Below are 68710 nucleotides of genomic sequence, written 5' to 3'. Positions count from 1 at the left end.
AGTTGTCATTTACCCAGAGTGTTGTCGGCCTGATGTTGTAGTGTAAAGCACCGGAGTACTAAAACATTTATTTAAACCAATGATATTGCTGGAGAAATATTATTTCACTGCAAAATCTTTACTTTCAACAAATCTGGCTCTGGGAGAAATGTGGCTTGATCATTCCTGGGGCTTTAAAGTTGGAGGAGTGGCTACATTTGGTGGGAATAGAGTATGTGTACAAGCTACAGTTGTTAAGTTATTAGGAGAGCAATGTCAACACAGCAACAATCTGCAAACACAGATAACAGTGCAACAGAAAGTGCAATTGAAAAGACAACAGCTCGTACTAGAAAAAAGATCCTCATATACGTGCTTTATAAGTTGCTTTTGACTTTACTGAAATTTGCACAGAAAAAAAAAACAGGTAAATAATAGAAGACACATTAAGGTCAGGATATTCATAAGGCCGCTGGGAATTTAAGACTGATGTCTTCATGGTATTTAACAGCCCACAAAAGTCTCCCAAACGTACAGCTCTTCCATCGGAATTCCTCCGTGTTCTAACTGTACATCAGTCTGTCTGCATCCCTGTGTTGGGCCCTTCCCACAGTCTGGCCTCGATCTTGCTCAAATTGGATTCGAAGCCATTAGTGTACCAACTCAAAGCATATGTTCCAAGTTGCTGAGCATTTCATTTCACGTGATGATGATGAGGAGGGGACTGAAGGGAAAAAAGAAAAACAGAAAGGAGGAGGGGGAGAAAAAAAAAGGGGCTAAAAAAAATAAACCAGACATAAACATGGCAGGAAGGACTGTGTGGCTGAACTCACAGACAGAGTGACGTCCCCTCCTCTGAAGAAAGGCCACGTTGACTTCAGGGTCATGTTCCTGAGCATTAGCCTGGAACTGCCACAGTGTTTGAGTGTGTCTGTGTCTGTCTGAGTGTCTACACTAAACCAGAACATTTTCATATGTGGTTCAGACGGTTATACCTGCAGCAAACCACGGAAGGTACTGCTGTACTCCATCATACAAATATAAATATTCAGCGTAAGGGCGGGGGCTGATGGGGGCATTAGAGCACGGATAGTATTTCACAAAGGCCAGAAGTGCCTGGTTTGATATTTCTACCACATCTTTTACTTTCAAACAAGGAACAATTTTATTTATGTCCAAATTCAGTTAATGCAAAGAGAGTAGAGAGACCCAGATTAACCTTGAACAAGTCAGATCATTATCTCTCAAATCTAAACAAGTCTGTGCTCTCCCTGAACAGAGCGTGTATTCTATAAGCACTTAAATGTAGAGGGGGATGGGCTTTGAGCAGCGTATGGGTGCGAGAGCATGTAAGCGTGTGTGTGTGTGTGTGTGTGTGTGTGTGTGTGTGATCTCTGGGTTCCCAGTCTGAGTTTAAGAATGACAAAGTAAAACACTGCAGGCTCTGTGGAAGCCAGGAAACAGCCTAATGTATTTATCCAAACACATATCTGCTGAGAGGCCCCACCGCTTCAACACATCCCTTTCCTAAACGGGCTTCACTCCCAAAATCAATCCACCAGGGTGAAAATGTGAAAAGCAGCAGGTCTGCACGATTGTGGAGGAGATACACTTATACTGATAGCATGAACATTCAGTTCAACTAGAAAAAAAAAACCAACTGCATTATGGTTTCCTGAAAACACTAAAAGATTCTGAATTCACTTTCATGGCTGTTGCTCCTCAGATCGTCAGAAGCTGGAACATCTTGTTTTCACCCCTGGTGCCCGACTCTTTATATCCTTCTAAATAAACCTAATAAACAGCCTCTTTTACAACCTGAAGGCAAGACCTGACTGCAATCTGTTCTTATTTGTCATCATCTGGAATTAAACTGTCTCCAGATGACAGATGAGGATCCACTCATGCAAACTCATTTTCAGGGTTTCCGCCGTAGTTCACAGTACGTCTACGAAAAACATCTCTGGTTTATTTTCTCATCCTCCTCCAGAAAAGATTTGACCTCACATTTTGTGTGTAAGACAAATCTGCTGTTCAGATTTACCTTTGGTCATGCAGAGTTTTTACAACACTACAGAATTAGATTTTTAAATCTAAATGAACGTCATATGCCTCAAACACAATCAATGTAGAACAAAAAACACAATTGGTTTGATTAAAGCACAAAGACACATTATTTCCACAGGAAACTGTGAGAAGGTAACCTCACTCTGAAATTATTAAATGAAAATAATAATAATAAAGAGTTAAATATGAGGGTCAGCTCCATTTTTTTAATGGTTTATCTGACTTTGTGTGGTCTTTGTGGTGAATTAAATTGGAATTAAATGACTTGAGCTCGAGGTGACCTTATTTTTTTTACTAAGTCTACGGCACCACAGCTTGCAATTCTGGCAACATTTCCTAAATCTGAAAATCCAAACCATACAGTTAACAAAAATAATGCCCATGTAAAAACACCAGGAACACCAAAGCACCTTAAGCTTCAAATGTCACGAGCGGCTTGAGTCAGACCAGCCTCACTGAGCGAAGGGCAGTCAGTAAGTCTATGGCTGAGCAGCCGGCTGACACAAATGTCAAATGTGAGGACATGAGCTTCATCGAAGTTCTGAAAGCAACCTGGTACCACTGATGCACTGACATGACTACAATCCACCAAATCTACAAAACTTGATTTCACAGATTTGGTCTTTTTTTGTGACATATTTCAGCAGTTAAATGTCCTGCAATGTACAGGTATAATTTAGGAATGTTGAATTGAAGTTAGGTAATCATCAGCTACTCTGTGATTAATCAGATTAAAATTATTTTAATACATATATTTATGTACATATAGATTGATGGGTTCAGGAAAGTAACATCGACTACAATGAGAAGTTGAACTGTAAAGTGCTTTGCAACACTTCAGCTCTAGCAATAAAATGTTGTTGTATTGTAATTACCATGAAAGACAAAATGTGATTTTATTCACAGCTTGTACTCTTGGGAGGAGAAATCCAGGATCTGCTAGACGACCAGCGAGGAGGTGATATGAATTTGTGTGAGAAATCCAGGATCTGCTAGACGACCAGTGAGGAGGTGATATGAATTTGTGTGCATCTACATTTTTAGTCAGAACTGCTAGACCTGACAATCTGTTATTCATCCATTTTGCCTTCGAACACAGACACACTATAGTTTGCAAATTTTATTTATCTCAATTTGGTCAAATTTTTACTGGACAGCAAACACATATTTTCTTCTTAACGACTAATCATTTTATTGTAACCTAATGTCAACAGATTAATGCTGACAAATAGTTCATGCATAAGCACGAGGGCAGCATTTCTGTATTTCCGTTCCTAAATACATTTTAAACTAGGGTTAAATAATTATATAACAAAATACACTCTAGTGTATTATAATTTATCTGCATCTTAAGTCATCTTTCAAGTGAGGAATAAATAAAATAAAATACTAAAACTAAACAGGACATACAGAGGTCTGGTCGTTGCAGGTTACCATTTTACACAGCACTTCAAATCAATACAAAAACAACAGAAAAACATTGTGCCTGACTCACAACTAAAACTAGACACAATGTTTTTGCTAAATCTGATAAAAACAACAAGTGGAGACGGCAGACGGCAGCCCTCTGTTAAAATCCTGCCCGCTGATAAAACACACAGTGTTCTGTGCAGTGTTTTGATGTCAGACGCTAAAGGGTCACAGTGCTCTGACCCACTAATGAGAGGCAGAACATAACCACATCAGACAGGACCTACGCTAAGCAACTGGTCTTATAAATAAATGAAGAGAGCACCGTAATATGACAAAAGTGCCTGTGCACCACAATGACAATGTGGCACAAGTGGTTAGAGTATCATAAAACCACCACAGTGACCAGAAGCATGACAGAGGGAAAAGACAAGTCAGAGAAGAGTCTCCTCAGATCTTCAAATATCTGAGCGAGTTTGTGCCTTAACTGAAAATATGTTTTTAGATTTTTTTTTGTTGATATAAAAAACATTTTTGTTTAAATCCATTTAATTCAATTTAATTTTTTTTTTTGTACTACCAACGTCCACCAAACCATCTCCTAAAATTAAAGTAAATTAAGGATTGAAGAGAAAGCTGCTGCGTCAAGCAGGCACCTGATGGGCTACCCTATCTTCACCACAAAAACAAATCTTTATTCCTTCTGCTATGGGATGACTAACAGCAAATAGTCCATACAGTTTGTGTGTGTATGCGTTTGTTTGCACGTAGGATTGTGTGCACTTACATGTGGACATGAGGAGGTTGAAAGCGGCTCTGGTTGATGTTGTAATGGGTGAACGCCTGCGTTGGGTTAGAGCTGTACTCGTCCACCGTGATGGTCACTTTGCCATGAGCCATCTTTCCGCCGTTTGGACATGAGACGCCGTTCATTCACCGGGATTCAGTAGTGCAATGTGCAGCAGACATCCTTCAGATCCACTCAAAAAGACCGGCAAATCCAGCAGCGGCTGCAGCAGCAGCAGCAACCTGGGCAATTGACTCGACCAACACACTGCAGTGGTATCTGCCCCTACAGGAGAACAGAGATTCACACATATACATACATACGTCAGTTCATTCAAAAAAGGACATGCAGTGCTTATTTAATTATACATTTTGAATGAAAATAAATTGTTTAAGAAATTTTTAATATTTCACTTTGCCTAAAGTACAAAGGCAAAGCTCTTTTTGACATACAGTACATTTTTATGTTTTAATATCTGCAGTAACTTCTCAGGGCTTCTATAAGAATAAGGACCTCGAGTCCTACAATAACAGAAACCAGTCTTTGTAAACCTTTACTGCAAAATTACAGTTTTGCAAGTCACTAGACATAGAATAATTTTACCTAACTGTTTTGCTCAATATTGTTTCTCATGTCAAGAACAGAAAAAAAAACTGGATGGTAGTAAAATCTGGAAAGCTTCCTCTAGATTGCATTTCCGCTGCCCACCATAAAAAGGTAGATTTAAAATTTACTGCGCACATTCTACAAGAAGTTATTTGCCAGCTGAAATTAAACACAACAAGCAAGGAGAGCAGGTCGAGCCTCTGCAGGTGAACTGATTGTTGCTTTTGATAAAACTGGAGGGAAAAAAATGCATAAAGAAAACACTAAAACTTCACTGATGACAATAAAAACACCTGCATATCGATACAACCTATAACATGCTTCTGTCGTCTGCAGGCCTGCTGAAACTTCTCATCGTGTCCGTTTCTCCATATTTTGCATAAGTCTATGTTGTATAAAAAACAAACGTTCAAGCCGTTCTTTGGTAAAAGAAAGAAAAGAAGCAGTTATTCCTGCATGTCTTCAGATTTCACTCACCGGGTCTTGGATGTTTGATCCCCCTGCACCCTGAGCTTCCCTCCTGTCTGATCTCTTCCTCTGATAGTAGAGTGGCCTCTGTGAGCTTGACAAGCTTTATATACCCGACCTCCTGATGCAGCCACAAGCACACAAAGGAAAGAATAAATAAATAAATAAATACAGGGTCCTCACTTTATAAATAAATCTGCCGCTCCTCACTCCACTAAATGGTTAACAGCCTGATGCAGCAGCGTGCTTTCAGCTGCACACAGTAGTGTTCAAGATAACAATCAATTTAAGTCAAAATAAAATAAACAAAAAATGACTGTCATGTGTGCACGGAAGCACTGATTCATGTTTCTGGGTCAACTGCGTTCTGCTCCTTATGACGTGTGCGTAAGAATTTTAGTCTGCAACATTTATTGCAGACCAGAAAACGTATACACATAAAGCAGCTTAAACTGAGTTAACACGCGCGCCTGTGTGTGTGTGTGTTTTATGTATAAACTATAAATTTAAAAATAAATAAAAACATGTTCTTCGACAAAATTAAGTAATGAGCGTATACTGAAATATAGTAATTATTTTTTGGAAAAAAAAAAGCCCGCCATCAGATGCCTTTGCATTAACTTCACCTTATTGCGATTTTTTTTTTAAATTCTAAAATCTTCATTACCAGCAAATATAATGCTGCTGCAGCTGCTGCTGAAACGCGCTCTTTTTGCACATGCAGGCCAATAATGTGATCTGTGTGCAGCCTGCTTCACACTTTCCTTAAAGCGTCCTCGTGTATGTGTGTGCGCGTGTGTCCAATCGCAGTCGTCTACCTTATGGCTACAGTAGCAGCAACTAGCTCTGTAGCTTAGCCTTATAAACCTGCACAGCTAGTACATATGTTTTATTAAACTCACTGTAGCCTCGCACTGTGCTGCGTTTCAGCTGACCGCACATACACATAACATATCAGCACTGTCGTTGTAACAACGCCATGCAGCCAACTTCAGGACTGGGAATCACTCCGGTGAGGAGAGAGGAGGAGGAGGAGGAGGGGGAGAAAAGGAGAATAAATTGACCCTTTCTGATACCACGCATAGACACGACAAGAGCAATGCGCTGCTCGCCTTTAACATTGCACAAATGTGCATCAGAAAGAAACGTCCATCCATCCCGTTTTAGGCTCCAGGACGGATATTTGGGAGTAAAACGGCCGGAGGTGGCGGTGAGTGTCACCGCACCGCCGCGCTAACCTCCTGCTCCTCCACGTAAATGACAAGCCACCTTTTAACCGACGGCTTTGTGTCAGGAAATTATTTTTTTTATCCTCCCCGTCTTTCTTTCTTCTGCTCTCTCCCTTCCGCTTCAGTGACCGAAATAAAGCAAAAAAAAAATGTTGCTCTACCTTGGTCGTGTGGGGTTTTTGTGAGGTTTTTTTTTTTTTTTTAAAAAGAGTGTCGGGTCGGGGTCGCCCTCTACGCGGTGACGGCGGCAGCAGCAGCACCAGCGACGGCGACAGAGGAGGAGGAGCAGCGACGCGGGTCCATGCGGCAGCAGCACCAGCAGGAGCAGGAGCCGAAGGCTCGGAGAGAGAAAGTCTGTTCCTCCGCGGTCGTCCCGAGGGTTGTTACAGTGTGAGCGGATAGGGCAGAACCTTCGACCCGGCGGGACCTCGGCTGGCTCCTGTGGATACAGAAAGCAGACAAGAGAGCGAGGAGGGGGCAAAGAGCTAAGAAGAGAGCAGGGCGAGAGACACTGACAGACAACGGAGTGAGAGAGAGGGTAGAGCAGTGTCGATGTGACGGAGGGGGAGCCGCGGAGTGTAGTGTGTCGGAGCAGCCACTGGGGTCAGAGAGCAGAGAGAGCAAGAGCGAGCGCAACCCCCCGCCACCTCGCGTGCCCGCGCCCTTCAGCGATGGGCACGCGCACGAGTGGGAGGGGTAGGGTGTTCCGCCTCCCGCTCTGCCACTGTGCTGCGTTCACATGCTGTCGAAAATTACAAATCCTGCTGAGATAATCCTACAGAAGAGGATTACGGTCACATGGATTTTTTTGTAGCGTCCGAATTTTATTTCATTTCATTAAAAGCCCTGAATTCTTGCTCTTCCAAACGTCTTTTTTTAGGAATACTAATGCATGTTTTAATTCTAAGACTCGAGTCAATATTATGATTGTGGAAGAATACAGAGTAGCTTTTATCTATAACAATACAAAATGTTTTAATTTTGTCTACTGTGTTCACAAGTAAACATGTTCATAGAATCGATCTGCCTCTAATGTAAAGTCTAAGGCCAATAAAATCAAAACAATTGCTAGCATTAGGATCATTTTCATGTTCTTCCACAAAGAACCCTTCCTTACACTGTCTCCAACATAGAGGTCATAAGCATTTTATTTGTATCAGAAGCCCAAGTGTAAACCCCCCATTTGAAACAGTTTAATTAAAAAAAATATATAATGGAATATTCATCCAGTGTCTTTCAAAGATGATTATTTTTTACCAGCTGGTTTAAAGATTTTGATGCAAGTGCTTAAGCTCCCTCCCACCTCTTCAACCCCCCACCTGTCTCATGTACACAAGGAAAAAGACTGATATTATGGTGACTTTCCTCATCTCTCTCGCTCAACAAATGGCTGCAGTAGACATTTATGGAATGTTATAATGAATATGAAGCTGGAAGGAATCAAGTTGGTAAAAAAGACAGAAACATGACCAAAAAAATAAAATCTACTCATGCTCTGAAACTGGGTGATTTGTTTCCCTTGCACTTTCCATCCTGTGGGCGTCCCACATGCCTCAGATAAAGTGTTATTATGATAGGTTAATTTCCAGCTGTGAGGCTTCATGACAAGGCATAATAGGAAGGTTATTGATTTCATCTCATGAAATCTTATGCAGCGTTCAATATTGTGGTGGCTGCACCTTGAACTTTGCACACACTGTCCTCTTTGTTGACCAGTGTGCATGTCATATCTGATGCATCCTGATGACAAAAGACTGTAACTAAGAATGAATTTGGGTTAGTATCGAATCCAAAAATAGTTAAATGAAATATCAAGCATGATTTTATTCTAGTTCTACATGCAAATTCCCTACTTAGAATTATAGTTTATACACAATATTTCTTCGTGGTGTTGCAGGTGTGTGGGAAAATGGTTTCAGAGTATAGAAGGTGTTATAAAAATCTATGATTAGAATACAGCGTGCTCCCCCTGGGTCCAAAAGTAAACAACACTAATGAGCACCTGCGGGAGTCCTCCACACATCCTGAGATAGGAGCAACATACAGTCGATTCCAAACTGGGAAAATTCAGCATCTTTGATTGTTAAAATAATTAAATTAAAATATTTGGTGATTATTTATTTACTAAATTAAATATTAAATACCAGCGTAAATGTAATGTGTATCCCAAGCAAACTTTTACAACACATTTTAAATTTGTGTTAAGAATTTGTGCATGAAAAAAACGTTTGTTTTTTTAAGGCAAGTTTTTTCCCTGATAACTTAGTCAGACTTTTTGTTTACTTTTTAACCTCTCTATGAACACAAGTAGTTTGCTGCACATTTACCTCACTTTTGCACTTCTTCCCCTTTAGAGTTGCACTAGAAAATTTCCAATTTGTGTCTTTTCATTAATTGTTCAGTAGAATGTCAGGTGTGGCATTGACTTGAAAGATAGGTCCTTGAACAGGGATTGTTATGGAATCATATTTGTTTTAATTGGGCACAAAAAATATATATTTTAATGTTATTATAACAAAATGAATTATAAATCAATCTCATTTTATTTTAAGCACTTTTTGCTGAAAGAAAAGGCAATATTAATGTTGAATTGCTTTTTCATCCATAAATTTAAAATTGATTTACTTTAATTTGTCAGTGCCAAGGCTTCACCTTTTAATACACTGATGGGATTTTTGATGAGAAAAGGCTGCGTAGGACGGTCCATAATGGACTCATCTGACAGACTTGGCCACATTTACATGTCTGCGAGCTGAGGCAGCGCTGGCGTTTTCTAATTTTACTGACATGCTTCAATTTCCCAGGGCCATCAGCACTGTCCCCACTGCCACAACAGCCATTCCATTCATTTCCATTTGACTTTTCTCTTATCTGCACAAGAAAAGCATTTCCATCTACTAGCCGGCGGGTGTTAATGTGAAAGAGGGGTTTAAATTTTATGAGGAGAGGCCACATTTAAACATTTGACCAGCGTTTGTTCTCCTGGCTGCATATAGAGAACTGATGATAGATAGGGGACCAAATGTCAGAGAAGAAATGGCTTTTGCCATAAATGTTTTATTCAGCCCTGTGTCACGGTGATCACATTTATAAAATACAAAATGTAAATGTTATGCAGAGTATTAAAAAAACTATATATTTTATGACCTTCCATAAACGAGTTAAATTACTTTCTATCCAAATAAGACTGAAATGAAACACAAATGTAATAGAAGTGTGAAATGGGAGCGAGAGCTCCTCCAGAAAGCACAGGGTTATATTCACTTAACCCGTCGACTGAGGCTCTAACCTGCTCAGATTTATGCCTGTCTGTGGCAATGCCTGTCTGCCTTCTGAATGAATAAAATAGAAGCCTGTCTGTCTTTCTAGGGAGCGCATCTACCAAGGGGCAGGAGTCGTTTTTTTTTTTTTTTTAAATGTTAATGTCATTCAGATTTATGAGAGACAGATAGTTGGTTGCAGAGGGTAAGGCAGGCCCGATAGCGTTGATGTCATTGAAATGCACACAGACAAAAACGTTTGCCCCTGAGCTTTGACAGCACCCTGAAGACGGAGTCATTGCAGGCTATGTGAAAAAGGGCAACAAAACCCCAAAAACTGCAATATAAAAATACCCAGCAGTTCCTGCTGTTTTAATCACTTTGTTTCTTCTAGGTTAAGAAAAGCAATATGCAATACAAGCTACATTTATTAGCACATAAACTGCCTTTGTCCAGTGGAGCTTGAAGAGAAGGCTAGAACGTAGGAGGTGGAGAAGGAAAAGAGGAAGAATGCTGGCATGAAAGTGTATTAATTCTCACATTCCCCTGCTGTAGACTGGCTAATATGCAGGCTCACTTTCCAAGCCAAGGGCTAGACAAAGGCTCACAGGAGCGATCTCTCTGTGTCAATCTTTCCCTCTGTCTCACATGCTTCTCTTTCCGCTTTTAGATTTCCAAAAAGTTTCTTTTTTGGAAACAGTTAAAGTAAAACAATCTCCTTATTTCATTGGATTTAATACAGCTTTGCATTGGCATCTATCTGAATGAGTTGTCTCCTCTCTCTCTCTCTCTCGCTCGCTCTCTCTCTCTCTCTCTCTCTCTCTCTCTCTCTCTCTGCATATATGTGAGATGGCCTGAAACAGTATAAATCACCTTGGTCAGCCATGCTGGCCTCCATGCCAAGTGCCACTGCATTAAATCACGTTAATTGATTAGTTGAAGTTCAAAGGAGGACGGCGGTGAATTGCACTCAGCCCTCAGCTGCTCCATTAATGTGACTCCCACTTACATCAGGTGACGACCTAAACACCTACACCCTCAATTAGTGCACTGTCTGTGTTTTATTATTGCAGTGGTTACTTTGTCCTTCCTTTGCTCAGATTTGATGATAATTAATTTGCTCAATAACTCAGTGTGTACACCCGAACAGACCTCCAGAGTTCAAATCATAACATGGTTGTATATTGTATTTCATATTGGGTATTCACATGCTGCATGATAACTAACTCAAACCCTGGCTATTGTTAAGATTGTTATTAGGTAAATCAATATAAAATCTGTAAGACTTTCTATAAAAGATTGTGGTAAGTAATTGGAACTTTTATTTAACAGAGAACATAAAAAGAAAAGGCACAACAAACGCAAAGGTTTGTCAAATATCTTGTAAATAATATTTCTAAATAACGTTGTGATAAAAAGTGGCTTTTCTGGAAAAATAATTTGTCTCATTATACCTTAAGTCCTGAACCAAACTTAACAAACCTGTTCACTTCACCCAAGACTTTTTCTTGATTGTCAGGCAGAGAGTGAGAAGAATGGTGAAAAAATAACCACAGGATAAAAGAGCGTGAGACAATAAGAAGCTGAGGCTGCGAGGATTGAACCTGCAAACCTTGACAGTCACCCTGACAACAGACAGACAGAAACAGGGCAATGAGAAGTGGGAAAAAACTGCAGCTAAAATAAGAAATGCAGATAGAATAATAAAGTGAAATAGAAATCCAGAATAAATTCATACAGCAGGGTTATACCTTGGTCGTGTTGCATATTCAGTTCACATATTTGAGCCACTCTGACACATTTAAAGTATTACAAAAACACTGCAATAGGGTGTTGTTACCAACAAAGAATTCAAGATGAATTAAAGTGTGCTGTGCCTCAACCTACTCTCCCAGTCGTTCTACTTTGTTATAGAAACTTAACTCTTCAGTCTCTGGCAGTTATCAATCATGTTTAGTTGGAAAACACATGTCACATTTAACAAAGGAGAAGAAATGCATGCTGGGATTTAGCTCAAAAAGTGATGTGTGTGCTGTGAACACTGGTCTCTGTAAATGGCTGTAACACATCTTCCACAGTATGTATTGTGACAGTGTGAATGTGGCTGCCCAGAGAATTATTGCCTCAGTTTGCAGATCCACTCAGATGGAACTTATCGTGAACTGGATCTTATTTTTTAAGCTGCTTGGTATGTGAGTTTATGATCGTGGCGACCTGACAGTGTTATAGCAGCAGCAGCAGCAAAAGGTGCAGAGACCGGAGGGAACATAATTCTTCAACAGAAGTAGGTAAGGACATATTACTGGGATACTGACATGACCTCTCAGGAGTTTTTCAAGGGATTATTTTCTTAAGCTCCTTCTGTATGTTTCAGGTTTTCACCTACTCTTCAGGACTGGAATCACCTGATCTAAAAAGGAATCTTGTTTGAGCCATATGTACAGGATAAGTACTTGTGTCCTTATGTTGTTATGACCATAGACAAGGATCATTGCCCACTCTCAGTTCACCATCACCGTCACAGTACAGTACAGAGCAGTCCTGCATGTTTCTGTACTGGAGGAGGAAAACAGTGTCACTGGAGAAAACCTATGAACACTAATCAAAAAGTTACACTCCTCACAGAGAGACCTTTACTGTTCACTCCACAAAAGTCTGAATGAAAAGTAAAGGGGGACATATAGACACCGTTTGTCTCTACATGTCCCCCATGCGACATTTGTGATTGGCTCCAGCTCCCATGTGACCCTGCACAGGATAAAGGGGTAGAAAATGAATGAATTAATAAATGTTGTTAAGTAAATTGAATGCCAAATTAATCTAAGGTGCCTAAATAAGACTAGGTGCAATGTCTTTTTTGTGATTTTTTTTTTCTGAGTTAAAAATCCATTTTACATCTGAGATGAGACAAACACATTACAGAAGTACAGGGGATTGAACCTGTGATCTTCTTGCTGACTTATCAGGACTTTTCTTGTCGACTTACACTAGTAGTTAAACAGAAAATCTTTTCTCCAGCCTCCCTCTTAAAAGGAAATGTTCCTGAGCTCCAGCACGCCTTACCTCCACACAGAGCTCTCACAAACTGGCTCGAAATTGAATTTACTGCTGAACTGCTGTCACTGCAATGTTATTTAAGTATTTGCGAAACTCACTTTCAGTTGATCTGGCTCCACTTCCTCAGGTTCATGAAAGTAAGATTAAAGACAGACTAAAAGTATAGCTTGCGCTGCCCAAATGTCATTTTAGTTCCTTCCATCATCTGCCAAACAATAATGACATTTACATTTTCCCATTTGTCTCATTGAATAAAACATCTTCTTGCTACCTTTTCTATTCCTGTCACAATGATGACGAATGTTTAAGGTTGTTGTTTGAACGGCGTTTGCAACAAATGTATAATTGACATTTGGCTGGTACTAAATGTTTGTTCTATAACAGTGAGTAAAGTCAGGGCTGTTCTGACCCTCAATAAATACTTAATTTTCATTCAGTGGGATTGTCCAGGTTCAGTACTGAGCTTCTTGTGAGCTTAGATATTTAGTATTCACAGCGTCTGATTCAGGGAGATTGTAAATGTCTTTTACCTCCAAATGTTATTTGTACTTTCTGATGAAGCCAAGGTGATTGACCTTCCTCAGAACATATGTATAGACTGCTTGGATGTGACTGATATACTTCCAGAGTAAATGCATTTCTACTGTGAGTGTGTCGAGACACAGACACAGACACAGACGGAGAGAGCAGAAGTCTGGGGTGGGTTTCATTGCTCTGCCCCTGCTGTGAAAGTTGATGGGGTTTCCTACTGAGAACGTGCAAATTGAACCTGGCAAGTGATTTGTGTATAAAATAGTTTGTGTGTGTCTGTATATGTGTGTGAGTTTTTGTCTATGTGTATGTGTGTGTGCGCGCGTGTGTGTGAGAGAGACACGCACTTTATAATCTTCCATTAAATGTGTGTTTCAATTATCCTTGAGCAGGTGTGATAGAAAAGAGTCTGATTGAAAATCCCGGTGGTGGAGTCTCTTACCCTCCCTTCCTCTCTCCCTCTCCCTCTCCCTCTCACTCCCCCTCTCTCTATGAGATTCTCATTTTACTTCACAAATACTTGGAAACCAATTTGATCGCTGCTGTGTGACTCAATTCAGTGTCTGCCAATTTTCTCGACTCCTCTTCCTTTGGTCAGACATCATGTTTTCGTCTCTGCCGTGAGGTGGTCAGAGAGAGCTGCAGAGAACATACTGCTGTCAGCAAATAAAATACACAAACCAAGCTTTTCAATTTAAATATATGGTAACCTGTACAATATTTACTGCAGAAATTAACACAGATTGACTATGTCTGTAACAAAAATGTCTACATGGGATGGCAAGGCTTAGGATTTCAAAGCAAAAGGAAAAACAAATAGGATAAAAACAATGGAAATACAAGAAAGAAGTGAAGCAGAGAACTGCTGTGAGGAGCAGATGCAGGTGATGGAGAGAGCCGGAGCCTCTGCAGGTGCAGTAAATACTCTTCTACCCAAGTCATTTAAATGCCATATTTAGACCCTGAGTGGCAGGATGTTTAATTAACATCCACTACATCTATCACACTTGAAAAACAAACCTCAGCTTTGTAAAAGAACGACTGGAAGATCAGATGATTCTTAGAAAAAACACCACTGACTATATGTAAATCAAATACTTTATAAAAGTACATATGAATATTACACCAAAATATTTCCCTGGGACCACAGCCTATAAAGCTTGTTGCAGCTTCTCTACTGTTAATCGTGGGGGTTTTCTGACATGGCCGTTTCCAGGCGTCAAACAGGTTCAATGACTTCTCTTTGCTTGATGAATAGGTGAGGACAATGGATGGCACAGACCGCTGCTGACGCTATTTTAGGAAATAGTAGAAATCACAGCTGTTCTCTCTACACTTAGATTCACTTCACTTGTGTCCTCACAGTAACCAGACTGGTTACATTTAATAATATCAAAATCAAATGTGAATCAGGAAAAAGCTCAGTCCTAAAGTCCAGACCATGATCTGATCTCAATGAGTCCCTGTGGCATTTCACAAAATCCAGACTCTGATGTGTTGTTCTGCCACATTTTATTATGGCAATGGTGTTTAAGCTGCTTTGGTGATGGGTTAAAGCAGAGGTCACACTTTGTATGTGCAGTGGTTTGCTGTGTCACAATGACAAATAATTCACTAAAAAATGTACCTGCTGGTTATGAGTAACTGCAGGAGAAAAAGTGAGAATGAGTGTGTTCCTAGAGAATTAAGGAAAAACCAGATCCAGACAGTCAAGCTGTAAAATGTGTGTCTTTAAGAGCAGCTCAAGGAGCTGCAGGAGAGAACGCAGGGGGTAAATGTTTCCTGTTCTGAGCGAGTGAACAAACAAATACACGCTAATGGCAACGCTAAAGACTAAAACCAAAGGTTTGTGGGTGTGTGTGTGTGTGTGTGTGTGTGTGTTCTATGTATCACCCCTTAAGGAGCATATCTCCAATGCAGGTATTAAACAATATTAATGATAATATTAGTTAGTTAACATCTCTGCTACCAGTTATCTCATATGCAAAGGCAATGCAGAGGTAAACCCTGATTAAGGGGGTAAATAAGTTTAGAATGTGTGGAACAAAGGTCGCCAAAACTAATCAAAAGTAAAATTAAAACTTTACTCTTTACCCTGCTTTCCTCTGAATGAAGGACATCAACCTCCTCGTCTCGTATAAATCTTGTTTTTTTTAATCATTATTTTATAGCTGGTTGTTATTATTTGTCGATTTTTATTTTGTTTTGCATCCCATGTCTACAACCATACGGCTGTAACATACAGAATTCAGAAAAGACCTAGTTGCAATGATGGCATTATGTAAGATCACTGCAGAGTCTTGCCTTTTCAGCCGTGCCTTTTACAGGGAAGAAGAGCTGAGGTTGTACAACAGGATGAACACTGAAGCAGCATGATGTGCTGTTTAAAGCATGTTTAAAGAGCTGGCCACCGCTCGATATTAGATTAATAGGGCTGACGTATTATAATCTATTGTTGTTTATTTCTGTCAACTCTTTAAAGGTGTTTGTATAACTGTTGCAAGGCTGTGATTTCACACAGTCGTAGAACAGGCATCACAGCCGTGCCCTTATCCACCAGGCAATCTGGAGGAGAGCAGAGAGTCTGTCTGCCACTGTATGTTTTATCTTCTGCCGATGAGATTTCAGTGCTGCGCTCCGCCTCTCGCTGATTTACTGTCATACTGCAGCCTTGTCTACACAGAGTGACTGTGTGTCTGTCTGTGTGTGTGTGTGTGTGTGTGTGTGTGTGTGTCTGAGAGAGAGGGAGAGAGAGGGACAGAGGGAGAGTGTGTGTTTATTACAGCCACCAACACCAATCAGTGGTACAAGATATAGGAAAGAGGAGTCATGTGGACTGGGGATGTTCAAAACACTGAAAACAATTCTATATCCATTAATATTTCTCGCCGTTATCTTAACACATACCAAGATTCTGAATTAGCAACAAACACATTTCCACTCATTTACTGTGTGAATAACAAATCTGAGGCCATGTTTGGACACAACAGCAGAAAGACACAAACCAAAATGACCAGGTCTTCCATGAAAAAAGACACTTGTCCATCAATGATACAGTAATATTTGATCAGTCAGAATGGTTGGCTCTTTTGAGTCTGATTGTTTATTTAAACAAGCAGTCAACAGGGTTAATAAGAGAAATAAAATTAGAGAGAAAAAGAAAGAACAAACTAAACGCACAAAAAATGCAGTTAAACTCATCACAAGTTGATACCTCCATCTCAAATTCACAAAAAATCCCATTCATTTTCCCATACAGATATATTTTATTTTTACACTGTTTCCTTAATAATTAATGCTCATATTAAAGTACTTCAATAACAAACAATAAATCTCTGAAACTCTTGAATTCACTTTTTATTTATTATTCAATCTTTTAACTTTTTTATTGGAACCATTTTTAGTTTCCACAATTTCCACAATTAACTAAGCAAACATTATTATAAACCCATGTAAAAAGATTTCACTTCCACTTCATTGTAACATTTGTCTGAGACATTGTTTGTTTGCAGTGCACTGTTTACACTGTATGGCCGTTTTCTCACACATGTTGCATGTCAAACATGTGACTGTAGCACAGTGTGCTCAAGATATTTTCCCCTCACATCCATTCAGTTTGGCCCACAGTGTTGACGCAAACTCCTGTGCTCAGTGGATTTAAAACGCTGTCCAGTCATCATGAGGGAGATTACACAAATTTATGCAAGGCCCATAAATGATTTATACTGCAGCGCACAACAAAGAGCTTTTTAACAACACTGCAGACAAGACAAAAAAAAAAAAGTCAGATCTGGAGCAATTTCCACATAATCCAGCTCACTGTAGCACTACAAAACATTAGTTGATTTTAGTGTCGAATGAATAAACTATTAACCAAAAAAAAAAAAAAAAAAAAGCACGGTGATGCAGGGCATGATGTCCTTTCCCCCTCTGCACACAGACCTACTATTATGGCCAATTCCTTCCCCATACTGGCAGCAAAGTGTAGTGATGGTTCAGTTCTATTCAGCACAGCACTCACTGTGGCCTTGGGTCTATGTTTAGGAAGAGCTTTTAAGCACTTGTGTTTGGCACGTGTGTGTGTGTTCGTGTGTGTATTTGTATGCACTACTTTGTGTTTGTGAAAGAGGGAGTTCTTTATTCAGTGGGTTAAAAGGCAAAAATGTAAGCTCTCATCCCACCTACGAGAGTGTCACCCCACTACACCTCCACCCTCTCTCAGCCCCAGGGGACCAAACACGTGGCTCGGTTAATACACTATTCATAGACTGCTGTGTGGTAGAAAAATGGGCCCATTATTTTCATTCAGTAATGGGATATATTTGTTTTTCAGGGCAGCGGTGTAGCTGCGTTTACAGAACGTGAGTTTAATACAGAACAGCATGTTTGTTTGTATGTATACACCAGAGATTTCTCATTAAGACGGTGTTGAAACTTTATCTATCTATCTATCTATCTATCTATCTATCTATCTATCATTGCAATATATTTGGTAATACCTACACAGTTATCTTCTTTGTAATTCATGGTGATCATGTACATACACATATAGGTGTTCTAGGAGGAGTCATTCTCGAGAACCAGTTTCTCAAGCAAGTTTTGGTTCAATTCCCATTCTTTCCTCCCTGTTTCTGCTCTATTTACTAGTGTTCTTGACATTCAGATTCCCACTTAGTCATGGACCAAAGGAAACATATGGCATGTCTGTGCTGCACAGGTTTTAACTCCTCTATTTCCTCAGTTCCAAACTACCGAGTATGGTTCCACTAGAGCCTCCCAACGGCCCCTGCTGGTGTCCAGGCCTCAGATCAGGAAACCCCTCCTCAGGTCAGTGGTCCTGTACAACATCAGTGCTGCATGTTCACCACTTCTCTGCACTGCCATTGTAAACTGACGGACTGTGTCCAAACCCCCATCTGCAGTTTCATTTCCCATCCATAGAATGCTACCAGGTGCTGAGCCCCCTACTGTCCCCTCCGCTCTGACACCCCTCCTCTACCCCCCGCCCCTTTAACCCTGTCCTTCAGACAGCATTGTCTGAACAAACAATAGTGTTATTGTTACCTCAAGGTGGCGTATCGTGAGGGGCGTTCACAAGAGGCAACAGAGGTGACCTTGNNNCCCCCCCACACACACACAGCCTCCCTCTCTACAAACAGACACACTCACATTTTAAACTTTGGCACTTTGCTGCGCCTTAAGGTTAAAGGGGACATCAACATACAGAACAGCCACTCTGTGTAACTCCAGTAAGTGTCCTTACTCTGCTGCAGTGCTGCCATCTATCTGGGTTTTCTTTCTCTTACGTTAGCAGTAAATAATATAGTGTCGAAAAATGTTAAACTGTGTCAGCATCCTTCATAACACAAAAATGGACTGAGGTGGACTGAGGGGAGACCAGGAGTAAATGAACTGGGCCATGAAGGAGACTGGCAGACCGCAGCACAAGGTGTTAGCTTGTCAAATGTGTGAGTAAAATAATTGGCAAGTTGTTTGAGAAAGTCTTTCACATGCACTCTGGCTCAACCTGCTGCTCCTTATCTCTACTCTGTCTGCCCACGCTAACATGTGGCCTCTGACAGCAATCAGTTAAACCTTGAAAATAAACTTCACCTGTGTACATAGATAATGTGCAGTCAAAGAGATGTATCCACCCTGACAGTGTTTGGCCTTTAATAGTGAAGACTGAAAAGCAGATAAAAAAAAGCAACCACATTTTTAAAAATTTGAATTGTATGAATCAAAGTTTTTTTTTAAAAAAGGTCATTTACCTGGTAAAATACAGGATAAATTAAAAGGTCATGAGAAATGAAATTAAGTCATGACCAGAATTCCTTTTCAATGCATTCTTATTTACATGATGTCAGTTTAGAAAGATGACAATCCTATTTGGAGGAAATGTGACAGTAAACATCTGTGAGATAAGACAAATACGAGCTGAAACCATGTGCACCGTGTCTAACAGACGACATTAAACTGTTTTCCAATATAACGTTTTCTAATTTTCAGTTCAAATGAAGACATTGTGGCAGCACTGCAGAGCAATGTGCTCCAACTCAGACACCACTGAAGTCTGAGAATGTTAACTGTCCACAGTCTAGGAAGGATCTACAGTGTAATCTCTTCAGCATGTTCTCCTGGGTCATGTTTCACTTGGACATGGGAAGAGTTATCACTGGTCATGATCTGGAGCCTAAATCCTCTAAACCAGCTCTGTTTACAGACCTCTGTGAGTTAGATAGAAGGAATGACCTTGTCTAGGTGAGAGAACAAAATATGACATTAAATACACACCAGGTAAAAAGTGTTAGAGAATTGGAAGTTCTATTTTGCGACCGAAAAAACATTTTACAGATATTTTTAAATCCTTGGCTTTGAACAAACATTTCAATAACCACCGAGTCTCTTCGGGGTCGCAGTAAGAGCCTTAGCCAATCCCTGAACCGTTCACCGGTCAACCACAGGGCTACATGTAGAAACAACCGTTCACACTCACAATCCTACCTACAGTGACGTCATATTATTCTGATTAACCTGTCCATCCACACACAGAGAGAACTGAACTAGCCGACCGTTGATTTTGCTGTTTGAGGAAGTGTACAAAGCACACATACTAGTTCATTTTAAATACATTGATTGAGACATATACATTTTTGACATGCCTTGGCATATCCAAGCAGATACCACTAATACAGTCCTTCCTATATGATCATCCAAACACAGTATTTGGAATATTAAATGTTATAAGAAGTAGTCAGTATTTGAGTTTATTTGGGCAGACAGAGCCAACAGTGGGCAATAAATGTCACTGCTTCATTGTATGTATATATATATATATATATATATATATATATATATATAAATAAATGCAAGAACACCTGTTGGTGTAAAGTGTACTTCAACACAGACACATAATGATGTTTTAACCAACAGTAAAGGGCAGTACGTTTCACTAAAAATGAAAATATCTGCTCCATCAGGTCCACGCCCTGACCCTCTGTCTGTGCATCTGCTGTTAAGATGAAAATCCTTCCGCAATGAGACAGAGAACGTCTTTTTCATAAAATAGAGTTGGTCTAATCCAATGTTTCCTCTCTGTCAGGACCTCAGTCTGTAATGTCCTAGTGGAGATGGATGAACCATCTGCCCGGATCCTCTCATCAAATACCAAGCTATCATCTTACACACACACACACACCGCTTACTGTCAGTCTGCCTCCATCTCTCAGTCTGATGGAGTATGAAGAGGAAACAGAGTTGCCTTTGTCAAGTTATCTCTTGAATGTGGCTTGAATGTGTGTGTTTGTGTGTGCGTTTGTGAGTATGGGGGGAGGAGGGCCGCCCACTTCCTGTGGACAGACTTTGGGAAAACAAATATTCTATGGTCTGCAGTCATAGTAAAATATGTGTGTTGGCATGTGTTATTCCACTTCACAGGGTCTGTCCCAGGGATGGACGGACTGTCCAACACAGGGCAACACACAGAAACAAACAACCGTTCATGCACAATAGACACCAAGGTTTGATCTTGTGATCTTTTTGCTGTAAGGCAAGAGCACTACACATTTTTTCACTATGCAGCCACCTATACATCAACATACATATATATTAAACATCATCATCACCATCACCACTGTCATTTTTCTACAGTCAATCTTCATCCAATCTCTCACAGTTGAAGAATTTCTCTCATGCCATACATCCATAGATATAAAAACCTCCATCATTGACATCATTTGTCCAATACATCTACTTTGTCTCCACTGTACTGTATTATCCTTTTCTGCTAAATCCTCCATCTACTCTAACCTGCTTCGGCTTGAGAGACCACCAACCAAGGAACTTTGCAGAGGAGTTAGCCAATCAGAGCAGAATGACTGATTACACATACACATCAATGGGCATTTTGTATGAACTCCAGTAAATTAATCTATTATCAGCTGTTACCAAGAATGGACAGAAGGTGCCAGTCTATGAGTTTGTTGCCAAAGGTAAAACACCCCTGAGGTAACGCTGTGGTGGTTTAAAGTCCCAGGAAACCTGAATATCCGTTGAATCGCTTCTGTCTTTTACTCAGAGACATAAGAGGCAATAATGATTACTGCTGATGTCAACAGGCATGTGACCTCATCATTGAGGTCAGTGGGGTCACTCTGGGTGTAAAGGCTGATGTGGGAGGAGATGAGGTCAACAACTAATTAGAGCTCTAAAACACTGAGCAGGTCAGGGGGTCAGACTGACATCACCAGGACACATCAGTAAATTGTAAAAGGCCCGACTATTTAAGTGCACGTCATTCAAACCCTGTGACCTGTGACCCGTAGAGGAACAGGTGATTAGCTGGTGCAGATCATAATGGTTTACTGTTGTTTTTGGACTCCATCTTTGCCGCAGTGCATTAATGCTGATGAGTTGTTTTGTTGATTGTGCCTACTGTATATCTGGGTTTAAACATACATCTGCGAAAATATGTAAAATATATTGGATGCACCACAGATCTGTGTTCAGAAACAAATATGGATAAATAGGAAATGACAAGTTTACCAAATCGATGTACTCTTACAATTTAATTAATGTGGCAAACAACCAAAAGAAAAAAAAGAAAGTAAAGTCACGTTGAAGCCAGAGACTGCATAAAACAAATGTTTCTGGCAGACTAGTGGCTAAAGTGGAGATGCTCAGCAGAAGTAACATTTTTATCAATGGTGGTCCTACAGAGAATCAGGCTACTTCCTACTTCATTTTTAATACGATTGACCAAGTCATTTGTCGTCTGCTTTATTTGGTAGTTTTTTTCTGTAGAGGACAGTTTACTCCAGAAAAAAAAAAGAATAATAAAACAAGCGGACAGTGAAGCATGGCAGCTGTGGACACAGTGTGTGTGACTGAGAGCTAGACATTACAAAATCATTGTGGTGTGTTCAACAATTCTAAACTAACGAGTACAAAGGAACACCAATCATTGTAGTGAGTTACACCTTGTCCTGCTTAATACATTTTTGAATGAAATATCTTATTAGTTTTACCTGTTTAAACGTCCTGTCTCGTCCCCAATGTCTCCCTCTGGTTTGATATTACTCCCATGTGTTGGTCTCAGCTGACACACCTCTGCTCTCCCCTCATGTGTTTCACCTGTGTCCTATTAGCTGCATGTGTTTTCACTCAGCCAGGCCTCCCTGGTGGGGAGAGACTCTTTGCCCTTTAGCATCTTTCCCAGTTCAACTGTGTCTCTTTCACTTTTTTCTGGTCATTGTTTCTTCTGTAGATGCTTTTGTTAAAGTTGGTTATAAAAGGAAAATATATGCAATCCAGAAAGTCTTCGTCCTTCTGTATGGAGTTTGTATGTTCTCAGCGTGTGTGTGTGTGCACAGAAACCACACATGCCACAGAGTTTCTTTGTCCCACAGGCCCTGGACGTGCAAATTATGTTGTCTGACCAGACGTATGAATGTGAGAGTGAATGGTTGTTTGTCTCTATGTGTGGATTTGTGATGAACAGGCGAACTGTCCAGGTCTTAACCCAGCCTCCCCCAATGACTGCTGGGAATGATTTCAGCCACCCTCTCCTCTGCCACCCCCCTGTTGATGAGGTAAAGTGGTCGGAAATACATTGTCTAATTGTCTTGTGTTGATTGTGGTGATTTGTCCCATTTAACATCCATGGTTTGCTCCACTCTGATATAGTAAGAAACACAAGAGAAACCTGAGTATTTTTATTTTTATTATTAAAGGAAAGGAAGTGCCCCACTTCCTTGATTGAATGATGGAAATAGTGACTATGAACTAGATCACAAACAAAACCTGCTGCTACACCTGACCTGAGACACTGGATTTTTCTGGATTCACCTGCAAATAGACACACTGAAAGATCTGGTCTGTTCCTGTCCAAAACGTTTTAATATTGAAATGAAGTGACAGAATGCAAAATACACATCACAGATCATATATTTATTGTGTTTATTATAAATAAGGAAATATTACGTTCATGGAATGTAATTTTTTTTACATGGTTGTCAGATTGTCACAGAAAATAAAAGGTCTGGTGTGATCCATGATCGACATGATAAAATGTCAGTGCACTGCCTGGATGCAGCTGCTGAGATTTAATGACAGCTGCACCAGTGAAGTGCTGATGACAGATGACGCGGCCATTTTCGTTGTTCCCGTCAGTGCTTTAGTGCACGCTGTACTGTTTTTGAAGATGCACAGGTTAGGACAGCTTCACTCAAACGGGCATTTTCCCTCAAAAAAAGAATAAAGAAAAGCTCAAAAATCTAAAAGAAGTTTATGTTTCATGTTAGTGTAATGTTTTAACCTCATCCACTCTGTAGAATAGATGGTTGAAGGCAAACATTTCCTGTTGCTGCAACATTAAAATGACTTCAAATCACATGATAGTATAGTTAAGATAAGATTGCATTAAAAATGGAAAGAGAAATTAAAGGGTTAATCACAGTGTTGTTTGTAACAATAGCAAAAACCACAGTGGTGTAAACTTCTCTCTCACACACACACACACACAGACACACGCACACAGACACCACACTCTCTGTTCCACACACGTTCAGAAAACAATGCAACAAAGAGCGTGGCAGTGATGGAGGTTGAAATGAACGGTGTTTGAGCTGTGGGCTTGTTCGACACAACAACACAGTGTAGGCTGTAGCCTTTGTACAACAGTCGACATCGTCCCACAGGAAGAATCCTGGTCCCATCTTTAGTTCTGAGCTCATTAAAGCGATTATTTCCATAATCTCTCCAGGGGCAAACAGAATAAAGAAACATGCAGCCATAATTGCCTGTGTGCATGTTTGGTCAGTTTGAGTCTCAGACATATACAGTATAGTGTGTGTTTGTTTGTGTCTGTGCTTGTGAGCACACGTGAGTAAATATCAGTTTAAGCCTTAGTGACAATGCTTTTGTTTTCCATTATTCCACAGTAAAATACTAATCAGTCGTCAGTGACTGTTTATATTTTAATGGTTTTAAATGAGTTGGGCTAATTAACACACTTTCTTTACACATTTTCAGCCAGATAAATCTATAAATGAGTATTCTTCAGATAGGATTCGCAAGAGAACAAAACAGACAGTTCAAACATAAAGAAGAGCACATTATATAAATGACAGTAAAAGCAACAAAATATAAATATTACAATACTGAATACAGTGTATTGCACTTCAGCCTAAAGAATACAGAGACACTGTACAGCTGAAGATTCTTTATAATTATACAATATGACAGGTGTGCAGCTGGTTGGAGTGAAAAGCTGTTACAGAGCAGCAGGTGACCGGATCAGTAGGAGTATTTGATCCCTACAATAAACTGATGATGTCATTGAATGTAAGCACACTATTCCATAAGAAAGGTCTTCTTCAAATGTCAGATCAATTTTTTTTTTCTAAAACCGTCCTCTATCTTTGTTTCTATATGTCTGTTTAAGTTCTTTCTTGATATGAACAAAAACTCGGAAGTATTTCCTAATTAAACATAAACAGAAAACTGTTTCTGAGTTGTTCTGAGTTGTTGTTGTTGTTGTTGTTGTTGTTGTTGGGGTTTTTTTTTCTGAAGGCTCCGATAAGTAAATACCTCTGAGTGTGACACAGAGAAATCAGCTCTACAGCCAGTCAGAACCAGACAACAGCGTGACCTTGCTGACGGCGTAGCTGACTGACTGTGTCAGAGCTGTCAGTCATCTCACACCCTCTGAAAGAAACAGACAAAGAGGTGGGAGTGTGTGTGTGTTTTTGAAAAAGAAAAACATAATGAGGTTAAGTTTGAGGGAGAAGGTGGAAGACGGTGGTGTCCACACAGAGTGGAACAGTCTGATACGGAAGGTAATTAAATTTGAGAAAAGTCAATTAAAAGTGTGTCTTTGTGTGTGTGTGTGTGTGTGTGTGTGTGTGTGTGTGTGTGACAGAGAGAGGGAGAGTCTTGCTACATGTCTTCATGTGAGGACTTTAAGAGAAAAAACTTTCAAACATTAAAACACTTTATAAACTTAGTAAGAGAGCTCTGTAAGATCCATACTTTATACTACTGCCTTCATAGAGTTAATATGATTCAGGCAGGTGTGTTAATAATGAATGTAGTTCTCACTATACAGTATGACCTTATAATACAACTGATTACAGCTAACTACAACCTTCAAGCAATAATTATTAACAAATACAAATTTTACTCATAGTCCTGAGTGATGCTGCGTCCAGTCGTGTCAAATGATTCAGTAAAGACAGTAAATGTCCACAGCCTGTGGTTTAATGATTACAGGACCAGGATTGTTTCACAGTCAGGTTAAAGGCAGAGAATAATTGTACTGAAGTACTGAAGAAAAAATGGGAAACAGAAACAGTCAGACATTCACAACACACAGTCCTTAAATTACATACAGGATATATACGTTTATCACTTTCACTGGTGTTAAATCTGTGCAATCGTTTGTGCAAAGCCCATGTAGACAATGTCTATCATCACTCACAGCTGTATCAACTCACTCATGTAGTTTTATTATCTATGAATTTTTTAAAAAATGAACTGAAACGATTATGTACTTATGATATATGACAATTGGTGGATACCTCTTCAAGTATGACATTGATGTCAAATCACCACAGTAGGTTCTTTAAAAAAAATTGAAACACACATTTGCACATGCATCGAGTCAGTGACCTGTGCTGTCTGACATTATTCCACGTATCTATTTAAAATTTCCTCTGCAGTCGTGGTTATTCTGCTCGCACATCAAGCTATTCCGTGACGGTCGACACTTATTACGTCTGGTTACTAAGCAGGATCTGCTGCCTGATTCTCCCTGTACACTGCTACTGTGCTGACCTCCATGACCCCGGTGGCTGCCCTCTGACCCTTTGCCACATGATAAGTGTCTGTGACCTTTGACCTGTTTGGATAATTAAAGAGGCATGACCTCAGGCAGATTGCATTGGAAATCTGCCGCTGATGATTAGTGACTAAGTGTGTGAGGTAAGTAGGAACGGAGAATGTCATCATCTTTTTCAAGGAGTGCTGATGGCACAAAGGCTGAATATGTGTAAGGGTGTGTATTCCTTGAATTTAATTTTTGCAGACACATCAGCTTGGCCTAATTAACAATTTTGAGATAATGTGCTCCAGAGTGGTGGCACTTTGGCCCAGAGGCAACGTCTCTGTCATTGGTGTGGAACCCCAGGGTTCACCTCGTGGGCAGGATCGAATCCCGGTTAGGGCGGTTGGTACCTTCCGGTGGACTCACCACCTGCAGGAAGGTTCAGGGGGGTTGGTACGGTGAAGTGTGATTTGGGTGGCGGTCGTGGAGACTACTGCCCCCGCGACCCGGTAACGAATAAGCGGATGAAAATGGATGGATGAGTGTAAATACATTCAAGGTCCACCGATTTAAAAATGAAGCACGCACTCTCCTGAACATTAACCTGTGACAACATGGAACTGATGATCTTAGTCAAGTGGATCTTTCATCATCTATAGCAACTATTTATGCCTGTGTTTTACAGTTTCAGTGCAATTTTTCTCCAGAAGAAAGATCCAGTAGGTGGCAGTAATAACACCCTAATAGTGCAAAGCTCTAAAGCTTCTAACCCAGTGGTTTTTAACCTGAGTTTGATCGAACCCCAGTGCATTCCTGTGAGGCGTTCATGGGCCATGAACCATCCAGCTCTAGTGTCATAGTGGAGCAGTAAAACTGACTAGTCCACTAGTGGATTAACCGCCCTAACCTATCAAGTGTGAATCTGGGCGATACGTTAGACCACATGTATCCTTGGAGTTTTTATCTCTTGGTTGTTGGAGGTGTACAGCTCCACAGAACAATATAAGTCGCCTCTACTCGCCTCTAGTTTGCTGTCAGTAACTGGCAGATGGCTCAGGATCTGATTGTCAGAGTTAATGCTGGGGCAGAGCATTAGGCTGTGTCTAGAACCAACACTAGATTAGATCTGTATCTATCACAGTCACAAGTCTGCAGACCTACTGTATTACAGAGGTTTTTAAACACTGCTGTGAGTAGAGATCAAACCAACAGACAGACAGTCAGACAGTCAGTCAGACAGACTGACAGTCAGTCAGACAGTCAGTCAGTCTGACTGTCAGTCTGACTGACAGTCAGACAGACTGACCAACAGAATGAAACCTCTTTAGCAGACTATCAAAATTTGCATGCCACGCTCCTCCACTCCACTTGGTTACCGTTGCTATGCTGAGAAAGTTTATCCAGCTCTAAACCAATGTCAGAGGACTGCCCTGAGCTGGCCTGGAGGCAGACAGTGGGGGAGAAAAGAAGGACGTGGAATGAGCATTTTCTCCATAATGCCACACACAGTTTGTGTCTTTTCTCTAATTGCAAGGTTAGTAGTTGTGTGTCTCCTCGTCCAGTCGTCTGTGCAGCGTCCTACCTCTGGTTGACAAAGTTGGCCTCTGAAAGAAAACATTTGTCTGTTTCACTTTAAGAAGCACTTCATGAAGAAATACACTTGAGATAAATCAACATTCTTAATAATAATAAACAAATCTGTATTTTGTTGGAACAGAAGGACAAGTAACAGTTGAAGAAGGTGGCCAAGGTCTGTACTTCATAATAACACTTTAATTAATAAAAACTTTTTGTTGTAAAAAAATTAAATCAAATCCCATGTGTAATTGTGATGTGCAGTTGATGTGGTTTGTGTAGCGAGGTTGATGTGGGCTGATGATGGCTGCGTGTCACTAATTTCACCCCGGCAAGCTGTAATTCACCTGACATTTTCACATATAAGTCATTTTATAATGGGACACGTCGTGCTCATAATGGCAGGAAATGTCAAGTCCGCTTTTAAAGGGGAGGATCATCGCAAATTGCTTTTCCTTTTACATGAAAATACACCTGCGTTTGCAGATGAGGCTGGGAGCAGTGGGACGCCACCGTCGACATGTGTAAACTTCTCTCTGATTTACATGAGCAGAGGTCGAGTTACAGTAGCTTTATCCATGGCATTTCATTTGAACCCCCATCAGCTCAAAACACATCATTTACCACGCGCTCCTATTTAAAGGTGAGGGCTGACGACCCACCAGGGGGAAATCAACAGACTTTCATTATTTTTCATAATGGAGTAAAAAGTTCTTTTGTGTTTTGTGCTTTTGGTCACCTTTACTGCCGAAACTTCTTGACACACATTATTAAAGGTAAATGTGCTAAATAGGGAAAAGGACAAAGAAATTATGATAATAAACACTCAGAGACGGGAACAAAGGTTCAGGCCACAGCTACGTGTGTTTGTAAAGAAGACGACGACTCTTTTCTACAGATAGAATACAGGACTTTTCATGATTTCTCTCTGTTACTTTCCATTCATCGTGAATACAAAATCAAAACAGTACATTCTTAGATATAATATAGTTGTCGGAAACCCTTCGTAGATGTGGACATTGTCTCTTAATAAACCCACAATTCCTCACGTACAACCAACCAACGTAATCACATGGCAACCTTGACGGTAAAGAAGTCAGGGCTAAAAGTATAAAACAGAAAAGGCATTTTAAGGACGGTGGAAGAAAGTGTAGGGGAGAAAGAGTCGTAGAAGGAGTGGGAGGAGGAGGAGAAGCAGGAGGAGGATGAATGACATTCTACTGCGCGGTCCACCTTCGCCACCTGATTGTTCCAAAACGAGAGTAATGCTCGGCTCAAGAATGAAAAGAAAAAGAGAAGGAAAAATCAATACAGTGCAATTAAACACAAAGCATGGCTCTGTGGAGCTGAGGGGAATTTGTTATTTATTAAATTCACTCCTCCACCTCCTTCGCCTTCAAAGACCATAACTCGCCCCAGTCTTTAATGCATGAGCTGCCCCCCCCCCCCCCCAAGAAGACTGACCTTTGTGGTTCGGACAGGACCGATGGCGTTTGGAGAGCAGCTCTGGGGAAGTCAAGAGTGTTTTCGTTTATTGATCCGAGCCAGCGTCCGCTTTGTGGCAAGAAGAGCAGCTTTGTTTTTGGAGAGTCAGGAACATGTCTGGAATATTTTGGTCATTTATATGTTCATGCTCAGGTTAAGTGTCTGCTCAGAAACCAGCCATGTTTTCTGTTTTTGTCTCGGGCAAAGGTTCCACAAGTCCTCTTCTAAAAAAGATAGAAACAATAAAATGATTAAAAAATATCCATATTTTCATAGTGAAAAATGAACAACCTCTCCTGTTTCCTTGCCTAAGAAATACATTTTCAATAATTACTGAACTAAAAGCATTTCTAGATTATGTTCAGCTGCCAACAAGAGAAAACAACAAGGAAGACTGCCAACATAAGCAGAGTGCTATTACTTAAGAATTAAGGTCAGTTTAATTCAGTTTTTTCTGACAAACAAAAGTATCTTTGCTTTATCACCTGACAGAGGATTTGTCTTTTCATCTTCAACATTTACTTAAAGTTAAACTAACGCTCGCCTTGAAACTACTCCTGTAATGTTACAAAAACAGGATTGGCTGTGAATGTTCAACTGGATCAGGGTGTTTTTTTAGAGTCACATTAGGTTTGCCTTCTTGGCTCACTGTAAAGTAACGATATCATAGCTCCAGTCTGTGAGTGTGAGTTTCTTCTTCGCTTCGCTGACACTAAACACGTGCGCAAAATTACTGGCTGCAGATTCCATTCAATGGCCAATGAATCTGTACATTTCTGAATGATACATTTAACAAGTGCACGCCCTGTATAATGACCTGATACACCTGTCTGCGGTCCACACCTGGCTACTGTTGAACATGTTTACAGTATCTGCTAAAGACAAATGACATTAAAGCTCCTGAGAACAATACCATGAGGCACACCAAAGAGCTGAGTGTTCAGGTTAGTTCAGACTGCAGACGAAGTTCAGGTTCCTGTTCTTAAATACTGATTTATTTTATGTTTTAGCCGGTGGAGCTCTATCTGTTCCAGTACAGAAGAAATGAACAGCTACAACTGTCATTTTCTATTCTGTCTATTCTGTTAAACTGTATTATAGAAGGACACTTCATGTGAAGGGACGAGCTTCAAAATCACCTTGAGTACTTCAACATAGAAGGGACTTGTAATTTTTTTGGTAATTTGAATGTCTTCAGGTGAATTGAAATGAGTCCAAGGACAAACGATCACTGCGAGGGTCTTCTTATGTGGCTAAGTGAGTCTTCTGTTCGCCGATGATTGTGTTTGATTGACGACCTTGCGGCGACTCTTTATACGTTTACACACGCACACACACCTGACCTCCACAGGCATCATCTCCAGAGCCCGTGCCTTGCTCCCTCCTCCTCCAGAAAAACCCCAAGGAAATCAGAGGCCTTGTGTAGTTGTTTTCCATGGACCTTGTTTCTTTTCTTTTCTTCCTCCTTCCCTCCTTCCCCTGTTCTCCCTCCATCCACCTCCACCGGTGAATTTGATCCCGGCCTGGGATGGAGAGGCAGGGTGAGTAAATGAAATATTGATCCGCTGCTCTGTGGCCTTGCCTTCACCTTGTCCTGCGTGCTGAGTTACCGACTCTTCCGTTCTGCTTGTAATAGGAATTATTACAGGAGGCCGGGGCGAGTAATTACTTGGCATAGCAGAGAGGGCGCCGAGAAGGGGCCGCTGTATATTTCTTCTAAAGAAGTTATTTACCGCACTTGCTACCTTCATCACAGCGCTACCCTTTCCCTCCCCTCTGACCGCCCCCCTGTGCCTCAGCCATGTCTCTCTTAACCTCAGCTCAATTCGGTTAACCATCATTAATCATACCGAGCATCAAGGGAAGTTTATCAAGTAGGAGCTGAGCTGAGAGGCTGTGAGGCTGAGCAAGAGAACACAAGGACTGTGTAACACCAGGGATCATGGTTTATGACTCAGATTCTGCATGCGTGTGTGTGTGTGTGTGTGTGTGTGAGTGTGTGTTTTCTTGGCCTTGTAGCTTAATTCTCTAAACCAAGCTTTGGAGAATGAGATATATAGATGCAAATCTAAGTTAATGGAATTGGAACCGAGCATTCTATAGATTTCTGAATTAGCTGTTGATGATTACTCTCCACCTTCAAAATTGGAGAACTCTGTGTGGTGACCGGTACAGCTGGTAATCTTTCTTCTTTGATTAAAAGTAAGATGTTTCCAGCTTAGAGAAAAATATGTCAAATATATTTCCAGTGAATTACAACATATAACATTTTATGGTTTTAGAAAATCCATAAAATTTTGAGACACTGCCCTCTACTGACCAGTGTACAAGATATTCACGACCTAGTTCTGAGAGACGAATGCCAACGTGCCCTTGAGCCGAGCACCCTGGGTCAGACTACTGCTACCTGGTTTAAGCACCAAAATCCTAGCTAGGGACATTGCTAACTGTATGTAACAACAACAGAACTTGTTTCATGAAGTTTTCCTGCAAAAACTGCAGGATATTATTACTGCCTGTAAATAACAACGCAATTAATTGGTAGGACACAGGGCAAGGAGAAAAACTTACAATAAGAAAGTCATTCACACAACAGACATACATCTTCTAAAAGACAGTATTATAAATAGCAAATTTGCCTGTTAAAATTAAAATTCTAAAATTGAATTTCACTATATTTTGTTCAACATCTTGGAACTATAGCATCAAGGGTTGATGAAAGAAAATTGTAACTTTTTTTCTGTGACTTTTTTTATTCTCAGTCTGTGATGCATAACCTGACAGAACCAACACTCCAGACTTTTATAGATTTTTTTAACATATATGTAGTACTGTATATATACGTAGATATACACATATACGTACATATATGTACATACGCAGAAAATGGAATCAGCGGAGATATTTTTATTTATGTTTTATTTTCTTACATTACAGTATCTGTTGGTGTATCAGGCAGACCTGCAGCACTGACCTGCTGTTGTGTCACTGTGTGATGTATCCCTGTGTCACCCCACGAGGAAGTGCCACTTACTGTGGTGCGGGTGATAGATCCACAACAGATGTGTCCTTGCCGTGGAAGGTTTCTGGTCCTCCGCTGCCAAACTGGGTGATATCCCACTGTATCATAGGCTGAAGGTCAACCCTGAGGGGACGGAGGAAGAAGCCGTGGTCCATCCTGCAGCAAACAACAGAACTAACAGGGTTAAAGAACTGGAGAGGAGGTGGCAGAACAATAAGTAACACAAAGCTTTCTTTTAGGAAACAAGGTTGTTCATTCTTCCACTGTCAGCTTTCCCCTCAGCTTCATCAAAAAGGCCTTGAGAATTTTTTTTACTATGGCAAGAATTTATGTAGGGCACAGGGGGAAACATCAGTTTTATTCTCTGGTGACCTTTTAAGATTTATTAGAAATTGATGTCATATTTAACCTGAGCAGACAATGTGATTATATACTATCATAGCATGTATGAAAACCTTTAACTCTTCATGGTCATGATTAGCATCTGCGGCACAGTTGTAGCATTTTTAATCCAACATCTGAGCTATTCTTGATTTTTTCGATACACTTCCAGATAAAATAAATTTGATAAGGTTGGAATAAAGGGAAATTATATGTTAAATAATTTTAAACATTTGTGAATTGTATTTTTCCACTGGAGAACTAAACTAAGATAGTCTTGTATTTCCAAACCTACCTGAAGGGGGTGCTATAAATAAAGCTCTAATGCCCTAGAGTAGACAGACACAGTATCTATTGACAAACTTCCCATCAGAGATTGGCTGATGTTGTCCTGGAATTGTATGTGACACTACAAAGCTGAGTATACTGTCAGGACATAAGTGAAAACATAACCAAAATAGTTGCCTTCAAAATAAAAGCCTGTCAGTTGTATTTCTTCCACCTATCAGAATAGAAGTCTCATAGTTACACATTATTTTAGGCCAGTTGGAGATAGTCAGATGTTGCCCCCAGGCTGTACAATGCCCAGGTCTGCTGCGACCCCACAAATTACACAAATGTTCACTTTTTACCCCCTGCATTTTAATGTACCATGTTCTTTTGATTAAACTGCGAGAAATTAAGACTATTTCAAAAACCAGAACCATTTCTTACACATCTCAGAGCTTAGTTCTGGAACAAAGCCTTCAAACAGCCCCCTGATGCTTCAGAACCCTCTGGAATCTCTCCAACCCAACCTTCTCTAACAAGATCAGACCCTGCCCTCGCAGATTGTATTATTCTGCCACTTTATTACATTACATCTCCATTTACAAAGGCTTAAGCAGCTCCGAGCATGGAAAGGACTTCGACCTTGTCAAAGAGGAGAAACTCCAACCGCAGAGCCGAAGAGAGAGAGAGAGGGGAGAAAGAATTTTTTATAGAATTAAAAAATAACCTTAGAGAGAGGGTTTGGACTGCAGGAAGTGTGTTTGAGGAGATTGAGGGAGCTGCAGGGTAAGGTAGAGGAGGGGGAGAAAAAGGGAAAATAGAAAATCAATAAGCCGCAGGAGCAGGAGGATGAAGATTGAAAGATGATGTGGATGGGATTTGAGGGCAAAGGAGGAGGTGGCATTTGAAAAGTGGCTGAGGGCAATGATGCTGCAGGCCGTCACTGAAACTATCAATGAAGGTGTCGTCAGATGTTGCAACAACTCTCAGAGGTGAGCAGCTCGTCTCTGGGGACCTTTATTTGGGGGTTATGTTCTGGTGCTCACCACGAGACACCGTTGTTTGTTATTGACACCTGTCCATATTCTGTCTCCTTTAATCTGAAAATGTGTCTCAGGAACTTGAGGCTCTTGACACTCCATAAACCTGTGTCCACAGGAAAGACAAGTTCAATCCCTCTGTCAACCGTTGCATCATTTCAGTGAAGGTCTGCTACAGAAAAGACAAGTTGTTCTGTCAGAACTTAATAACAGAACAGGTCCTCATCTATTTTTCACCCTAAAAGCTTTTTTTATCGTGGAAAGGGAGAGGGAGTGATTCATGTTGTTTTGTTTTATTTCTATCCATCCAACCTTTACAGACAAACTAAGGATTTCAATCAGGTAGAAACAAAAGAGAACACAGAGGCTACTGTTGTCTGAAAAGTCCAGGCAGTAACTACAGAAACACATTAAATAATTACAATAAAATAGCAGGAGAACTCAATCAGGGTGAAAACAGTTAGGTTTGCTGCACAAAGGACATAGACCACCAACGTAAGAGTCTGTGGTTGCCAGTGATTCTCTTCACAATGCACCAGGCATTTTCTGGACTGCAGGCAGGTCAGTCAGGCACACTCTTTTTCTTTTTTTTAGTTGTGAAATGTAAGTCCAGTAACGGCCTCTCTCTCACAGAGACCGTACAGATCTCATGGCGTATGATTCACCCCATCACCATCACGTACGCTTGCTTTTAATTTTCCATCGATGAAATCTTAATGGTCAATTTATCTTTCATAACGTACAGAGGTCAGCTGCCCTTTTGACCGCACTCTCCAAACCATGTATCAAAGTGGACTTCACTTCCATCTCGTAAAATTCCCTCATAACCTTTTAGCTGTCTCTTATGTCCAGACAGTAGCATAAATCGTACTCAGCAGTGACCGCACTTCTGCACTGACCTGTATGTAGTTTGCATACAGGTCAATGCTTATTATGACTTTTTGGCTTTTATCTTAACTTTTTTTTCTGGCTTTTTTACATTTGTAAAAAGAAATAAACAAAGAAAAGAAAATATAAGTTTCATCTTAACATATTTCAGCATTTTAACATGGCTTGCTAAGTGAATTCAAACATACAAGAGAACAAATGGTTAATAACTCGACCTGGGGTCCAATTTTGACCCATGAACCCAACATATCTGGCCAATGATGGCAATAATGACTTCAATCTTGCCCTTAGAGTATTTTTTTTAAAATGTATTTATTTAAAATTTTAAATAAATTATTCAAATGCTTAAATAAGTCATTTAATAATTTGGGTGCACGGCCCTGTGGATAACAGGTTGACCCAAATCACAGAGTAGGAATGTGCTTAATTGTTTTTCAAATTACATCATATAAAGAAATATATAGAAATTGACAGAATTATTGCCATTCATTTCTGTCTTCTGATGTTACTCTGCTTAGTGTTAGTTACACTTCAGATTCAGACCAGCCTTGCATTATATGTTGCTCTGACTATCAAGAAAAATCATTTTATTATCCACAGACGCTCCATACAAACATTCATATTTGATGTGATTCTCTTGAAGATGCGTTTGTGTTTCCCTCCATTTATTTTAAGGACAAATAAGACACATGGATCCCTTTGGATAAAGAATAGCGAGTAGACTGTTTAATTATTTTACATTTGTCATGATGAGCAATTGAGAATCTAAGACATCCATCTGTGATGCTAATGCATTCCCCTCCCGTGGTCCGCATAGTGATTATGGCTCTCATTTTGTTCTTACATTACATCACTAGAACTCTTGCTGGTGTTCAGGGCATGTATTATTTACTAAGTAATGGGCCCAGCCAGTGCAAGTGCAATCACTCTGCCCTGTGCTGCTTCATTATATGCCACCATTATTTGCTATAATACTGATGCTCCGTCATCATGACAAGCAAACGAAAGATGAGCCCACACTTGCACACACCATACCTCGCTCTGTCCTACCATCTCCTTTTCTCGTCCACTGTGGCCTCTCCACTTTTGAGAGAGACTTAATGAATATTTCTCTTTGAGCGCAAGTGTAAAACAAAGACGGATCTGTTTTTCCTGCTCCCCGGATCCTCAGAGAAAAGTGAGAATACGAGAAAGCGTGAGGAGCATGAAAGAACTGTGAGACGAGAGCAAGGCATTTTGGCTTCAGTGTTTTCATACCTCCTTTCACCAAAGTCCTCTGTTTACGTCCATCAGCAGAGTTAACAATGACATGCTGAAGCAGACGAGTCAGAAATGACCACAAAAACAGAGCCTGGAGTAGGTCTGGACATCAGACGTGTGATAAAACACTAAATAATATATTCTAAAGAGAGCTCGTTTTGGAGAGAAAAAAAAAAAATATCTGAAGTTCAGAATGAAAGAGAATCTCCTGCTAAAATGTGGAATAGAAAAAGCCACATATATCTTACTGGGCAGGAAGATTTACATGAGGACTGAAAAACAACATCAGCACAAGAAAACAAATGCAAATTACAAAACACAAGAAGATTAAAAAAAAAAACTCTTCCATCATTTTGACAACACGCACAAAAACACACACACACACATAATGACAGTGCAAATTAACATGTCTGAAGCACACATACACAGACTTTTTCTCACCTTGAAAAACCTGAACAAAACAGATGATTTTCTATGTAATAAAACATATATATATATATATATATATATATATATATATACATATATATATATATATATACATATATATAAAAGCCTGTATTTTTTTGCACATTGTTTTGTTCCTATTTTTTTTTCAAAGGTACAGTCCTCAAAACAGAGAAAAACTCTGCATCCAAATGTCCCACAACACATCGCTGCAATGATTATTAACATCGTGTGTAGTTTCTTAATTTGAAAACTTTAACTTATTTTTCCGGGATCAGCATTGCCTTAACCTAACACTAATGTCAGGGTTGTCGGGTCAGTCAACAAAGGCCTTGGCCCAAACTGTCTGGTTGTTGTCACACTACCTATGGCCGTGCTGCATGCACCGACTCTGATCAAAGGGACTCCTGTGGGGAGATTACCCCCACAGAGAACCAGCTCTCAGCCTGAGTTTCCATCGGGCACAGATGGCACACTGCAAAGCTGCAGGCCTGGTTCAGGCACTGGTGAGGAAACTCATAAGGAATCCGGCACAGAGCTGCGGATGTCTGGGGATAAGAGCCCTAGGCCACTGACAGTCCATCCAAATAGAGGCAATCTTACAGTCCCTCAAGGGAACGGCTTGCAAATGTATCCGTTCGCTCCTTCCACCCGGCGTTCCTCCATCTGATGTATGAATAGAGAAGAACAGGAGAGGGGGACGAGATGAGGAGCAGGGAGGAGGAAGAAAGGACGGTGTGGTGGAGGCGAGGCAGCCAATCTGTGTGTGTCCTTTGAAGCTTGTCTTATGGCTTTTTCTGTCAGGTCTCTCTCTGGGGATATTTGGGGAATCTGGCTCTGGAAGGCATCCACACCCGCAATATCTAAGGCTAAGTTCAAGCATCCTTCCTGGAACGTCTCTAAATGTGTCAACAGCTCATAACGAGCCCTGTGACATTCAGACGCAGGCTATTTCAAAAAGACAGAGACCTGTAAACAAGACCGGCAACAGGGATGAACAGTACGCGGTGTGCATGGCTCAAGTTAATGCAGGTATGAAGGCTGTTTGAATGTCTGCTCACACAGAGCCTCTAATGATTGAAAGGCCATTAATCATATTTACCTTGAACATTATCTTTATATTCAACAGAACCATCAGTCACTGGTGTCGATTCAGGAGCGTAATCTCTCAACAATTGAATTCTCTTCTTCATTAAAAATGCATCTGTTGTGTTGAGGTCTCTGTACATTCACTTGTATTTAGACTCACCAGACTTTATGCCTGAGCTGCAGTCATTTCTGCAGAGGTTTCCAGTCAAAAGCCTATCTTTAGCCTGCTGTGTGACGGTGGCACAGCTCTGAAGGCCTTGTTTAGTCCCACAGTGCGAAACTAATGTGGTTTAGATCAATAGCAGCTCAGAGGCAGGGCTGAGATGAAGTCTACACAAAGGCAGCAGAAACATGGCCGCTGTCCCCTCAGCAGATGCTCCCTCCTCTCTCTCACCAACAGGCCTGTTGGTATACTTTCTGGTTTTTTGTTAAGCGCCGCAGTGTGACACACTTTTCCTCGGAGCGCTTATTGTCTTTTTGCTCGTCACACCTGCAGGCCATTCACATATGTTTTCCTATAGACTTGCTCAGAACTAAATGGCCTCATCTAGCGTCTGCCCCTCGTATTGTGTATGACATGTCAGAGACAATTGTTTTTGGAGGACATCACCGGCTGACAAATTCTGCCGCACGCTGACTCCTTGTCAGTTGTCGCGGCGGCACCTCGTGCGTTCACGCTGTGGCATCAGTCAGGAGATTGATTCCATGTCCATCTTATTTGCCCTTCTCTTTGTGTTTCAAAGTCCAATTTGGAGAAGCCTATGATGTATTGACGGGTGCTGGTCGTGAATTACCCTGCTAAAAGATGCAAGCGCACAAATCCTCTCGCAGAAGCAGATACGTTCTGTCCTCCCATTTATGGAAGCGCGGGGGGGGGGATTCTGGTCGGAGCACGCACGCACTGATAGTGGGGCAGCGCGTGATGTCTCGCAGTGAGAAGGCTAATGTTTGGCAGCCAAACATCTGACTACAGAAGCACTAACTAGATCAGGCCACGCTAAAATGGATGTCAATGGTGAATAATACCAAGAAGCTATTTGCCTCATGGCGAGGGTTCTTTCTTTTTTTTTACCCTGCTATTTGCTACAGAAAGGCATTCATCAAAGAGAAACACAATATGGGGACACCATCAGTCTAATGCAGAACTGCCTTCCCTCTCTCTCTCCCTCTCTCTCTCCCTCACCCCCTCTCTTATTCACTCTGTCCATAAACCTCTGCCTTTACTTCATTACCTCCACAGACTCTTTGTAGGCTTGACTGCAGCACATCTAATTAAGAAACTTGCTTAATTAAAAAACAGGCAATAAGCCTCTAATGTTGTTGAAAAATAATGACTGTGTCAGTGAGGGTCCCTCTAATGACCAAATGAAATACTTGGGCAGTGAAGGGATAGATGTAAACATCACCGGTTCTCTACTCTCTACTGGCTTTAAATAAAGCCAGAGCCGCGGACCTCAACCGTCCGCCATTGTTGGTTGGTCAACAGGAAGAATGAGATGGTTAGTGGCTGAAATAGATGAGGGTGTTAAAGCTAGCATGGCCGTGTTAGCCATGAGCAGAATATATTTCACTAACTGTCTTGAGAAGCAGTAGAAGGAGCAGAGAAGAAACCAGCTCAATGCCAGTGTTCTGCACTCATTTATCTTTCTATAATGTTTCCATCTGCTATAGTGACTGTTATGTATGCTGCTTATAGTCACTGTATAAAGTGGAGGGGACAATGGAGTCACATGGTTCTAATATTGTAATTATTTATCATTTGATGCTCTGTTGTATAGTTAACCCTGGCCAGATCGGAAATTCAAAAATGCAAGTTTGCAGGTTTCTAGTGTTTAAATTTGGCACTCCATACATTTGGAATGCAGATAACGCTCTGTGCTTCCTCACACTGCAGACAGTACTAAAGCCTTGGGGTTCGTCTGGTCCTCTTTGACACCAATCAGATGCCCCAGTGAATTATTCATTTATCCTCTACCACTTAATCCTTCTGAGGGTCACAAGGGGGAGCTGCAGCTAATATAAGCACTCCTCAGGCAACGACTGTGGATCTGTTGCAGGGCTGCCCAGTCATCTACAGGTCATTTTATATAGATTAATGCATGCTTTATAATAGGAACAAATAATTGTTAAGGTTAGATTTAGCTATGAATCAACTGCAACAAAATCCAAAGTCAGATTTGTATAAAAATAATGTTCAAATGTTTTAGACCCTAAGGTTTTAGGTCTTTTTGAATATTATATAATCCAATATCCGGACATTTATGCGTGATGCGCCTCCTGTTGAATAAAAGGTATAAAATCGTCTTTTGGGGTTTTCTAAAGGTTAACAAACAACTGGAACTGCAACAGGAATGAGAAAAGACGAGGATGTACATCCAAAGAAGTGAACCCTTGTTTTCACTCTAAAAAGTGTTTAAAAAGATTAAAATCAGTTTAAGACCTTTGACTGACATAAACTCAGCAGAGCTACTGGTCAAAAGAAACCTCTGATGTTTTTCCATACATTCTATCGGTTCATATAGTCTACCTCTTCAACTCTTCCATCTTTTCAGGATCCCAATGGGGAGAAAGAGAAAATCCCAGCAGTCAAATCAAAAAAAGCTGAGTAGAGTGTAGACACGTCACCAGTCCTTTACAGAACTACAAAAACACAGAACACGTTCACACTCGTAGCTATGTCAGTCTACAGTAGTGTCCCACTGAACTAATGTCTGTTTCTGGAGAAACCAAACACACATCCAGGGAGACCAGCAGTATCCACCAGTACTGGGATCAGTGATCTTGTGTGTGAACAGCAATAACCACCTGACCAACATATTGTCCTCAAATGAAATGACAGTGTTCATACTTTGGCAGGGGTGTTGGTAAATCCCACACACTGTACCTTTAAAGACGAGCCATTATAAGCACAGAAAATGACTCTAATGTCTGCTGTACTCCACGTGGGACATAAATACCAGCAGTGTGGCTTGTGGATGCATGTAAATACCTTCATGAATGCTAATGGCGCATTTACAATATAAAGCAACGCTCCCTAGAAGGTGAGGGAGCTGGAGCGTTGGGCCTTTCTTCATAACAGATGGTTACATCAAGCTGTAAATTTCCTCTGCACAAGGCCAGAAACTCCACAATAGTGTGACCCAGGCAGCGAGGGGAATAAAGAGCAGGAGGATGGAGGATGGAGGAGGAGAAAGTCAAGGATGAGCGTGCTCCGTGCTCGGCTGAAGCCCGGCCTGGGCCGGAGTTCGACTGCCGTGATTGTTGCCGAGGTGAAACGATAATCGATGACTGTCTATTATCAGTCGGAGGGAGAGAATTTCCGAGGGCCAGTGGAGACTGGGGGAGGTGTCCAGGGATAATGGTCAATGGGAAATTCAAGAAAAGGTCACATGCTTTCATGCATGAGAAACAACCACATCAGCTCCCCTTTTTAAACAACAGAGGTTGACATCACAGATTTCTGATCATTTATTATAAAAGAATGAAAAAGAAAGAAGAAACAAAAGCATTCACCTTGGTATTTTCCAGAAAAAGAGCCCTGTTGAGTGGACCGTCGTGCTGCAGCACTGCCTCTGATTGTGTTTCACTCTTTCTGCATTGATTCAATGAACTAAAATGAAATGAGACACATTCATTCCCACAGGACAAGACAAAAGCTCTCCAGAGTGGATTCACTGGCTGAGGTCTTCGCAGAGTAAAGAAAGAGAGAGAGAAAACACTAATGCAACACGGTCGCTTTCACCTCATGCATGTTGAACACACTGTCACTCTGGCAGGGTTTGTATGAAAAAGAAATCTGAATGTTGTCGTCTCACATTTTAGGTAAAGATTTGCTGACAATGATGATTGATTGTTCAGCATATGAACAAGAGTAGCTGTCAAGAGACAGTCACTGGATCAGTCATAATTACATTTTCAGGTTGGCACAGATCCAAACAGAATTCAGTCCAATTAGGAAATGTGCTGCGCTGGTGTAATGTTGAGTTTAAACTAGGTCTAAAGTCTGGGTCTGAATAACTAGGATTAATGTCTAATATGTTAGCATGATCAAAGACAATAGGTAAGGCTCGGCAAAACATTTTGTCATCACTGATGTGATGTGAGTTTTTCCTGCTGGAACAGAGGAAACAATATCGTGGTTTTTGATTTAAGATGAGGACACAGGCTCTGATGTTGTTCCTCCTTCACGCAGCAGCAGCAGCAGCAGCAGCAGCAGCAGCAGGTGATGAACCTCTGAAGCTCCAGCTGCTGATGCTGATGCTGACTTCTACCATGATATACACAGGCTTTCAGGTGGCGCCATCTCATGTGTTTGAGTGTCTGATGAGCACACGCACATGTGTAGCATTAATGGGTTTGTGAGGGCTGTTTTAATTTCCCATGTGAAGGCCAGAGAGCCTGTCCTTCTGACCCAGGCGTGTGTCAAACAGCCCTTCCAGAGCTCAGTGGAGAAAAACGGCCTTATTAGCCCAGTTCATTAAAATCATTAATAGTCATAAAACGAGAGGCACCAGAGTCCAAAAGGCTTAATGCTCCATCCATATTAATTAGACGCCCACAAATCTGGAGAGAGGGAAAGTGGAGCCGATGTAGCTCCTGGCCTTAACACACACACACACACTGTGGTTCAACCTGCACCCCTCAGCCTCTTCATGCAACTGTCACCATCCTCTACCCTCCTGTTACTACCCCAGATTAAATTCCCTTTTAATTAAAACTGATCACATTAAGAAACTGATGTGGTTAATTAACTGGACTCTTGTGGAAGTGTCTTCCTCCACGTCTGATGGCCCTGCATTGTTAAACACTTCCTTCGAGGGGAGAGGTGCTGCATGTAATACTTCCACCACTGACACCCCCAACACATCCTCTCTCTCTCTCTCTCTACGCTCCAGCCTCTCGCCCTTCCCCCCTTCTCATGGTCCCTGTTTCACTTTTAATTCAGCCCAAACCCGTCTGTCTTAACAAGGCGTTTAGCTTATTTTCAGGCTTCAAAGCTTTTAATTTAATATAAAAAAGAAAATCTCCCAGTAGAGCATCTCCACGTGCTGCAGATTCTCTTGCAAATTATTGCCCCTGCAAGTACTAGGATTATAACATCTGCATCAGTAGATGATTGGCTCTTTAGTAACATCTAGTGGCTGCTGTAGAGAACGGCAAGGCTAACAAAAAGCCGTAAAAACTGGCATCTACACAAAACAACTCTCTCGTCCTTTTGTGTAACAAGGTCTTTGCTTAAATATTACTGAATATTACTACGATGATAAAGTTACATTCTCAAACAGGAACAATGATGATAGGGATATTAAAATGCTCCTTTAAAACGTAGATAAATATTTTACGTATCACCGTTAGGACATTAGCCCACAGGAGTTATAAAAATAGCCAAAGGTTCTGAAACTGTTTCCAGAGAAGGTAAAACGACTCTTTGAAATCTAAAGGTGAAAAGCATCACACTAACTAGGTTTTTACACTGTAAAAGCGATAATAAAAATAAATATGGTAACTGAACAATGTTTATCTATCAAATAATGGATCTTCATAAATTTCTGTTGACAAACTCCTTAGATCAATGGGCAACTCGCTGGAATCAAGCATTCGCTATAACAATTAGTTAGTTATCAAAAACTAATCTACTCTGTGATCTGTATTCCTTTCACTACAGTCAGCGGTCGCACTTTTGTTAACGTTGTTGTGTCAGTCAGAAAACAAACACCCGGGGATGTTGGACGAGATTATTTAAAAACTCAATTGCATTTCCTGTATTTATCAGACACCTGGTACCATACACAGGAATAGATGAACAAACATATGCTAGTATTCAGTCATCGTCCCCTCCCACTCCTCCCCCCCCCCCCCCCCCCCCAAAGTCAAAACCAGCCGCTGCATTCACTTCCCATGTAGTTTGGTTGCACTAAAATCCAGAGTATCATTAATTGTCTTTCTATACTTCCTGCTTCTATATCTTTGTTAAACATTCCACACTCCATCCTTTACACCTCGGCCACACTAACCCCCCCCCAACACCCCCTTCTTCCTGCTTCCTCCTTGTACATCCTTGTGTTCCAGTTCTTGTCCGACCCTCATCACTGCCTTCTTGTCTTGTGTGTTCTCTCTCTCTTCTCCTTCCTCCCTCGTCACCTTGCCTCTGTTTCCTGTCTTCCTCGTCAGCCTCCGACCACACAACAGTCTTGCTCGCAGTTAGAAGTTATGGTTCGTGGCTGGTGAGCTGACAGAGCTACAGCAGAGGGCGAGATAAGGCTGTGACCTCTCTGGCCGGAGAGGATGAGATGAATATATTTACTCCCTGTGTGATGGAAGGCCCAGTCAGGGGAGGAGGAGGAGGTAACGGCCTGTGCTGTCCCTGGGCACCAAGCAACCAACTAAATTTGATCTATCTGTAACAAGGCTTCAGATAGGAGAGATAGGGCGAGGGAAAGAAGGATGATGAAACAGGAGGGGAGGGGAATCTTTCTTTGATGGATGGACGGATAGACGGAGGGATGGATGAATAGACAGATGGATGGACGGATGGATGGACAGAGGGATTGATAGATTGATGGACAGATGGATGGATGGATGGACAGATGGATGGATGGATGGATGGACAGATGGATGGATGGATGGAGGGACGGATGGATAGATTGATGGACAGATGGAATGATAGATTGATGGACAGATGGATGGATGGATGGATGGATGGACAGATGGATGGATGGATGGAGGGACGGATGGATAGATTGATGGACAGACAGATAGATCGATGGACTGACGGCTGGATGGACAGATTTAATTTTTTAAAACATATTTTTACATTTTGTCATTCCTTCATTATTTGAAATAACTCATTCATTTTTTCCCCTGTCCAATAAAATCCCTGTTATGTCTGTTAATCCTCATAAACACAACCAGACCTGATGCTATTCTGTGTCTTTTTTCTCTTGTGTCACACACAATCATGTCCCTGGGACGTGAATGTTTCCTGACATGTTTCCATTAGCGATCTCGTTCAGTGGCTGGAGTTACTGTAAAGAAAGGTTCTGTTGGAACAACAGCAGTTATGGACACTCTTTGTTTGAAACAGTAAAAGTCTATAGCTGCATTCCATAAGCTCTGTTTTCTAACCAAACAAAAAGACGAGCAGCTCAGAAAGAAACATTGTGTGAAGGACGAATGGGATTTTGTTGATCTTGGTTTGTTTTTAATTATCATTTTGGATTGCATACTGTTGCATAATATGTCTGACATAATATTATACACAGCTGTAGGAGGGCTGGGTCATTTATTTGTACATGGTTTAGTTTAATTATACAGTAGAATGGTCTTTATAAAGAACAGTACTGTAGATCATTAGTCCTGACTGCAGTAAACCCCAGTACACTTTTTGTTCACTTCTTAGGATTTAGTACTAGTTTAGCAACTAAATCATAATTAACTATAAATGAAAAATACATTTACCCATTTCAAATAAATGTAAACATTGTATTCCACAGCAAAATCATGTTTTATTTTGATATAGATCTATACTGACTGTGGATAAGTTAATCAAGTGCCAGACATCACCAAGCTTAAACTACATTTTTAAGAAAAAATAATCCTTTCCGTCCTTTCAGTTGCATTACTGCCACCTACAGGATCTACGATTTATACTTTTTTTTGTTTAACTTTGAGTACATTTCTGGATAATGTTTTGTATTTCTTAAGATCGTGTGCAATAAAATGAGAATTAGGCAAATATTATTTTCCTCTTTCAGAGAAGAGTGAAGCTGAGGATCCTCACGTTCCCTAAAAAGGTGAAGGTGAAGAACTGAGAAACAAAACAATGTCTTGTGATCTTCTGAGCTTGTCTTTATTTGAGTGTGTGTTTTGCCTTTCTTTTCTGTGTTTTGTGTGTGTGTCCACCAAACACATCATTTAACCAGTAGCCCAGAGGCGAAAACAACTCACAGAGTGTTTGTGGTTCCTCCTACCTGTGTGGATTGGGTTCAGAGGTCAGCAGTCACAGGCAATCAGGAGTAAATGGAGCCTGTGTAACACAAGACAAACGGCTAAGAGCTTTTGGACAACGCCAAGGCTGCAGTGTGTCTGTGCACCAGTGTTTGTGTGTAAGGCTAGTGTTGATGGTAATGCTTTTACATTCACTTTAAATGAAGACTACAAACATAAAAAAAACTGCCATTGGTTTTTTGTTGTTTGTTTTTTTAACAATATCACTAACTACATAAAGACTGCAGCAATTCCACACCTCGTTTATCCTTTTAGTCAGGTTTAACATGGTTACCACCCAGAGTCCTTCTCTTCCCCTGCTCATCCAAAGACTAATCCAACTCTCTTTTATTGTCTCAGTGACTAGTCTCCAAGCCTGAAAGCTCAAATCTCATAACAACTTGGAAGCATCATGGAGTCATGGATCTTACAAATTTGGCAGAGACAAGCTGCAAGAAAACCAGAGTGAGAGGCATGTCAAAAAGGCATTAAACTAACTGATCAGGCAGTCATACCTCAGTCTTACATCATCATAAAACATCATCCCATTTAGCAGCACAGTGGGAGTGGAACCATAACACATTTACATAATGCAGAGTCTTCACTAAGTTAATTCGCTGCTCTGACTCAAGTGTGAACCTAGAAGTCCTCTCTGTGTTCAGACTTATCTTCCCTCCTTCTGTATTGTGTGTTCATGAGTGCACTATCCTAGCATGTCAATGACTGTGGAAGACTAAAGGAGGCTCTCTACAGCCCTCTCCCAGCAGAGGAGTGATAGTCAGTGATACCACAGGGCATAACAGTAGGAGCAATAGAAACACATTAGCTCCTAAATCACATTGCTCTTCCCCACTGTGAAGTATAACTTACCCGGGTAATGGATGGAGCACACAGGGGAAGAGAGAGAGAAGCTGGAGGTGGTCGAGGTGAGATGCACACTCTCACCGATTGCCACTGACATGTGTGATCTGTTTTTAATTTTCTGCCCGTTTGAAATATGGAAGATGACTTGATTAAATTTTCCCTCCACTGGATACTGATGCAAGGCAGCACATGCTGCCTGACAGCACACACACACACACACACGACTGTTCACCTACAGTAAATCTTGCATCAGGAAATGGTCCTTCACACGCTCCAACAATATTTCATTTGGGCTCCAAACCCAAATGGAACTGAAAGCCAACGCATGCAAATCAGGGAGCAGCATCTGCAGTGCTGCAGCCGCGCTGCATTTGTTATGTGTTTGTTTTTAATTCAATGTTAGAACTGTTGCAGTCTTTGATAACAGGACACCACACCCAAAAAAACTAGTTGTATACTGAAATGGACATCTTATAAGAACAAGGTGACATGAAGAAGATGATAAAGTAGAAGAAGAAGAAATAAAGAAGAAGATGATAAAATGATTGAAAAGGAGGAAAAGTAAAAAAATCATTACAAATGTTTACACAGATGTTTTTACGTACATAGATTGTTTTTTGTTTGTTTGTTTGTTTGTTCATTTCAATTTAATTCTTCGGAACTAATGGTATGCAGAGACTGACCCCTGGCGTTTATGAGAGGCACCTGAAACCGAACGTTGAGCAACGTTTTCATTGATATTGGGCTCTATGCTACATTGTCAACCTCAGATTTGTATTTTGTAAAATAATAATAATAATAATAATAATAATATATTAGTCTAGAGGTTTCATATTATCTAATTATTTTCGTTTGGTATATTTCGCCTCTTTTTGTTGAGTTTATTAAAAAACTCAATCAGAAAAATCTCGTCAGAAAAATACTTAAGTATTGCAATGCCATCTAGTGGAAAAAAAGGATAATAACAAAAAGAATGGATACGTTTACTCTGTTTAATACAACTCGTCTTCGATAGACGTAAAATGTCCATTGACCACACTTTAGTATTCTCTGTACTGCGTTTGTTAACTAAATCAAGGCATCCCTGTTTAATTATTATATTTTCATTATTTTGTGTTTTTAATGGCAGGTGATTAACTCACTCATTAAACCGTCTGTGGTTCCAGTGGTCGTGTCCTGTTGAAGCTTGATCTCCATTGGTTCTTCTCCTAACCCTAAATTATTCCCCAGCCGTCAGAGGGCAGTGGAGTGGTAAATCCTGAACATCTATTTCAGGGACACATATAGAGACAAACAACCAATTAGACTTACACTCATTGCTATGGTCAATTCAAAGGAAATAACACAATCTGTTCTGCATATATGTGGACTGCGGTACATAACCAAAGGCAATGTTCAGAACTCACTAAGTAACCTGTATACCTCTTACCTAAAGACTTGGAATTGCACCAATGAACTGTGATCTAAAATCCACAGCAGTAACAGCTCTTCCATTATGTGACCATATTTACTCTTTAATCTCGACAAAATACTAATTAATCAATTAATAATTAAGACTTTAAATCCTAAATCCTGTATGTCAGTTACGTTTAGTGCAGCGGCGACAGGGGAGTGGACCCAAGAGTGAGACACAAACTCAATTAGTTGATGCTAAAGCTGTGACGTAAGTGGATGTACTGATGATGAACCGAGACTTGGAAGATTTGTAATACAGAAACACCTGCCTTAAACAGCTTTACCCAACGATGGGCGGAAAGATCTGACACTACAGGGCTTGATCAGTAGACCTAGGACCGGTGTGGAGATAATCACTGACGCGTCGGTGCAGGCGTGGATGCTGGCCCGCAGTAAATGACAATTGTAAAGGACTGGGTTTTAGTGTGCGTGTACATATTTTGCAGTAAACAGTGTGTCACTGTGTCTGTGGCCACAGGTGTTACTGGTGACTGGAGGGAACACTGCCTCAGAATGAACATGTGGGCCAACTGAAGTAACTAGAAGTAGCCTACAACTGATCAATGAGTCAGTGGAGGCTACAGGAGAAGTTTTATGACTACATGGAAATTACCATTCTTCGCAGTATTAGGTATTCAAACTGCATTCAGACACAATCTCATGCACGCGGCAAGTTGAAATAATTTGACTGTCAAACGTATGCATTGAATACTGGTCATATAAAGTATTAAAAATACAAGAAACTAACCTTGTTTAACGGCCCGGTAGCAAACTATGGCTTGTTTGCAGTCGCAAATTGGCCTATGTACGCACGCGCAGTTAACTCGGGCAGCAAATTTCCATGGGTAGGATGAAACTTCAGAACACCGGGTTGTCATATCAGGGAGTGTTTTGTGTATGTGAAGTGCGCACAACTCATAGAAAGCAGACAGCGTGCGAGTGTGCGCGCGCGTGTGCGTGAGTTCAGTCCAGACAGACAGACAGCGGGAGGTGAGGTTGGACGCAGTCACAGCGGTTAGAAGGAATGGTGTACGTGAACGGTCGGACAGAGAAAACAACGGGGAGAACGGTTGTTTTTATTTGAACGTCAAATGCAGCCTGGTTCTGTTACTCCATCACTGGACTGGAAGCAGCGACTGTGACAGACTGGTGCTCGTTCTGCGGCGGTACAAACACAGGTAAGACAGTGATTACAGCAGACACAAATGAACGATGCTGTGATAGTGTCTGATGACGTAGGTAGGCGTTTAATCAGTGAGTCGTTTTATCCTTACGTCACATGTTGACTGCTGCAAACAACCGCAGCAGTTTTCTGTGCCAAGGTCACAGCAACAGAAGATGCTGCGCAGTTTAGCTGTAGTGTTGTTCGACTACGTCACAGGTTTAACGCCTCCTCTCTGGTGATATATTAACTATTGCACCTCAATTAACTAATACGCAAAACTGTCCCAGTGCATGTAATCGTAAATGTTTTCATACGCAGATAAAATTTTGTTTTTTCTATTGGGATAGTTTACATGTTTAGGTCACATGTTGAGAGGGAACGCATACAGATTCTCAGGGTAGAACTTAAATTAAATTATCCTCCGGTTGATTTCTAGGTGCAGAAAAAATAAAAAAATATTTAGCGAATGCCTTTATTACACTTGTTGAATTAAAAAGAAAACCCAGAAATTGGCTACTTCTTATGTGCAACAGTAGTATGCAATGTAGGCTGCCATGTTGTATTTTTCAAAGCAACTTGTCAAGAATGAGCCACAGGAGGAGATTCACCTACAAGTTTGCATTTTCACTGTGGTGAATTACATTAATAAACAGACACAAAGCATGTTTTAAAAGACTCCTTGTTTTTTAGCATTTTATTTAATTTTGTACAGTATATTTATTTTATGTTTATTTTGTAGGGGCTCAGGCAGTGTCCAGGAGGAAATGTATTTTGTTTCTGTATGAACTCCATCAGATCATTAAAGAAGTTTGAGACAGAAGCACGGTGGCTTTCATTAACACACCACAGAGACTACACCGGTTACATATGCAAAGATTAGACTTATATATTTTTAATTTTCAGTCTTAACAACTGAACTGTTGTTTTTTGTTTTGTTTTTTGGTTTGGTTGTTTTTTCATTTTTTATGACTTGAGAGAGAGAATAATTGTCACTGTTTCACAGGTGCTGAAAATGGCAGCTTTTGACACCCTCCATGTTATTATATGGATTTCCAGTGTTATCACCACACCTCTCTGCTGCCCTCAGCCCTGTAGCTGCACAGATAAATATGGTCGTCACGTGGCCGAGTGTTCCTACAGCCACATAACGGAGGTCCCCAGGGGTTTGCCTTCTAATGTTACAACTGTGAGTCTGTCTGCTAACAGAATCACCTTTATAACAAGTGACACTTTTGACAATGTCACCAAGGTGACATCACTATGGATGGCTCACAATATGATCGCCTACATCGCACCAGGAACCCTCACGTCACTGATTCATCTGCGCAACTTGGACGTCAGCCACAATAAAATTGAAGACTTTCCCTGGGAGGACCTGCAGAACCTCAGTGCCCTGCACCTGTTAAAGATGAACCACAATGAGATGACCCACCTGCCTAGAAACGCCTTCTTCAACCTCAAAAACCTGAGGTCGCTTCGAATCAACAATAACAAATTTACAACCATAGCTGAGGGAACGTTTGATAGTCTGGTGTCGCTGGAACATTTGCAGATTCATAACAATCCATTTGTCTGCTCTTGTTTACTTGATTGGCTCACACACTGGATCTCAACCACAACCACCCTCTCACTCCCAAACCAAGATCTGGTTATTTGTGCTGGTCCTGAAAAACTCAGAGGGGAAAGGATCATGGCATTACCAAAGTCTGAATGCACACGGCCAAAAGTTACGATAAAGTCTGAACCAAACATCCACGACTCTGCTGTTCCTGAGAACACCACGCTGGTCCTGACCTGTGAAGTCAAAGGATACCCAAAGCCATTGGTTATGTGGAGTATTGATAGAAAATCACAGCGGCAGGAGCTGGCTCTAACATTCACTAAGGAAAACCAGAGTGAGTCCAGTGATTACATCCTACTGTCCCAGCATCACTTCCAAGTTTTTAACAACGGGACTCTCATCATCCCCAAACTTCAGAAAGAAGACGTTGGAAGGTACAGTTGTTCAGCCTCGAACGAGCTTGGTCGAGTCGAAGATTCTGTGTCAGTGCAGGTGCTGGAACCAACAGACGTGAGGCCGACGACAACCACCGACTCCAGGACATTCAAGAAGAGGACAACAGAGGAGCTGTCTGTTCTCAATACAGAGAGTCGTCCTGATGTCAACAGGAAATTCTACATCAACATTTCACCGTCTATCTTGCCCACTGCAGAAGTTGGTACTAGTTCTAACACACAAGAAACAAGTTATCCATCACATGACGGTAAATGTGGCCTGACAGCTAACACCAGATTTATTTCTGGCCATGTCTATAATGGGAGCCTGCATGATATCAATGGGTTTGCATTTGACTTTGGGGTTTTTGCATTATCTGTATCAGAAACAGAGGCCACATTGCAGGTCAGTCCTATTTTCATTCATAGACAGAAGAATTCCAACCCTAATACAGAACCTGGAAGTCCACAGACTGACCCGGAACATCCTGCCGACTTGTATGTTTGCATCACGGCTAATCAACAAGAAGCCGATGTCCAGTGGACACGAATCGTTGAAGGAATTAAAACATACAAGATTAGCAATTTACGCCCTGGCACCAACTACTCCCTGTGTGTGACTCACACTATAATGGACTGTGAGGTTCGTGTTCTGTTCACAACCAGAAAGAAGGTAACAAACCTCCTGATCATCATCTCCGTAAGCATCTGCCTCCTGACCGTGTCCACCGTGCCCCTGCTAGGAGCAACGTGCTTCCACCTAGTGTACAAATATCGCAGCAAGACCTACAAGCTGATCCTGAAAGCCAAAGACCAGTGTCACATGGAGAGGAATCTGACCGTTAACTTCAACATCCACAGACCTTACACTGAGTCTCAGAGCAGGATCAATGTGAGTCAGATGGAGTTGGAGGCAGAGACTGAGAGTAAAGATGGAGAAAGGGAGGTGGATACAGAGGAGAGTGTTGTGACTGAGTCAGTGACTTTGTCCCAGGGCAGAGGGAACTTAGAGGACAGTGAGGCAGGTTCTGAGTTCAGTGACAGGTTACCTCTAGGTGCTGAAGCACTCATCACCTAATGCCTAATGTGAGCCTTGTAATCTGTTCCTTAGTTTAATATCATTTGTTGCTGCTGTTGTGTTATTGACACCATAGCATTAATTCAAGTTGTATGGTTGAGGGTCATTGTTTGGTCAAGACTGACTTTTTTCTATGTTAGAAAAACATTTTTATTAGTCATAAAATATATTTGATATACTGTATGATGGCCTAAAACTGAACAATGTCAGTATTAATTCTAATAACGACACCTTCCACATTTGGCCTCATGACTCATGTTTGGTAACACAGGCCGTGGACAGATTGGTCCGAGCTGTAAAAATACAAATACAGTATTTTTTTTTCTGTAGATATTCACTACTTTAAATGAGGGTTTAAGTAGAAACAATCAAAGTAGTTTCAGTTTTACACTCATGTCTTAAACATACACATAAATTATTTAATGTATATTTGTGCCTTTAACAACTCGACAATCAACAGTTTATTCAAGTGTCATTGGAGGGGTAATATTACCACAAACATGGATATAATTATGAAATATCTGAAATGGCCCTGCTACATTAAAATAAAAATGTAACATAAATGGAAGAAGAAGATATTAGAGTCATTTGAGCACCTGTCTGATGATCCACATATAGAGATAAAAGAATTGGTAAGTCGAAGTAATCATTAAATAAATGGACCTCATTTCTTCCATCTGAAGTCAGGTAACTGTCCAGATATTTATAATATCGATCAGAAAGCCACTACACGTGATGTTAGCAGCAGTCCATGTGCTAAATGTGACTCCGTGTATACAGAGAGTCTGCTTCAAAGTCTAGTGAACCTGTGCTGTTCAAGTAGCTTAACAACAGACCAACAGCCTTGGAGTCCTGCAGCTGTCAGCTTCCTATTGGATCATTTAAAACAGACGATGGCGATTGTTTCGCCATGTGGAATAATAGTCGTCTATCACTTTGTTTACTGCCATGATGGTAAAAATGTAGGCAATACTGTGTTGTGTGTGCAACGGTTCAAGCACCAGTTGAAGCTCTTATTATAACAGGGTGATTCTGTGGTTTAGTCCAGTTTAATGTGTTTCTGATGCTTCTCAATGTTGTGACTCACACTAAACTGCCTACTGTGTATGTCTTGATTCTGTTTGAAGAAATGACATGGTAAAGAGATATTTAATTCTGTATGCTGTAAATTCAAACTTATAATCCAGTTCTGGTATTACTTAATAAAGTTAGCCTTTTATTGTCTGATATTGATTTGTGTTTCTTAGTAACTGGAGCCATTCCTAACCACCATGAACAGATCATCAGTCCATCAAAATTTAGAGATCACCAAATAATTAATACACACATTCAGAGCAGAGGGTTGTTGGGTGTCCAGTTTAGTGACTTCCTTTCCAAAAGTGTGGAAGGAACCAAGGATATCAGCAGAACTTCAAGTTCCTCAGCATCTACACCACTGACACCAGTGAGGTGGTCACAGACGGCAGAGAAGAGGAAACAGGTTGTGGACAAGCACTCCTCAGTCACTACAGATTACAATGGTTTGGTTTGGTAACACTACAGCAACAGATGATCATAAAAAAGACTGCTTCAAACATCATTGGAGCACCACGGCCACAGATTGGAGACAACTGCTGTCCCTGATCAGGTAAATATCTGCTGCGTGTCAAAATGGTTGAGAAACACAGATATAAATGTATATTTTAATACATGTGTATACACTGTATATTGAGTTTATTCTCCAGAAAGCCATTAACTTTGACTAAGTCAAACACCCATCACTTAGGGTTATACAAGGCCTGTGTGTTCAGCTACATGAACAAAGTCAGACTAAATACATACTTTGAATTTTACTCAGTTTTGTTTTGACCTCTGGAGGTTTCTTCAGGCTCTATGGCTGACCTCTTGTTGCCCTTGTTACGAGGTTCCGTTCTGGACGTGCTCTGAGATCTGCAGAGACTGGAAGTGCTTCCTGCAGCCCAGCAGGGAGGGGTTGTTGACCAGAGTGTACAAGAGCTGCCAACGAGCACGGATCCTGCGACTGCTGCTGGCTCTGGTTGGTCTGCTCACCTGAATCCCTGAAAACATGATGAAGACACCCAGGTTTAAAGAGGTGAGGGTGGTGGAAGAATAAAAATGTAACCTTGTGATTAAGGCATCGGACAAGACAAGACTCAGTGATGCTTTCAAGTTAAACAAGTAAATAAAGGAAATCTGTAAAACATCAGTGGAAGAAAAAAAGAAAATGAGAAAAGAAAGTAGAAGAAAAACAAACATTAAATCTGTAGCTTTGTGTAGAATGAGGATTAAATTGTAAATGAAGTATCGTGATGATTGGACATGAAATGGTTATGGTAATGTACACAAGAATGGTCACTCTTAGTGTGAGTGTGAGTGCAGCTCCGGCCCTCTACCTTCCTCTGCGTCTCTAATTTTCTGTCCCACTCCACCACCTTCCACCATCATGTCCAACAGCAGGCTGCAGAAGGCCTTAATCACAGGGTGGTTCTGACTCACCTCCACCCTCAAGAACTGGATGTAGTAATAGTAGGCTGAACAGAATGAAGGGTCACACCTCATGATACAGTCATAGAGTCTTCTACAGTGATGTAACAGTGTGTGATGATCCACCTGGGTCGTAGGTCTCTGAGGTGCGGTGCAGCAGGCTGATGTCAATACGACCCAGATGCAGGATGTTGTACAGAGCTGTGATCACAACTCTCCAGATAGCAACGATCAGTCCAGCCACAGTGTTGACGAGGAAGAGCAAGTAGGTCAGAAGGAAGAGGCTGTCTCTGGAAATCAGTGTGAGAAGAAGTCAGAAAAAAGAAATCATCTGCCAGAGTTTTCTCATAAGTAGTTGATAAACAACACCTAATAAACTATTTTGGGATGTTTCCATGGAAAACCTAGCTTTAAAGCCTTGATCATTATATAAAGTTTGTTTTTTAAACCAAAAGACACCACAGACATCAACAGAAGCCAGTCTCCTATTGGACATCTGTCTATCGAAGACGCACATTTTGTCTTTATCTCATGTTATAGAGGAGTTGATAACAAAGACTTCTTAAAGATCTTATAATATAAAGTATTAGGCTCATTTTCCCTCATGAACCTCTACTAACGTGGTTGTTTCAACGCCCTGTGGAGGCGCCCACTAGTGGCTATCTGCTACTTCCATGTAATTTCTATGTTTTTTTCTTTTTTTTCTCTCCATTTTACCTGTTCTTCAAATCTCTCATTCCTCTTTCATCTTTGATAAAAGCAAACTTAGCAGTTACATGCTGCAGCACCGTCACCAGTATGAGTGTGACCCAGGCAGGCCTGAGAAATTAAATAAAAGATACAAAAAATGGTCTTTGTTGTTTGTGTTATTAAGAAAAATTAAAGAAAAGAAAAAGAAAGAAAAGACAGACTTGTGTGTTTGAGTCTCACCAGGATTTCCTCGCGATTTGAAAAACAATGATGTTACGGCCATAGAAAACGGGGATGATGATCAAAAACACAAGAAACAGGAAGCAGATGAAAAACACCACGGTTTGGATCACCATTCCTGTGAAGAGAAGGCACAAGGAAACAAATATATTCACCAATATACTGTTCCTTTTCTTACAAACAACATGTTTTAAACAAATATTATCACTGCTCTCAGTTAATCTGATTATGTGCTTATAGTTTGCACTGAGGAGATTAGGCGACAGAATGGAGTCACGTTAAGCCGCGCTGAGTGCATCTCCCTGGTTCCTTGACCACAAAAGGCGACAACACAAAACAACTATTGTACTATAATATTCCGGTAAAGATATCTCCTGGTTAGTCATGTCAAAATTAGGGATGTCCGATAATATCGGTCGGGCGATATATATCGGACATCGTGTGCCCTAAAAATAGTTTTGGGGGAAGAATACTATATATTAAAGTGAAAATCACTAGATGGCAGCATTGCAGCTCATTTAATTAATCTCATACTCGTACAGAGGTTTGTACAGATAAATAAATAAATATTACCAGGCCTATATCGATATCGGTTGATAACGAAATTGGAAATGTAGTGTTTGGACAATATCGGCATATCCGATATCAGCAAAAAGTTATTATCGAACATCCCACCCCAGTAAAAATGGCAGATTGAACATTTAAGATGTAACATTTAAGCTACGGAGGATCTTGTCAGCGAGGTAATTTCATCCTAAGAGATTCAGTAGCCAGTCCAGTCGTCTACTTGCTAACATCAAGTGTTTCTTCAGGCTTTACCGAGGCAGACGATGGCAGCCTGGTACCCAGTCAAACCCATCCAGCAGACCACACCAGGTTTGGATGGAGAAAGGGTCTTCTGGTGGTTGTAGACTTTGTAAATATCTCCCTTATATATTTCTTTCAGATTTGACCTATAATCAGATGTAGATTAGGAGAGAAGTTAAACTGACATGTTGAGAAGTTGGTCAGTGTCTACTCCTTTAGACACGGCTCTTACCTGTGGAGAACCATGGACCTCATGAGCATCACCAGACTGACCAGACAAGACAGAGTCATGGCACAAAGGTAACACACTGACAAACAAAACCAAGACAAATAATTACAAAAACAAACAACAACAACAAAAACGCTGATTATTTTTTATTTAAAGTGACAGCGCTCACCTTCCAGCAGCCACGTATAGAACGTCACAATTTTTACAACCTCCATCCTGTCATCTGATAGAACAATCCCAAAGCCCAACAGCATAAAGGCAATGTTTTCATCAATACCAGCACGGACGATGTGGAGAGTGGGGATCACCAGAACGACCAACAACATGGCCGTCTGTAGTAAACAAAACCAGCGGGTACAGTGTTGACAGGATACAGAGGTGCGTGCATTTATTTATATTCATTGTTTTCAAACTCACATGATAAATCGCCACAAAGGCAATGAATGCAGAAACAGCCAGCTTCAGTGGAAATCGAAACACTGGATGACACACATGTTCATTACGTCATAGATTTTATAACGTCCACACGTAGAGAATGCCCTGTTGAACACTAACTCACCTTGTTCAGGGACATAAATATAACCTTTAACTGTCTTCACTATTGTTTTCATCAGCGACTGTTTGTCTGTTGAGCCAGAGCTGATAAATATGGACACGAGACTTCAGGTTAATGTTGGCAAACAGACACGACATTAACAAACACACAACATGGAGAAATGCAAATTGTTTTCAATTTCAAATTTAGTTATTATTACATTTCATGTCTGACCTTTCAACAGCACAGAATCAATTTTTTTTTTGCACTTGGGCATATACATATATATACTATTAAAGAATATACAGTTAGTGTTAATGGACCAACAAAGTTATGGTCCCATAATGTCAGACCATTGTCTCAGTTTCTCTCACCTGGCAGCTGAAAACCTCTTCTTGAGAAGTAACTTCACGTATTTAGAGTAGTAGCTGCTGTCCAGGTCCTGTGGAACAGAATTCAACTGTGTTACTCTGAGAACACTGTCGATGGATCACTGCATCTAAAGGAGTTGAGGGCTCAGAATATCATAACTAGGACATTAACCATATGGGGAGGAAGAATCACACAAATATTTTTTTCTGAATTCAAACACACTCAGTGAATACAAAGAGCTTTAGGGAAAACCACAGGCTTCAAAGTTTGATGGTAAAAATAGATTAGATTTTCCTGTTTAATATTTTATCACAATAAGAATTTTCAGAGCTACTGACCAAACTTTAACAAGGATTAAAATCTACTGCTGTTTCTTGAAACATTTTTTCCTTCTAATCCACTGCTGGAATAATCCCACTCCATCTTGTGTAAGCAGCTTACAGCATACACAGCTAAATTCATGTTTCTTACATCATTCTCACCAAGGCCTTTATATCGTTTAACAAAGGACACATTATTTTTGTGCCGTTTGTTTCTCACCTCCTCAGTCATTGGTCCTTTGACAAAAAGCAAAAGAAACCTGCCGCAGAGGAACGCCAGACAGACGAGCTGAGGAAGACTTGCAAGTAGAGCGTAGTATTTGTAAATCTGTTAAGAGGAAAATTGGGTTAAAACGTTTTCTAAAGACAAGATCAAGCAGTGGTTTATTCGACCGTTCACACACATCAACATGACAGTGTGTAGACTCGCCTCTGGAGTTTTTGGACAGTCAAATTTCTGCCACACCATGACACAAAAGTGACTTAAGGAGAGCAGGGATCCAAACCCATATCCCGCTGGACGCTGCAGGGTCCAACAGACCAACAGGGGATAATACAGGAGAGGGTAGTAGAAGATGGCCAGTATTTTCATGTACTCTGGAACATGAAGGAAAACAGAAAGTCCTTTAAAGGGCAGACCATAAAATACTCAGATGACTAAAATGAATTTATTATTTAGCATCAATGGAATATTTTTTACTTATTCTGTAGATTTCCCTGACATTAGCAGGTGATCAGTATGATTCTGGGTGGAAATGTTTTTATATAGAGGGGAATTACCCAGTAGGTGGCAGTAATGTACCTTAAAGGATGCAGAGTGTATTTCAGAACTACCAGACACAAACACAAGTAAAAGGGTGTACAGTATAGCTTTTAAACCTGTGGTTGATGTCGTAGGGTCACTTGGTGTTCTGTTGGTTAGTATTGCATGTTCTTTTGTGTTTGACATTTTTCTCTGGGTATTCCTGTTTTCTCCCACAATCCAAACAGTCCTAGGTTAACTGTTCACTCTACACTAACCAAAGGTATGAATGTGAGTGTGAATCATTGTCTTCACATGCGAGACAGTGATGTTTTACAGCAGTGATTCCCAAATACTGTTCCACAGCACACTATGAAGTAAATCCAATTTTACTTAGTAGGTCTGAAAACCATTATTTATATACTGAAAATATTTATCTTTGTCTATCCAACAATGACCAGAACAATTAGGTAATGTTCCACTAGGTGGCAGCAGATAGCTATAGAAAAGGGGACTAAAAGATGTTGAAGATCTTCCCATTGTTTTCTTCAATTACTTCAATAATAATAATAATAATAATGTGTTCATCTAAACAGGCCAATATTTCATTTCTGTTTACGTTTTGGTACATTTCAGTTGTAACTGTTTACCTTTTATTTCGGCTGGGGTTTCTTTGCAGAAAGGAAGAGGGTCGGGAGCAATCAGCAGTGTAGCTAGTTTGCTAAAGACCAGTCCAAAGACAGCCATGACCAGGCCCTTCTCCTGAGTCTGGTCCAGGAAGTTGGCTGGACTACAACAGAAAGATTGCAGGTTATAAAGATACGTATATCCAGGCAAGTCTTGAAAGGTCGCACTGATCTATGTTTGAACAACCACTACGTCACCTGAAGATGCTGGAGGAGCCTCTGGTGAATCCACGGCAGAGCTGGTGTTTCCTGGTCAGAGGTGCCAGTGCCAACATGACCGCCAACTAGAGAGAATAACAAATGTACTTCATTACAACCTGGAAAACTTCAAATTGGCCTCACTGTAGATATCAGGTTTAATTTAGTCACTGCGTTTTTCTCAGAGTCGTACAGTGGTTTGTTAGCATGATATGTGGATTTCTTTTATGTTTTAATTACTGTAAATATACTCACAGATGTTGACACCATGCATATGTGGAAGATCCTGTCGTCTGCCATAGGGTCACAGGGTAAAATAACTCTGTAAAACCAAAACAAGTAGAGCTTGCGTTTCATTCTTGATTAACGGTAGCATTAGTCGACTTCTCTGACCGAGCTGCAGTTAAATCACCACTATTCACACAATACAAGTATCTTTTTAAATCTGTTGCTATGTTTGTGTGTGATCAAAATTAATTCTTACGATGACATCATCATTTGAAGTTTATCATCACATCACAGGGTCATTTTGTGCAATTTATCCAAATATTTCTTGCAATAATAAATAAATATATGCAATACAGAAGGTATGCAATATAAAAAAAAAAACTTTTATTTTATAATGGTAATGAAGTCACTCACTCTCTGGGCGGCTCCGTCGGTTCGGCATTGTTAGAATACCAGTCTGGATAATCATAGTAGGAATAATCAAAAGGTTCAAATTCAACCTCGCTGTGGTTCATTGTTAATTAAAATGTCAGAAACTCCTGATCGTCCTCTTGGTCAGGTTAACCTCCACCACTGATCTGCTGCTGCTGCTGCTGCTGCTGCTGTTGTTGCAGCAACAGTTTGGACCAAACACATTCCAACCCAACTTAGAGTCAAACGCAGCAGATTAACAAATATCCCACAATCCAGGCAGGCTCCAGTTTCATGTGTTCAAATATAAAACACACCAAACAATCAAACTTACTCAAATAAAAACTCATAAGAAAATTCATGATTCATAAGCAGCAGTTTAGGATGAATCATCACATATTCTCCTGTAAATGCTTCTATTCAAGATACAGTATGAAGTATACATTTGGTAAAGCAGCTACAAATGTATTCTTTAAAGCCTAAATTACCTCTTACTATGAAAATGTTACCTGAATCTTAAGGGCTCCTGCACGTAACAGAACTCACTGGTGTTAGATAAAGTATAGTAATCCAATTTAAATTTGATTGTAATTTTAGTTTCACCGACATCAAAGTAAGAAATAAAGGAGCAAAACAAAGTCATTAAATATGGGTTAATATCACCCATGGATGATGGAAGAAAATTGAAATAAAAAAGAAAAATAATCTAAAAAATAAACAAGGTGGTTGTTTTATTTTAATCCAGCATTGTGTCCATCTGTGCCTGTTGGCTGAGGGACTTATGATAAGTTGTAAATCTCTCCTTTAAACAGTGGAGACCTTTGTGTGAAAATGGAGATTAAGAAAAGGCCAAAAAGAATGTTGGTTATTGAACACCTGAGGTACAGACCAAGACCTTACAACCATGTTCCTGAACCCTAAAGTGATGTCTGGTGTAAATGACCAGCAGCATGAGAGTCTCCCGTCCTTCTCTGTATCAGAAGGTTGACAACCAAAGCTCAGTGTCACGTCTAAGTCCAATCTCTCACTATGATCACAGAGCACTGTGGTCACACACACTCACACACTCACACACAGTTGCATTAGTTCACTATCAACTCTTACTTCTTACATATATAACATATACTTCTGGTTCTTTTATTGAGCTTTTTTACATTCAAAGACTTTTTTAAACAAATGTTTCTTTTGTTGAATTACCTGTGATCACTGACAGCCTCACCCAAACCCAACAAAGGGTGTCTTCTTCTCTGTTGTTCACTGGTAGTTGGTAAACTGGTGCATTACTGCCACCAACTGGATAGTGATGTGACTAGTCCATAGTGAGTGGTATATAAAAAGACACTGTGGAGAATGTAACAACGTGTGTGGCTAGTCTCATTTGAAAATCAAAGATGTTTATTTGGTCATGTGACCCCGGTGGAACTAATCTTTAAGCATTAGAGACTTTTCCTTTAAATATAATAACATGAGACTGAATGTTAAATTAATTAGGAAAAATGCTGTGTACAATAAAACAAAAGTCACTGTTTCACACCCTTGAATAGTAATACTTTAAAAACAATTATTTTTAAATATTTTCATTTCTGAGAAAGAATTGTGAAAGAATACAATGTCAAACCATGTATTTTGTTTTATTTCATTTTAAAGGTCACTGAAGTCATCTGAGCCTAATGTGACATGTATGGTGATGAATGTGAAGCCGTCTGTCTGATCATCATGTCTGTTCTACGTGCCTGACATGGAAAATACTAAAACAATTCAGACTTAATTAAGAAATGACACCATGAATATGATACACGTTGGTCAGCAGTGGTACACAGACAGTATGTCTACCATCAACTGACGCACAAAGAAATCAACACTGTTGTAAAAGACATGAGACAAAAACGAAAAAGTCTGAATGCACTACCAAGACAGAGAGTGTGGTGACCAGTGAAACAACAAATAAAGTGGCTCTCAATTAGAAAAAAAGAACTGCACACATGTTTGATATGGATTCGAACTCACAAAGATAATTGTCATGTGTGTAAATATAGTGGGGCCAGTCTTTTAGTTTTTAAACATATCACAGAGCAGTTTCTCCATGGGAGTGTTTCCAATAGTTCTGTGAAAGAACAGCAGCTCTATCCGCTCAGATGTCACAAAGCGCAGAGAGGGAAGAAGGAGAAGCAGCTTTCCAAACCTGCGAACAAACACACAAAATATATAAATACATTTCCATCTCAAAAAAGCACGACATTGTTCTTATGGCTTTCAGCAGTTAGAGCCCTCTAGTGGCATTGCATGGGAAGTTTCATTTATGTTCAAACCTATGGTCAATTTTGATTGTCCGGTTAACTGAATCAACCATGTTCATGGACTGTGTGAGAAAACCACTGTAGAAAACAGGAAGAAAACAGACACACACACACACGGCGAGAACATTCAAACTCTATACCACCCATTACCACTAGAGGCTCTAGTGCTGATATTCTTGCTGTCAGGTTGATATTTACTAATTCCAAAAACCTTTCTACCACAGGTTGACCCTAAAATCTGAAAGTTTGTCACCCACTCATGTGATCTGTTTGTTTGTTTGTGTTTGTGAGTCCAGGTAAATGCTGCATGCAGCAGTAGAATGATGGGACGTGAAGTTACCTGGCGGGCTGACTGGGGTAGTGTGAGCGGATGTGTTGTCCCAGCATCACCTGAGACTGATCCTGAAGGTTCTCTACTTGTTCTGGATCTTTTAACCCTCTGGTCTCTGTGAAGTACAGTAAAAGCTTTGCTTCAGTCACAGCCTGAGCTTATCTGCTGTATGTGTCCTGATATCATACTGATTCCTCACCTGGTTTAAAAAGTACGATGGCTTTTAGGCAGGCAAACTCAGTGGGATCGACAGCGAGGGCTTTGAAGCGACTGAAGACCTCCTGCAGGAGGCGCAGGTCCAGACTGGTGTAGCTGCTCTTCCCCTGCATGCCGGGACAAAGGTCCTGCAGGGAGAGCAGCGGGCAGCTGTCCAGTGGCAGTGACCACTGGATGGCGCAGAGCAGGAAGAGCTCGCTCCAGGCCTCCTCCAGCAGAATCACCTGGTAAAGTGGGCGGTGATGAGGATTTTGAGGAATCAGAAGGAAACTTCAAGCTACACACTGTAGGTCTGCAACTCTTTCTGAGTAGGTAGAAAAACCGACCTTTGCCCTTACCTGATCTCTGAAGGGCAGGTTAGAAAACACCGGCAGGTTCTTGGCCCATTTCACGGAGACGAAGAGCAGCCTGGCTGAAGTCTCGTACACGTTCTCAGAGCTGGACGGATACAGAGCCATGTGATACTCTGAGGACGATCTCTCTGGCTCGTTGCTGGTGACATCAACATTTTCATCGACTGAGAAAGAAGAGAGACAAAGTGATAAACCATGAGCGCTAACACACTCTTCATTTTCTGTTTTGTTGTGCTCGGGATTGTATTTTACAAATTGGAAATTATATTCTTTTGAAGAAGACTTTATTAGCGTTTTTGATTGAGTTTTTGATTAAAAACAGAATGTTTCCTTTAAGGAAGCAGCTTCTTTTTCTTTTCCTACGGTGTGTGTTTTACTCATTCAATTTCAAGTGTTGTCATGAGGTCATTCAGTCCACATGTACAGTACCATAACCTTTTTAAAGGTTCTTAACCTTCAGAACCTCAAAGTGAACAACAAGTGAAGAAGGTTAAACATGAAAGTGAAGATGATTTTTTTTCTTCTCAGTTCCTGGCCCAGACAGGAAAGTCTTCTACGTCTGGATCTAGATCACCAGGACTCTGCTGTTTCTGACCTGATCATGACAATGTTAAAACACACAGTTATGAGGCCAGCTGACTCATTCTTAGTCTGTTGGTCTGTGTACATGAAACCCAATTCCTGGTGTTCCCTTCAACAATGGCCTTATTCTGTGGAGATAAAACCATTAGAGATTTTTAATCCCTCTGTTCCTCCCATCCAATTAAAAGCTGCTCACTCTCTGTCTCTGTTTAATAATCCCTTCCTCTGCAGCATGTCAGCGACATAATGGTATGAAGTGTGACTGAAACATTCCTTTGTTTGTCACTTTAAGGTTTGTGGCAGTTCTTTGGTAGATTGTGATGTATACTGACTCTTTTAACCTGTTCTGAATATAACTTTCTGGTTAAAATGCAAGTCTCCAATATCACCCCTCCACACACACACACACACACACACACACACACACACTCACCGTCCTCAGGCTCCAGCTTGGCGCAGGTTTCAGCCGTCATGAGGCTGGCCATGAAACGGTGGTTGTTCTGGGGACTGATGCAGCGCTGGGGGGCCACGGAGGAGGTGATGGACATGGAGGATGTGATGTGGGGCCACGTGATGACACTGGAGGAGGACGAGGAGGAGGAAGAAGAAGAGGAGGAGGAGGGCTCCCTGGTGGTGGCCAGGTGCTCTTTCTCTGGGTCCACGTCAATGGAGTCCAGATGGACCTGAGCGGTGCTGCGAGGCTGCCGTTCGTTCTGCACGGCTGCAGGTCAGACAGTAGAAAGGTGAGGGAATAAAAAGAAGAGTGTTTGAGAGCTAATAAATCCATGTTCCAAAAATGTTCAGTGTATACTGTATATCAATTGGAAATACATTGGAAGGTTAATTTTTTTAGATGTCGCACTTTCACATTAAGGCAGGATGCTGAGACCACCTACCATCTTTATTCATGCCCGCCTGCAGACACTTCTTTAGCCGACATGCCTGGCACTGGTTGCGGTGAGCTTTGTCCACTGGACACAGGCCTGTTCCAGCCTGACATCTGTTGGTGAACAGAGACACGACGATGGAAACTGAGTTTATTCAATGTTTGCTTTTCCTCATGCTTAAAATATTAGTGCTGTAAATTTAAAATGTAATTGGACAACTTCACTGTGTGACATGTATATTTACCTACAAACATACAGTATGTAGGTGATTTGTATTGAATGGGATATTAACATATATTAATGTCAGCAATAACAGGATTTTAATTTTAAATAGTTTAGTTAATTCAAATAAATCTTGGCAATAAAAATGATATAGCCGTACTTTAAAGCAGCCAATCACAGACAGTTACTGTGGGATTTTACATTTTAAATAAATATTACATTCCTTTATTTCCTGTGACCCATTTTGTGAACAATTTAGGATTACTTGGAACATTACTTGGAGCACAGTAGGAGCCAACTGGATGGTAATGGGCTCTAGAAAACACTTCAATTCTTCATTCAAGTGGCTTCTTCTTCTTCTTCAGGTCTAACCGACTGCAGGAAAATCCTGACATTTAGCCTCAGAGCAAAACAAAGGAGGTGAACTCCAGTGGCAGGATGTTGTGATCACCTGGATCAAGGTTGGCACCAACAGAGGGTCTCAGCAGGCGGCGTGCTCCTTGAAGTCTGTCTGAGTCAGATTGTTCTTGGCTGAAGGATAGGTAGCTTCTCAATCCACCTCCTCCTCTTCAGAGAGAGTATCTCCAAGATGGTTTCCTTCACTCTTTCGAACCATCTGTCGTCTCTTTCATCAATATGTGCATTTCCATCATAAACGTGTCATTTGTCCTTGACATCCATTTGCACATCTCAAGGACAAAGACATCATTTTTTTCCCACAGTCAGTTAGAACTGAAGAAGCCTCTTGGATGAGAGGTGAAACCGAGACAAGTGTTGACTTTTACAAAACTGCTTCAAACAAAATGATCTGTTTGATAGAGAACCTACGTAGACACACTGTGATGACCACAGTTCAGCATAACCTTTGGCATCAGCAAATTTTAAAAGAACTATCTGAAAGCAATTATCAGAAAGAGTTTGCACTTCCTGTCCGACCTGTAGATGAGCCTCCTCCTCACGCTGCGTTTGAAGAAGCCACTGCAGCCGTTGCAGGCGTAGATTCCGTAGTGTTTTCCACTGCTGGTGTCTCCACACACTTTACAGACCAGAGCCGGACTCAGAGCTTTGCCCGGGGCTGGACTCTTGGCTGTGAGGCAAACATAGTAACACAGGCCAGAGCCGTTAGTGCCATTCATTTGGTCTGGTATTGTTTAGTACTTGTGCCTGCCATCTGTACTCTGCAGGAGCCTCAAAACACACACACTTCTCATAACGCTACAACAAAAATAAAATACAAAAAAAAGATCTTTACATATTTAAAATAAACTTCATCTATAAAGTATTAAAAAAAACTTATTGTGAAGATCATTTGGTTTTTATGTGTAATTTTTGAATCATCTTAAACCTGTCAAAGATGTGGACGTCTTACCTCTTCTGTCATCAGTTCCACCGCCAGACAACTCACTTGGGGAAGAGCAAGGCATCATGGGAATCTTTGAAAGGTGATCCTCCATCATTTCAGTTCCAACACCAAAGGACCACTTGTGTTATCCAGGAGGAGCAGAAGAAAAAGGTGAAAAACAAAAAGTTCCTGTTGCTGAAGAAACCACGTTTTAAAATCAAAAGTGTGCGTTGACAGCGGTGGAGTTCCTACTGCGCTGCTGCAGCCTCTGGTTTGGAGATGCAGATGGACTGAGGTCCTGCCATGAGTGGGAGCTGACACTTGTTGCACATGTACAGGTTGTGTGCCGTCCCTCTGACAGTCAGGGTCAGACGGTGTCTGAGGGTGCTCATCAGTGGCAGCTCCTCAAAAGAGAGTCCGGGGGGTGGAAAGGGGAGGATTATCCCCAAGCGTTGCAGTGTAAGCAGCACGCTTATTTGTCATCTCCTTAATCTTTACTGTTCATCTAATGGATCAATCAGTCACATTGCCACAACTATGGTGAGCTATCAAATAAAACCAAAAATCCCCTCTGCTCCGTCTTCCCGAGGCTCCTCGGTCCATGTGAGCCTCCATCGGTCTGTGCTCCTGTTTGGAGAATCTGCATTTAGAGGAATAATTACATTAGACAAACATCATTATGTCCCTTTTCAGCTCCATTTTCTCTGCTCTGTCTGTTTGATCTGTATGATTGCCTTCCATTCATAATGACTCATGCCTTTCTTTGCTTTCAGAAGTTCAAAATAAGGGAAATGTCAATAGTTAATATTGGGCATTTATTATTAAGAAGCTAAAAATCACCATGGATTTCAACAAAGCCAATAAAGAGGACGTGGACCGGAGATGCAAAAGACCTGGGCACGAGTCTTTCAGTAGGAAAAAAAAAGAAAAGTGGAGCCATTTAAACATATTAAAAATAGATCGGTGTCTTGTTTACTGAAGAAGAAAAAAAAAAGTAAACACAGCTTTGAATTACAGCGATTGGACTTCCAAACAGAAGTGGCTGAGGATCAGTAAAGAACAGTTTAGTTTTATTTATTGAAATTGTCGTCATAGTCATAATCATAATGATGAAACACCCACTGTAGACCGGGCGACTGACAAGTGTGGGATTTGCATGGTAAAACTGTTATTTATACAGTATGTTACATTACACTCATGCAGTCAGCATCCCTACCTTGAAAACAGAGAGTCCTGGGTTTAATTCCCAGAGGAACCTCAAACTTGGCGCCCCCAAGGGGCAGCCTGTTGAAGCAGATCTGCTGTTAACAAGAATTTCCCCAGTGTGGGATCAATAAAGTTCTAATGATTATTCATTATTTTGAGAGTCTGGGTTGTGTTTACAGCTGTCTTGACAACTTGGCCTGTTGTGAATCATTTGTTTTTTTACTGATTTAAACTGGCACAGACTCACAGAGATGTCCCATCATGGCTAACTTCAAATGAAGTTTTTCTTTTTAACCCATTTTTGTTCTTCACACAGCTGTTTTGGTTTGAATGAAGAGTTAGCTACGACTCGACTCTGTCTCTGTCTCTGATGTCTGTGCACTGGCATCGGCAACACTGACTGACTGTTTGATTTACTGTTTGCTGCTTGTTTTGTGCCAGAGCTGTACGGGTGACTGATCTCAGACTGGACATGTGAGAGCTGACAATACCATTGACTATAACTGTGACTAGGATGTAGCTGAAGGCTGAGACCTTCATGGTGAAATCCTCCTTAGATAAAAACATGTATTTTACATAAGATGAACTGTTCACCCTCTCATCATGAACACATTTAAAACACATCAGTTTAACTGTTTCTGTTCATTATCAGCAAAAGCATTTGTAAAGGACCACAACAGTTAAAACACTATGTATTTCCATGGCTAATGGCTTGTTCTACAGTATCAACCTGTTCAGAAGTTCACACCCATGTATATGTCGACCAAATCTGGGGATTATGGTGTGAATGGTTTAATTCTGGAACAAATCAGCAACATATTACAAAAAGACATTTAATAATTATTTAATGTCATCCCTGGGGTTAAACTAAAATAACGGCATCCATTCATTCATTAAACAATAGCCATTATAAACCTAATAAAGAAACATCTGTCGTTCTCATCCTGCTTCAGTCTCGTGAATAAACTCTAGGCAGAGAAATTCGCTCTAGGATCAAATTCAAATTGTGATGTCAGCCAGTTTCAGGTCCACCATAACGAGGGTTGGCCATATTTGGAAAAACAAAGAGGAAAGCAGTTAAGGAGATTAGAGTTTGACCAGGTTTTGTCTGCCTG

General features: G+C 40.7%; 3 protein-coding genes and 2 long non-coding RNA genes across 8 annotated transcripts; 1 reads left to right on the top strand and 4 right to left on the bottom strand.

Annotated features, from left to right (window-relative positions):
- Positions 1–6: 6 nt before the first annotated feature.
- On the bottom strand, positions 7–22619 carry LOC103398377 (uncharacterized). 4 transcript variants are annotated; one of them, XR_523487.3, is made up of 4 exons: positions 6708–8023; positions 5327–5438; positions 4244–4528; positions 7–755 (listed from the first exon to the last, which is right to left on the bottom strand). It is a non-coding gene; the product is annotated as an uncharacterized LOC103398377 (long non-coding RNA). The 4 variants fall into 4 exon arrangements; XR_523488.3 differs by having other exon boundaries at positions 7–703; XR_003048982.1 differs by lacking the exon at positions 7–755 and adding an exon at positions 22421–22619 and having other exon boundaries at positions 3028–4528; positions 6708–6985.
- A 4883-nt stretch (positions 22620–27502) lies between these two features.
- LOC107988119 (uncharacterized) lies at positions 27503–48840 on the bottom strand. The gene is made up of 6 exons (XR_001759776.2): positions 48728–48840; positions 47667–47790; positions 45645–45700; positions 32252–32455; positions 29257–29501; positions 27503–27821 (listed from the first exon to the last, which is right to left on the bottom strand). It is a non-coding gene; the product is annotated as an uncharacterized LOC107988119 (long non-coding RNA).
- On the top strand, positions 48393–53444 carry LOC103398376 (immunoglobulin superfamily containing leucine-rich repeat protein 2-like). Its single transcript, XM_008336974.3, has 2 exons — positions 48393–49157; positions 50148–53444. Exon 2 carries the CDS (start codon positions 50157–50159, stop codon positions 52215–52217), a length of 2061 nt encoding a protein of 686 aa, XP_008335196.1. The 5' UTR covers positions 48393–49157; positions 50148–50156; the 3' UTR covers positions 52218–53444.
- Positions 53445–53588: 144 nt separating this feature from the next.
- On the bottom strand, positions 53589–60373 carry LOC103398375 (receptor for retinol uptake stra6-like). The gene is made up of 17 exons (XM_008336972.3): positions 60163–60373; positions 59776–59842; positions 59521–59606; positions 59287–59426; positions 58325–58491; positions 58115–58222; positions 57577–57644; positions 57227–57306; positions 57085–57146; positions 56837–56999; positions 56671–56746; positions 56451–56584; positions 55632–55749; positions 55419–55520; positions 54828–54991; positions 54611–54748; positions 53589–54274 (listed from the first exon to the last, which is right to left on the bottom strand). The coding sequence occupies exons 1-17, from the start codon at positions 60261–60263 to the stop codon at positions 54114–54116; spliced, it is 1935 nt and encodes a 644-aa protein (XP_008335194.3). The 5' UTR covers positions 60264–60373; the 3' UTR covers positions 53589–54113.
- A 1214-nt stretch (positions 60374–61587) lies between these two features.
- On the bottom strand, positions 61588–67034 carry nr2e3 (nuclear receptor subfamily 2, group E, member 3). The gene is made up of 8 exons (XM_025053527.1): positions 66393–67034; positions 65984–66134; positions 64835–64938; positions 64372–64659; positions 63342–63520; positions 62987–63227; positions 62797–62902; positions 61588–62341 (listed from the first exon to the last, which is right to left on the bottom strand). Exons 1-8 carry the CDS (start codon positions 66502–66504, stop codon positions 62209–62211), a joined length of 1314 nt encoding a protein of 437 aa, XP_024909295.1. The 5' UTR covers positions 66505–67034; the 3' UTR covers positions 61588–62208.
- Between the last annotated feature and the right edge of the window lie 1676 nt (positions 67035–68710).

This window comes from Cynoglossus semilaevis, unplaced genomic scaffold, assembly GCF_000523025.1.
Source record: "Cynoglossus semilaevis isolate Cse_v1.0 unplaced genomic scaffold, Cse_v1.0 scaffold1033, whole genome shotgun sequence".
NCBI lineage: Eukaryota > Metazoa > Chordata > Actinopteri > Pleuronectiformes > Cynoglossidae > Cynoglossus > Cynoglossus semilaevis.
This window is presented reverse-complemented; position numbering and strand designations above follow the sequence as displayed.

Coding starts and splice junctions, on each gene's coding strand:
- LOC103398376 (XM_008336974.3), top strand. CDS start 50,157: ATGGCAGCTTTTGACACCCTCCATGTTATTATATGGATTTCCAGTGTT.
- LOC103398375 (XM_008336972.3), bottom strand. CDS start 60,263: ATGAACCACAGCGAGGTTGAATTTGAACCTTTTGATTATTCCTACTAT. Junction 59,427..59,520: donor GGCTCCTCCAGCATCTTCAG/GTGACGTAGTGG, acceptor TTTCTGTTGTAG/TCCAGCCAACTTCCTGGACC. Junction 58,223..58,324: donor ACTGTCCAAAAACTCCAGAG/GCGAGTCTACAC, acceptor TCCTCTTAACAG/ATTTACAAATACTACGCTCT.
- nr2e3 (XM_025053527.1), bottom strand. CDS start 66,504: ATGATGGAGGATCACCTTTCAAAGATTCCCATGATGCCTTGCTCTTCC. Junction 63,521..64,371: donor CAAGCTGGAGCCTGAGGACG/GTGAGTGTGTGT, acceptor CTTCTTTCTCAG/TCGATGAAAATGTTGATGTC. Junction 62,342..62,796: donor TACCCCAGTCAGCCCGCCAG/GTAACTTCACGT, acceptor GTTTGTTCGCAG/GTTTGGAAAGCTGCTTCTCC.